The sequence below is a fragment of the Lithobates pipiens genome, unplaced genomic scaffold (genome assembly GCF_037356315.1).
Source record: "Lithobates pipiens isolate NorthernLeopardFrog02 unplaced genomic scaffold, aLitPip1_a1.2 Scaffold_3, whole genome shotgun sequence".
Classification (NCBI taxonomy): domain Eukaryota; kingdom Metazoa; phylum Chordata; class Amphibia; order Anura; family Ranidae; genus Lithobates; species Lithobates pipiens.
Genome location: NW_027507790.1, coordinates 190,181,970 through 190,254,058, shown reverse-complemented (window position 1 = coordinate 190,254,058; position 72,089 = coordinate 190,181,970). Strand labels below are relative to the sequence as shown.

Genomic DNA, 72,089 nt, shown 5'->3' with positions numbered 1-72,089 from the left:
CGATCAGTAGAGTGAGAGCAATAATTCTAGCCCCAGACCTCCTCTGTAACTTAAAACGTGCAACCTGTAGAATTTTTTAAATTTGCCTATGGAGATTTTAAAGGGTAAAAGTGTCGCCATTCCAGGAGCGGGCGCAATTTTGAAGCATGACATGTTGGGTATCGATTTACTCGGCGTAATATTCTTTCACAATATAAAAAAAAAAATGGGCTAATTTTACTGTTGTCTTTTTTTTTATTAAATAAATTATTTTTCCCCACAAAAGTGCACTTGTAAGTCCGCTGTGCAAATACGGTGTGACAGACAGTATTGCAACGACCACCATTTTATTCTCTAGGGTGTTAGAATAAAATTATATATATATATATATATAATGTTTAGGGGTTCTAAGTAAAGGGAAGGAGATGGCTGGCAGGCAGGGAAGCTCCATTAGCATTGCTGGTTGTCATTCCAATGCCCACCACAAGATGGCGCCAGATTCCAGAAGGAACCATAGGATCGCAGAAGGCCTCAAAGCCGCAGGCTCAATTACCGGCTGCCAGCGGCGCGGCCTGACGCGATCACGCCGGGGGAGACCACGGAGACAGGATACCCCCAGCTGTGCTGCCTCAGGCACCAGGTCGCTAATTCTAGTCGCAAATGCGACCTGGCGCCCCGGGTTTTGTCGAGCCCTGCTTTATAGGGTTGCACCGATGTTGGTGCTGATACTGAGTATTTTACTCATATTGGTGTCAGGAGTATAACAAAACCGATACCTTTGTTGTGCGATCTGAGCACATACAAAATGAATGGGCTCAAATCACACTGCAGAGAATCACATGCGATTTAAACAGGAATGAGAAACGGGAAGGCTGAGACTCCATCTCTAAATTGCAAGGCTAGCTTAAAAGAAGAGGGTTGGGACTTTGTGTAAAGCATATGGTTAAAAAGGTTACAAATATGTCTGGCGAATGAATTGTAATGGAATTAAAACCGCTATATCTAATACAATGTAAACAAAGAATTATTTTATATTGAATAAAATGTATTCCATATTGTAAAAAATATAAGCATGATAGCATAGTAACAATAGCATGTTACAATATGGAACACATTTTATTCAATATAAAAAAAAAATTGTTTACATTGTATTATTATATAGTGGTTTTGATATCATTGCAAGTCACTCGCCAGACATATTTGTAACCGTTTTATCAGCATGCTTCACACAAAGTCCCAAAGCTCTTTTCTTTTAAGCTAGTCTTAAACAGGAATACGGAGCAATTCCTACCTGAATCGCATGCAGTTTCTCACACTGCTCCGGTGTAAATCTAGGCTTGTCGTAGTGACTTCAGCCTGGGTTCACACAGTAACGATGTGAGTACTTGACCGACAGTATCAGTAATCATACTCTCCAATGGAAATCTGGTATCGGTGCAAGCCTAATTTTTTGCAAAGTGAATTTTTACTAAGCTCTGAAGCAATTGCACTTGCAAAGTGCACATTCTATTTGCCTTAATTACATCATCCCCTATTTGTCTCTTATGTCATAAACCCTGATCCCTGTCTGCCAGCGTTTCTGTACACGGAGCCTTGCATGCGCAACTCAGAGTACGTTTAGGACACGGCTCTGTGCTGTGACAGTGTGTTTTCTATAGGCATGCACAAGAGTGACATCACTGCAGCCTGGCCAACAAAGGGGCTAAAGAGTTGGAATCTGCAAAAAAGACAGAAGAAAAGGTCAGTTTTTCGTGACTGATCACTAGCCAGGCAAGTCTGCCATAATGCGTCAATATGCTGTATATACTAGCACATTAATGGCTAAAAGCTTCTGGGGCCCAAGTTAAATTGTTTGCGGAGGTTTAATTACCCAATTACAGACAAACCAAATTTAGATGATTTTGCAACTATTTGATACCCATCTGTATGTGTAGTTTAAAGGGAAAAAAAAAAAAAAAAAAAAAAAAAAAGAGCCTGCCTTTGCTGACCACACCCTCCCTCCCCCCACCTCAGTAAAATGTTAGCTGTCTGCCAATAGTTTAACTGCTTCCTGCCTGCCATATAGTGAAATGACAGACTCTCATTCTGGAAGGATATCATATGATGTCCTCCTATTCTCGCCTGCTGGAATGCGCAGCTTTCGGTGGTGTACTGTGCCATGCCGCATCACCAATCACAGTAAAGACATAGGCTCTTTTAGAGGTCGACCGATATATTGGCCGATATTTGGCATTTTAATTAATCGGCATAGACAGATTGTGCCGACTTACAAAAGACTTCTGTAATAGAAGTCAATGTAAGTTGCCTGAAGTTATCAGTGAAGGACTTTCCTCCTCTCTGGGCAGTCTGCCAAGAAAAGATCAAAGAGATACAATGTTTCTTCTTCAATGGACTGAACTCCCTTTGTAGGAGTTCTCAGCTTAACCATTTAACTACTTCCCACCCAGCCAATGTACATATATGGCTGGGTGGGAGCTCTCTACTTCTGAGAGGACGTTCCTGAACGTCCATCAGAAGTAGGGGGATCGCGTGTGCGTGTGCCCGTGACGCGATCCCGATGCTCCCATGTCACCCAGACACGGTGCATCTCGGATCGGCAGAAGGGCATTGTGATTGGCCCTCCTGATCACATGACGGCCATGTCCAATCATGGCCGTCATGTGATGTAAACAGCCGGTTGCTAGGCAATCGGCTCCTCCTCTCCTCACACGGAAGTCATCATTGAGGAGAGGAGAGCAGATCGCTGCAGCCGGCTGATGATCAGCGAGTATGAGCTGTTTTTTACAGCTTTTTACTCACTGATCACCAGTCTAGTGTAAAACACACAACACACCACACAGTATAAACACAATGTCCCCACATATGTCCCCAAAACACACATGTCCTCAAAACATACATGTCGCCAAATAATAAAAACATGACCCCCACATATGTCCCACTAAAACCACATGTCCCAATGATTATCTTTACACATGTCTGTGATCACCTGCACACATATGTACATGATCATTTGCGTACATATGTCCGTGATCACACCAATTATTATACACTTAACCACATTTTTTTTTACCAAAAACATGTAGCAGAATACATTTTGGCTTAAAATTTATGACAAAATTCGATTTTATTGGATTTCTTTTAAAATAGAAAGAAAAAAAAAAAAATATATATATATATATATATATATATATATATATATATATAGTTTTTTTTCCCCCAAATTTCCGCTCTTTTTTCGCATATATCACAAAAAATTAAAAACGGGGTTGTTAATAAATAACACCAAAATAAAGCTCTATTTGTGCAAACAAAATGATAACAAATCTAGGTACAGTGTAGCATGACCGCGCAATTGTCATTGAAATTGTGGGAACGCTGAAATCTGAAAATTGGGCTGGGAAGGAAGGGGGCCAAAGTGCCCTGTATTGTAGTGGTTAAAGACTAAATCTTTTCTGACACTTGTTGCTTACAAGTAAAAATCCTGTATTTTCTGCTAGAAAATCACTCAGAACCTCCAAAAATTATATATATATATATTTTTTTTAGCAGAGACCCTAGGGAATAAAATATGCAATATTTTATGTAACGCGGTATTTGCGCAGAGGTCTTTCAAACGCAATTTTTTTGGGAAAAAATTGACTGAAAAAAATAAAAACCTAACAGTAAAGTTAGCCCTTTTTTTTTGCGTCCAAAAGTTGTGTGTATTTAATATATAGTTTTTTGGTTTTTTTTTTCCATCTAAATTATACATAAAAGTGAACTGATTGGAGGTTTGTTTTGTTTAATAAATGTTTAAATGTAAGAAATTTTCTGCATCACTTATTACTGAAGGCTGCTTTCACACTGGAGCGGGCAGTCGTTGACGGTAAAACTCTGCTAGTTTTAGCGGCGCTATTCGGCTGCTAGTGAGGCACTTATAACCTAGCTAGTGGCTGAGGAAGGGGTTAAAGGCGATTGTGAAGCGCTGCTGCCTAATCGCATTGCATGCGCTTCGGCAGCAGTGCCCATTCATTTCAAAGGGCAGGAGCAGTTTACACCGCTCCAAAGATGCTGCTTGCAGGATTTTATTTTTTTAACATTCTGTCTCCTCCTCCAGCTAGTCCCACCCCCCCCACAGTTAAAGAGGAAGTAAACCCTTCCAAACAACTTGGACCTATAGGTAAGCCTAGATTAAGGCTTACCTGTAGGTCCAAGCAATATCTCCTAAACCTATATGGTTTAGGAGATATTTGCCCGAAAATGGGCACCGCTGTCTACGGCGCATGCGCCGTAGACAGCGGCGCGCAGGCGCACTAAATGCGGCAAATCCAAGAATGGATTTGCCTAATTTGTCGACTCCCGTGCGCATGCGCGGGAGTGACGTCATCGCGGCTTCGCCGTATGGCAGCGGCGGAGCTGCGAGACGTGACTCCCGTGCGCATGCGCGGGAGTGACGTCATCGCGGCTGCGCTGCTGTGATTCGTCGGAGCTGCAAGACGCCACCAGCAACATGGATGCGGCGGACTACAAGGGACAGCGGCGACTTCGCTGGCTCCTGTGTCAGGTAAGTGACACATAATGAGCTACTATGCGATGCATAGTAGTCCATTATGCTTTACCTTTGCAGGGAAAAAAAGAGGAAGTAAACCCATCAGGGTTTACTTCCTCTTTAAAAACACCTATCAGGGAAAACATTTAACCCCTTGATCGCCCCCTAGTGCTAACCCCTTCCCTGCCAGGGACATTTACACAGTAATCAGTGCATTTATAGCACTGATTGCTGTATAACCAGTTCCCGACCGATGCACGACGATGTACGTTGGCAGAATGGCACGGACAGGTGAATGGGCGTACAGGTACCCTTTAAATTTGCCTCTGTGCTATCACGAGCGCGTCGGCCGAGACCTCCATGAGTCGGGTTGCATGGACTCGATCACTGCGGGGATACCCGCGATCGTCTGATGGGGAGGAAGAACGGGGAGATGCTAATGTAAACAAGCATCTCCCCGTTCTGCCTAGTGACAGTGTCACTGATCTCTGCTTCCTGTGATTGGGAGCAGAGATCAGTGATGTGTCACATGTAGCCACACTCCCCACAGTTAGAAACACGTACCAGGGCACACTTAACCCTTACCCTGCCCCCTAGTGGTTAACCCCTTCACTGCTGGTGTAACTTACACAGGAATCAGTGCATTTGTATAGCACTGATTGCTGTATAAATGACAATGATACACAAAAAGCGTGTCAAAAATGTCTGACGTTTCCGCCATAATGTCGCAGTCACAATAAAAAACAAAAAAAACTAAATCACAGACCTCCACCATTACTAGAAAAAAAACAATATTTATAAAAATGCCATGAAACTATCCCCTATTTTGTAAAAGCTATAAATTTTGCGCAAACCAATAAACGCTTTTTGCGATTTTTACCAATAATATGTAGAATACATATCGGCCTAAACTGAGGTAAAAAAAAAAAAAAAAAAAAAATCTTCCAGGGCTGAAGTGGATTAACCACTTCGCACCGGTAGGATGTCCAGGAACGGCCTCGGCTTTCGGTGGTTATATCTGAATGATGCCTGAGGCCACAGTCATCATTCAGATAATCGGCATTTTCGCTTTATCGTTCTTATGGGCGGCGACGTCCCCCCTCCCGCTGCCCTCCGGTGCTTCTACCGACTCCCTGCTTCCATCGGTGAGTCGGTCACAGGATCCGCCAGCCCCCGGATGATACCACAGAGATATCCGGTGGACCAGATGGTCCCCAGAGTCTCTATGATCGTTCGGAGGCTGGGCGCGATGTTATGATGTCACACCCTGCCTCTGCATTCAAAATAACAGCGCCGATTTGGCTGGGAAGCCGTGATTTTTTTTTTTTTTTTTAGGCTTCCCAGTCTAGAGGTGAGATGTGGGGTCTTATTGACCCCATATCTCACTGTAAATAGGTCCGATCGTGCCATATTTCTATTACAAGGGATGTTTACATTCCTTGTAATAGGAATAAAAGTAATCAATTTTTTTGATTTTAAAGCGCCCCTGTCCCCATGAGCTCGTACGCAGAAGCGAACGCATACTAAGTCCCGCCCACATATGAAAACGATGTGCAAACCACACGTGAGGTATCGCCGCGAACGTTAGAGCGAGAGCAATAATTCTAGCACTAGACCTCTAATGCAAAACATGTAACAAGTAAAAAAGTAAAAAAATAATTAAAGCGTCGCCTATGGGGATTTTTAAATCCCAACGTTTGGCGCCAATCCATGAGCGCGTGCAATTTTGAAGCGCGACATGTCGGGTATCTATTTACTCGGCGTATCTTCATCTATCACATTATGCAAAAAATTGGGCTAACTTTACTGTTTTTTTTGTTTTTTTTTAAGCATGAAACTTTTTTTTCTGAAAAAAAGCGTTCGAAAAATTGCTTCGCAAATACCGTGCGAGATAAAAAGTTGCAACAACCGCCATTGTATTCTCTAGGGTCTTTGCTAAAAAAATATATATAATGTTTGGGGGTTCTATGTAATTTTCTAGCAAAAAAAAAAAAGATGAATTTTACATGTAGGAGAGAAATGTCAGAATTGGCCTGGATGGGAAGTGATTAATGTCAATGGTCCCAAAAAAAGTGTCTGATCTGTCCGCCGCAATGTTGCAGTCCCGAAAAAATAAATAAAAAAATAAATAAAAAAAAGGGCCATAAATCTATCCCCTATTTTGCAGACACTAACTTCTGCGCAAATCAATATAGACACTTATTCCGATTCGGGTTACCAAAAATATGTAGAATATACATTGGCCTAATCTGATGAATTCATTTTTTATTTGTTTTTTTTTTTTAATTTTCAGGATATTATAGGAAAAGTAAAAAAAAAAAAAAAAAAAAAAAAAAAAGTAAATGTATAGTATAAAGCTAAGTGTTCTAATTTACAGATTACGTGCAGTAATGCAAGTTTACAATATAAAATGTACAAAGTCAAACAAACATTGAGAGTCATCCTTTTTATTAAAAAATAAATCAATGTTATAAATCATTAAAAAAAAAAAAAAAAAAAAAAAAAAAAAAAAAAGGTGTATAATATTTGGGCTTTTACTTACTAAAAATGCAACATGGCAAAAAATTAATCCATTCTAATGGCAACAAATAGGGGAAGTGCAGAAGTTCAATATTTACATTAATTTTGTAAACTTGAGTATAAAAAGTAAAATTATATAAAATTCATATATAGTTTTACAACAAAAAAGGTATTAAAACTACTCACACACTTAATAAACATACCGAATAAAAAAAAAAAAAAAAAAAAAGAAGAGAAACAAGTCAGTGTGAAACTATGTATTGTGTCAAAATTCCTCCCAAGCTCTGTCTATTTCAGTGAATATCAAGAAAAATAATTAATTACAGGACTTACAGAAAAATAAAAATCTGAATGTGGTTTACCACATTTTGCCTATTTAGCCAATATGTTAGGTTTAAAATTAAATAATAAAAAAAATAAAAAATAAAGCCCAAAAACCATGTGAAAATGAGGTATCAAATATTTCTATGTTAGAAATGTATCAATTTATATCATGGAGTTAATTTACAAAAAAAAAAACAGGAGCGTGCAAAATCTGGTGCAGCTCTGCATAGAAACCAATAAGCTTCCAGGTTTGTCAAAGCTTCATTGAACAAAGTGGCGTTAGAAGCGGCGTGGCTACCAAGCAGGGCTGCACCAGGTTTTGCACTCTCCAGCTTTAGTAAATCAACCCCTAAGGTTTTAAGACTACACAAATTATATTTTACATTGCAAATAATAATCCTTATCTGCTTCCTGACCGCCTCATGCCGATATACTTCGGCAGAAGGGCACTTACAGGCAAAATCACGTACCTGTACATTGCCCTTTAAGAGGTGGCGGAGGCGTGCTAGGGAAGCTCCACGAGTTCGGACGCAGGTCCCGTGGACTCAATCGCCATGGGGATACCTGCAATCGCCTCAAGAATGGGGAGATTCCGATGTAAACAGCATCTCCCCATTCTGCCTAGCAACAAGAGACACTGATCTCTGCTCCCTGTGATTGGAGCAGAGATCAGTGATGTGCACAACACAGCCACACCCCCCACAGTTAGCAACACGCCCCTAGGACACACTTAACCCCTACGCTGCCACCTCTTGGCTAACCCCTTCATTGCCAGTATCATTTACACAGGAAGCAGTGCATTTGTATAGCACTGATTGCTGTATAAATGACAATGGTCCCAAAAATGTCCGATGTGTCTGCCATAATGTCACAGTCACGATAAAAAAAAAAAAAAAATGCCATAAAACTATCCCCTATGTAGTAGACGCTATAACTTTTGCGCAAATTTTACCAATCGCCTATTGCAATTTTTTTTTTTTTTACCAAAAATATGAAGAGTATGTATCGACCTAAACTGAGGAAAAAAAATGTTTTATATATTTTTGGGGGATATTATAGCAAAAAGTAAAAAATGCGTTTTCTTCAAAATTGAGGCTTTTTTTGTTTATAGTGCAAAAAATAAAAACCGCAGAGGTGATCAAATACCACCAAAATAAAGCTCTATTTGTGGGGGGGGAAAAAAGGGACGTCAATTTTGTTTGGGTACAGCGTCGCACGACCGCGCAATTGTCAGTTAAAACGACGCAGTGCCGAATCGCAAAAAGTGGTCTGGTCAGGAAGGGGGTAAATTTTTCCAGGGCTTTAGTGGTTAAACTGGCCACACACCTAATTACACAATTAATCCCTAGGATTTGCTTAAATTTATTTTATAACCAAGCAGGTGGACACTCACTAGCTGTCAACAAATCTAAAGTAATCCAAATTCTAAAAAAAGAAAAAAAAAAAGAAAAGGAATTGACCTGTAAAGCATTGCATCCATGACAACGTCACGGTCCTGAAGACTGTCTGTATCTGTCTGGCTATACCTAAAATATTTTTTGGGGAAATAGTATAATTGGTGGGTTTAAAGCCCCCCCACGCCCTTATTGATGAAAATACTTCTGTTTGTCCTCGATCCAGCAATCTAACCTGTGCAGCCCCTCATGAGCCGCACAGCCATGCTTCAGAAGTGCCCCCTGCCTTATTCATTACCATTTCTCCCAGCAAGCTCCTGCAGAGTACAGCCTTCCCCTTAGGAATCAATCTGGTAATGGCACGCATGAATTAAATGAATGAAAACGATATGGCTGGAATGGGGTTTGAAGCAAGGATCTGCAGCATTGTGCGAAGATCATTGGATTGAGAACAAAGCGTTTCTTTAACTGGGATTTTATCAAGGAGGTAGAGACATGCTATAAAGAGCACCTACAACCAAAACATTGTTTTAGTTTTGGACAGAGTGGGGAAGAAGGTTAGATCTCTGGTCATCGAAAAAAAAACCTCCATTGGTTAGATTCCTTCACTTTCTGTCTGGTAAAGGCTGTCCACAGGACAGGAAGGATATCCAACCACAGTAGTAAAAAGGCTTTAAAAGTAGTATGGATGGCCAAAGCTTTTTTGGCCATACTTCTTCTGGGTCACAGGGGTGCACTTCCTTGCGCTCTTTTGTGGCCCAGAATCAGCCAACTCCTCACTGTTAGCTGATGTTAGAGGCACTCCAGGCTCTGGAAGTATCCTGACAATGTCAGGGTCCACTTGGACCCCAATTGGCAGCTGGTTCAGCCTTTCAGTGTGTGGCTGAGATCCTGACCACTCCCACACCAGTGGAGGGGCAGCTGCAGCATCGGTCCCACACTATATTCCCACACTTTTCCTTTAAAATAGGGAAATGCTAGAACATCTGTCAGCTTTTTATTGTCCGTTTCCCTCTACTTCTGTCTGGTAAAATGGTAGTCATTAGAACAGAAAGTGAACGGAATTCTCTCTAATCAAGCCCTTGAGATCAGCAAAACCTCACAGGGGGTTTGAATTTATGTCCATTAAAAAACAAAAAAAAAAAAACGTCCTGAGCAAAGATACAATTTAATGAACGACTTGTACCAAAGGTACAGATGTCCTTTAATGTGTGATAGTGACTTAATCCCAATGTTGTCAATTCTCTCAAGAGGATAAAGTAGACTTAGGAGGTGATGTTAACAGGGTTTCTGCGAAGGATAAACAAATAAAAACGTAACAGGACTGAAGTGTATCTTTTCTACAGGCTCCATGCATGGTAGGTTGTGTGTGAAACCCTAGGCCCTTGGTCAAATCTCGTTGCTGCAGAGAAAGATCAGAGCTCAGACCAGTTGATGCATTTTTTCCAGCAGTAATCACCCAGCCTAGTAGCTTAGACAAATGGTTATTAACTTTGCAAAAAAAGTTAAGTTTCTACTTGTATTTTATTTTATTTTTTTAAATCAACCCCATCATTTGGGGCATTACAAACTAAAAATTGTTCCATGTTTCCGTACAGAAAAATCTATTTTACCAGAGAGCTTCAGTTCTGACCTAACCAAGGTGCCAATATGTTCACAATAACGCAAGTCACAGAAAATCCATATCTGGTTTATATCTCTTTGAATTGTGGCATTACAGCTCGGAAGAACTCTATCTCTTAGCAATCGGCTCAGTTTTCTCCAAACGTCTTCCAGGGTTCGAGTTCCACAGACCGATAGTAAAATAGTCCATCTTCCTCTGTGGAAAATATTCAAATTAAGTTTATCCAAGATGGCTTTTAGTTGTTCAGATGGTTGGATAATGGTGTCTCCACTCCTGGCTCTCTGAGTACATATACTCCAAGTCCTGAACTGTGCATTCCCACCAGAAACACGGTCATCCACAGCCTGAGGACAGCAGGCGATGTCTTCAGATGAAACAATTTGCTGGTTATTTTCTGCATAAACATTGGTTTTGAACTCCAACAGACCGGGCGTTGGATCACAGTATAAAAAGGTCTCCACACGGAAGGGGTCAAAAGGACTATGATCTGTCTTTGAACAGAAATCACTTGGCACAGGAGGACATCTTTGAGGCTTTAGAATAAAGCTGGTTATGTACTGTGGAAACCACGGTGCAAACTTTGGCAGGTGTCGGGCAGGAAATTCTTCCAGTGAGCCAGCACATAATTTATGTAATTTCTCTGGTGTAGTTTGTGATGGACGATAGTGCAATACAACTTCCATTTCCTAGACAGCAAAAACTTCAGCATCCCAAAACTCTTCCACCGGCCAGTAAATGCTAATTATGCAGGTTGTCAGGTTATGCAGGCACTGCTGTACTCAGGTCATGCGCTGGCTTAATCTGATCCACGTTATACTTCATTTTATAGCAGATTCTTTGGAAACAAAATACAGCTTCAATATTACTCTCCCCAGCCATTAAATTAGTTGAAGCAACATATCTGATCTTTATGCCGCAGGTTGCATTATTCACTTCACATCATTTTCCCAGTGACCATCTCATAGAAACGTAGAAGGATCGATTTGAATCTCCAACATTCTGAATTCCACATCATCCCACGTTATGTTGACCTAAAGTAGAAGTATTGTACATAACTGTTGGGATGATGAATATCTTAGTTGCATATTACTACGGTCAAGAACTTACTGCCAGAACTAAACACACAATTAGTCTAGGTTCACATCTGTGCGGGCGGTGCACAGGCACAGCAGCCCGTTCACTTAAATGGGCTGCTGTACCTGCGTTTCCTACAAGGAAAAAATGCCCTGACCTTTCTGTGAAAACTTGAGAGCTTTGGAACCACGCGAGTTGCATTTTATGCCATTTAGAATTATCGGCACCCTGCGCATCTGCTAAATAGCATGTTTTGGGTGCGGGAACACATGCAATTTACACGCATTTCCGCACCCACAATAGTGTGAACCTTAAGCCATCTTTCTTTTATGAAGTTTCGTGTCAATACAAATCATGTGCATATAATATTCTTATTAACAAAAAAAAAATCTTAAGCTCAAAATTTCAGAGAGAGAAAAAAAAAAAAGGTAGGAAGATGGAGCGATCACTTGTAAACAAACCGGCGTCATGACATGACGCCGGTTTCTCTCCCCCTCCCTGTACTGATCTGTGCAGTGGAGAGGAGAGGGCGGATGGAAGCAGCCAGCCAATGCAATACTCTGCCAGCCCAATACTCTGCCAGCCCAATACTCTCAAGGTTATCCAAAGGATTAATTAGCTAATCAAAAAAAAAAAAAAAATCGACTAAATCGAAAAAAATAAAATCGATAGATTAGTCGACAGACAAAATAATCGTTAGTTGCAGCTCTAGATTACAAACATTTAAAAAAAAAAAAAATATATATATATAAAAAATGTAATGAAATTAAAAAAGGATTACTCCACAGCTGAGAAAGGAGAGGACAGGTTAAAGGACAGACACAGGCCTCACCAGATATATTCTTGGGGAGACGTCTGTCTGCTTGGAAAAACCCCCACATGGAGATTAACTAGAAATTGTATATAACACAGAAGAAATATTGGCAATAGCATTTCCAAAAGAAGAAACTCAGCACAGCATGCAACGTAAGGGATCCCAATTTAGGGCTGCAACTAACGATTATTTTCATAATCGATTAATCGCCCGATTATTTTTTCGATTAATCGTATAAATTTTTTTTTTTTTAAACGGAAAAAGGGGACAAATACACACACACACACACACACACGTGTCCCCCCCAGTATAGATGACACATTCCTCCCCTCTCACATGGTGTCACTGCCCCACCTCCTCTCAATGCTCCCCTCCCCCCCTCCGGTGTCTCGGATTTTCTGACCCCTTCATGGTGACAGCGGCTCCTCCTCGGTGTGCCGGGGTGGTGACTCGGCCGACTCCTCCAAATGGAGCGAAGGGCACCCCGAAGCCGGGAGATGGATGCACGCATGTGCAGAGCACAACCTCCAATCACGGCAGCGCTGGAAAGCGGCCCGGCGAGGGCTTGCCGTGCCTGCGCTCTGTGGCGGGTCTATCGGAAGGCTGCTGGGTAGAGGGGGGAGGAGGAGCCGAAAGCAGCGTAGGCGCGTTGCTGGCGGGACATCAGCTGGGTGGAGAATGCGAGCAGGCGTAGCTGCGTGGTCATGAACGTGGTGCATGCGTAGGACACGGGAGGATACACAGGATTCTAACGGACTGGCAGGGGGGAAGGTGCAACGGATCAAAAAACTCACAGATTGGATCGTCCCTCGCATCAGAGTCACAGATCGGATACATTTTTGGATCATCAAAAATAATAACACTATCCCCGCCCCCCACAGCCACATTATTTAAATAAAAAGGTATAACACTATCTCCCCCCAATAAAATGCAGCTTATTACAAGCATAAAAACAGTCAGCATATCACTGATGATTTGCGCCAAGCTCACCACCGATCAAAGTTCCTCCAAACAGACCGCCGTGATGAGTTCCGGGATGCATATTGGCGCAAATCGTCAGTGATATGCTATGTTTTTATGCTTGTCATAAGCCTCATTTTATTGGGGGGGAGAGAGATAGTGTTGTACCTTTTATTTAAATCAACAATGTGGCTGTGCCGAGCAAGTGGAAAGGCTTAGATAGGATTAGATAATAACTAACTACTATCTAATAGATAGTAGTTAGTTATTAGGTTAGATTAGGTAATAAATGTAGTGGTACCTACATAAAAGAAGTTTTGAATGAGGGCAGGCAAGGCATCCAGCGTGACTCCTCCACAATTCCTTCACTTGGGCTGACACAGGCTGAACGCCGCGCTGGGGGTGACGTCAGCGCGCAGCTCGCCACCACCGGGTGTACCAAGATGGCCGCCAGCTCCGGAGCTAGGCCAAAGCCGCGGATCGCATGGTGCGGACCAACTAATCGATAATGAAAATCGTTGACAACGATTTTCATTATCGATAATATCGATTAATCGTTTCAGCCCTATCCCAATTATCTACAGCTGGAGACACACATTCTGATACAAAAATCACACCAGATGCAGTTCCGTGCTTTTTGTCCAAATTAAAAATGCATACACAGCGTTTTCCATGTATTTCAATGGCTCTAGTTCACACCATGCAGTCAGTTATTGGTCAGTTTCTGCACCGAAAACTGACTGCATGGTGTGAACTAGAGCCACTGGAATACATGGAAAACACTGTGCATGCATTTTATGCAGAAAAAAAAAAGCACATGGAACTGCATTAGGTATGAACTGGCCCCTAAAAGAACAAAATCACACAACACAGGAAGGGTTTAATTTCCCTTAAAGGCCAAGTTCACCTTTCTGAACATGTTACATCTGTACGGGTGTAACATTTAATACGTGCAGTATCCTCCCCCTCTCTGCGACAGTGGGCAGGGGATCCTATTTCTCCACCCGCTGTCACAATTTGAAAACAAAGTGCCCATGCACGGCTCCAGAATTCCGTGACTGAATGACCTACAACTACCATCTGAAATTTGCGGCTAACAGCTTGTAGTTCTCAATGAATTGCTAGGGCACGGATGAACACTCTCAAATGAGGATGAGCTCACGCGTGTTCGCAACCCACATGTGCAGAGCCCGTCAGGAAGTCGGCACTGCACGTTACAACAAGCTGGCATGTGGTGCAGTGCGTTGTGTGGCATTTGTATGCAGAGCACTGCAACTCAATGCAGTGCTATGGTGTGAACAATTGTTTTCTAGTTACCCTGCGGTTTATCTATGTCGATCCTCAATGCCCAACCTGTTATCCATTAGCACTTTTTTTTCCCTCAGGGGCTCCTGCAGACAAGGTCTCCCTATTGCTGTTATGCAGTCTCATGAAACGTGTCCCCAGTCTACAACTCCCTAATCATGATCACAGTCTGGCAGTCTCTCACCATCTCTTGCAACGCGCCCAGTGTCTCTAGCCATCTCAGGGATCCTGCAGTTTCTGATCATTTCTGGCCTTTTGATGATGTTAGGGGAGGTCACATTTAAGGCCCCCATATCATAAAAGTTAAAAATACTGATGTAGATCAACACAGCTCAGTGAATATGAGGTAAATAAGTCTTGCGTCATGATGGTACACTGGCAGCCCATGAAAAATGCAAATAATGTATATATACACACCTCACCGCACATGCACTACAACACACTGATAATGCTTGTGTATTGGTGTGCAATTGCATGTATTTTTATGCTCGTTGTATTTAGATGCATTGGCATGCATTTTATTGTTCATCTGTTAATGAGGATTTTCTTTACTACCTTTTATACCATTCCCAGCACCCTGAAATGCTCAAAGCAAAAAGAAATAAAAATTTTACTTAGAAGTATGGGAAGTTTTTTTTTTTTTTTTTTAAAAAGAATCATACTTACCGAGGTGGATGTGGCATAGGTTCGATGCTGCATTTTCCCCCCGCCGGCTCCAAGACCGAGAACCAAGCTATCAAACACCACTGATCCCTCGTCCATGAGCAGAGAGCTGGGCAGTCTGCTCTGCTCCCCACCCGCTCTCCATGCTCACTGTGAGGCTGAGCCGGGTGCCGATCCAGGGTGGTGGGCAGATCCTTAACGTACTGTGATGATCTTACCCCAGCCTGGACTTGCTCTGTGATGTCAGCTAAAAACAGGTTACAGGAATGTAGAACTGCACTCCTGTAATCCACAGGAGAAGTACAGCCAAACAAGCTTTGGCTGTACTACTCCTTTAACTTGTTGTCGCCTGCCCACTGTCAAATGACAGCAGGGTGGTGCAGCTCTTGTTCTGGGATGCCGTCATATGACAGCAGCCCAGAACAGCCACTCTCGAGTGACCGCGCCGTGTTACTAGAGTGTGAGGAGAGGAGAGCCGATCAGCAGCATCTCCTCACAGGGGGACAGCTAGGGATGTAATCAGGGCACTGATTACAATAAACAAATAAAGTGTGACAGTACAGTGCCAACCAGTGGCAGCAATCATGTCAAGACTTAAAATTGCCCATATAACTACAATGAAAAACACCCCACTGTCCTTTACTGTCCTAGTCTCCCCTACCTTTAAGGCTTCATGTATACGAGACATTTTAAAACCTCTCCTGAGAGATTTAACTTGACAGATAGTTACCGACGTTTAAAAACATCCATTGTGATGTGTTTACAAGTGTTTTTTATATTGAAGACAGTCAAAAAAGTTTCTCCATTAACCACTTGCCTACTGGGGACTTAAACACCCTTCCTGCCCAGACCAATTTTCAGCTTTCGGTGCTCTCACTTTGAATGACAATTACTCAGACATGCAACACTGTACCCAAATGAATTTTTTGTCCTTTTTTTACCACAAATAGAGCTTTCTTTTGGTGGTATTTGATCACCTCTGGGGTTTTTATTTTTTGCTCTATAAATGGAAAAAAAGACCGAAAATTTTGAAAAAAAAAAAACACGCATATTTCTTTGTTTCTGTGACAAAATTATGCAAATTATTAATTTTTCTTCATAAATTTTGGCCACAATTTATACTGCTACATGTCTTTGGTAAAAATAACCCAAATGAGTGGATATTATTTGGTCTTTGTGAAAGTTAGAGAGTCTACAAGCTGTGGTGCGAATCGCACAAAATTGATCACATCTGATGTACTGGTGGCCTATCTCGCTTCTTGTGACCCGAACAAGTCAGGAAAGTACAAATACCCCCCAAATGACCCCTTTTTGGAAAGTAGACATTCCAAGGTATTTAGTAAGAGGCAGGGTGAGCTTTTTGATGCTGTCATTTTTTTCCCACAATTCTTTGCAAAATTAAGATTTTTCATTTTTTTTCCACAAAATTGTCATTGTAATAGGTTATTTCTCTCACATGGCATGTGTATACTACAAATGACACCCCCAAAAAATTCTGCTACTCCTCCTGAGTATTACAATACCACGTGTGGGACTTTTTCACAGCCTGGCCACATAGAGAGACCCAACATGCTGGGAGCGCCATCAGGTGTTCTAGGAGCATAAATTACACATCTAACTTGTTGACTACCTATTACACTTTTGAAGGCCCTGGAGCACCAGGACAATGACACGTGCCACCGGTGACAGATGGCACTAATACGTGCCACCGGTGACAGATGGCACTAATACGTGCCACCGGTGACAGATGGCACTAATACGTGCCACCGGTGACAGATGGCACTAATACGTGCCACCGGTGACAGATGGCACTAATACGTGCCACCGGTGACAGATGGCACTTATACCTGGCACTGATGACGCGTGACACTGACATATGGCACTGACAGGTGGCATTGATGACACGTGACACTGACAACAGATGGCACGTGACACTGACAGGTGGCACTGATGACAAATGGCACAGACAGGTGGCACTGGGGACGAAAGCGCCCGCTCTATGGCCGTCATTCGGCTATAGGGCGGGTGGGAAGAGGTTAAAGATGCCTGTAAACAAAATGAGGCTAAACACAAGTTACCATGTTTACAAGCTGTTATGTACACAAGATAACAGAGAAGAGTTCAGGGGCAGCTGAAAAAAAACAAACAAACACCCAACTTCTCCTAAACGTCCATTTACCAGCAGCAGTGTATATGAAGCCTAAAAAAAAAAAATATATATATTTTTTTTTTTTTTTTGGACCTGGTAAAGCATTGCACCCCTGATCAGTAGATCACCTGGTGCCATCTCAGACTCCTGCAGACTGTCTGTGTAAGCTGTCCGCTCATACCTCTGATGCAGGCAGGCAGTTACTGAATGACAGAAGAACCAATATATACGACTAACTAGAGTGCTTAAAGAGGAGGTTCACACAAAAAAGGAACCTCCGCTTTTCAGAACCCTGCCCCCCTCTGGTGTCACATTTGGCATCTTTCGGGGGGGAGGGCTGTGCAGATACCTGTATAATACAGGTATTTGCACCCACTTCCGGTCATAGATATTTGCAGAATTTGCGAGTAGCTACGCCATTTCCTGTCATCGCCGCCCTCGCTGTATGCTGGGAAACACACGGATCCCAGAAACAGCAGGGACTATCCATATTGCGCAGTGCGGCTTGCGTATGTGCAGTAGGGAACCGGGAAGTGAAGCCACAAGGCTTCACTTCCTGATTCCCTTAACGAAGATGGCAGCAGCAGCACCCAAGAGCCGAGCGACAGATAGGCTTTAAAAGTCAGCAGCTGCAGTATTTGTAACTGCTGACTTAAAGAGTTTTTTTTTATTTATTTTTTTAACAGCGCCCTGGTAGCTCAGTAAGAACTACAAGCCGTCAGCCGCAAAGGCTGTTGCCACTTGTAACTCATTCATAGAGCTCTGTGTACCCACCAGTGTTCGTTTTAGTCTTACTAAAATGGCATTTTAGTTTTAGTCCCATTTTTTGTCTTCTGCAATTGTTTTAGTCGTATTTAGTCAACTAAATCTCCAGTACATTTTAGTCGACTGAAATCTCCAATACATTTTAGTAATTGCAATTTTGTTACAATAATAGTCTTGACTAAAATGGCTTTTAGTTTTAGTCATCTCAATTGTTTTAGTCGCCTTTTAGTCGACTAAATTAACACTAGTACCCACCCTGCTATGTTCTTTTTAAATTATGACAGCGTTTGCAGGGAGAAGAGCCACAGCAACTGTCAGAATTAGAAAGGGGATTAGGGAGAGGTTGCAGGAGTGGGAACAGGTTACATGTTCTCAAAGGTGGACTTATCCTTTAAACACTTACCGGACTCCTCTCACTGCTCCAGCGCTGTCCTGGCCGCAGCACGGCTCCCCTCACTTCCTGGTCTCACAGGAGACACAGAGCAGAGGAAGCCATAGGCGTCTACCACTGTAAAACTCCTGTAAAAAGGGAGCGAGGGGTGTGGCTTACCAGTGCTGTGTGGGTCCATAGATGCACACAGTCCACATTTAGAGTGAAATCACATGGATGCCCCCATAGAACCTGGCTTGCTAAGGAGGAACGAGGAGCAGACAGTGCTGGCAGGGGACTGCCAGAAAGGAAGGGATCGCTCTGTCTATTATCATTGCACAAAGCAGGAAAATACGTTTTTATTTTATAGCAAAAAATAAATAAAAAATGGTTTAGCGTCATTTTATGTAGTGTACCATGCAGTAACGTGCATGGTGCTGCATTTTATAGCGCTATGCCCTGCACATATACACAATGTGGCGCTGTGAACGTCTATTAACCCTTGCAGTGACTTATGTTTATCTGCTACAGAAGAAAGCAGGGCACTGAGCATGGTGTGGACTGGCATACATTACCACAACACACATTAATAGGCCCCAATCCTCTCACCAGGAGATGAGCAGGCCTGGCACCGTGCTGACCTCTGGAGAAGTACTCCAGACACCCAAATCCTGCACAGGGCTCTGCTGTGCCCCAGGAGGGAGGGGAGTGTGTCCCATTGGTGAGTAGTCAGATACAGGCTGAGGTGTCAGGAGCCAGGCTGTGAGGCATGCCAGTGCTGGGTACAGGGGACAAAGGCATGGCACTACTAGAACAACAGAGGAAGTGACAAAACCCCATAACCCTTCGGTACCTTTGAGTGCCAGCAGGTGTTCCTGCTTGGGCTGGTTCACGTCCATGGCGCCCTGATTTTCACAGTCCACACAGCAACCTCGACTCCTACAGGAAGCGAAAGGGACCAAATCGTGAGTCCGCGCATGCGCACAATAGGCCCGCCGCCGGGAGATCATGTGACAGGCCCCCTACAGGTCACAGGGTGGGGTATGACGGGTGCTTATCCTGAGGAACAGTGCGCACTGTCTAATAAAGCGTTACTATATGTCTGTAGAACTACGAGTCCCAGTGTGCACTGCCTACAAAAATGAGTATGTTTGTGGAACTACAACGCTCTCTATGTACTGTGTAATAAAGTATTATAAATGTCTGTGGAACTACAAGTCTCAGTGTGCACTGCCTAATAAAGTATTATAAATGGAGCATACTGAAAGGATTGCCCATAGACTTTAACAGGGAGTTGGATTTCCCATAGAGAATAACAGAAAAAAATGTAATGCCCATAAAGAATAATGGAAACAAAATATTAAAATTAATGACAGAATCTTTAGACATATCAAATAAATCTTTAGCAAACCTACGTTTAAATATTAGTGGCATGGTCTCTGGAACTACAAAGCTCACTATGCATCGTCTAATAAAGTATTACGAATGTCTCTGAAACTACAACGCTCACTATGCACCATTTAATAAAGTATTATAATCGTTTCTGGAACTACGAATGTCTCTGTAACTACAACACTCACTATGCACCGTCTAATAAAGTATTATGAATGTCTCTTTAACTACAACGCTCACTACGCACCGTCTAATAAAGTATTACGAATGTCACTGTAACTACAACACTCACTATGCACCGTCTAATAAAGTATTATGAATGTCTCTTTAACTACAACGCTCACAATGCACCATCTAATAAAGTATTACGAATGTCTCTGGAACTACAACACTCACTATGCACCGTCTAATAAAGTATTATGAATGTCTCTGGAACTACAACGCTCACTATGCACCGTCTAATAAAGTATTACGAATGTCTCTAGAACTACAACGCTCACTATGCACCGTCTAATAAAGTATTACGAATAGGGATGAGCCGAACACCCCCCGGTTCAGTTCGCACCAGAAATTTCTAACGGACCCCAAATTCGTACGAACTTTAGAACCCCATTGAAGTCTATGGGACTCGAACGTTCGAAATTAAAAGTGCTAATTTTAACGGCTAATATGCAAGATACTGTCCTAAAAAGGGTTTGGGGACCTGGCTCCTGCCCCAGGGGACATGGGTCAATGCCTAAAATGTTTTAAAAAATTGCGGGAGCACTGATTTTAATGACGAATAAAGTGAAAAAAAAAAAGTGAAATATTCCTTTAAATATGGTGCCTGGGGGTGTCTGTAGTATGCCTGTGAAGTGCCACGTGTTTCCCGTGTTTAGAACAGTCCCTGCACAAAATGACATTAAACGGAAATAACATTATTTAAAACTGCTTGCGGTTATAATGTTATATCTGGTTCCTGCAATATGGTTGAAAATCATTGAGAAAAAATGGCATGGGTAGCCCTCCCTGCCCATTACCAGCCCCTTTGGGTCTTGTACGCATATTAAGGGGAACCCCATACTCATATTAAAAAAAGGAAATGCGTGTGGCCCCCAGGCCCTATATACTCAGAACAGCAGTATACAGGCGGTGCAAACAAGACAGGGACTGTGTAGGTTTGTTGTGTTAAGTTGAATCTGTTTGTAATTTTCAACTGGTACATTTTTAAAGTGTAGCTCCAGTCAAAAAAACAATTTTTAAGCTTTTTGGAAAACATAGGGAAGGGTTATCACCCCTGTATAATTTGTTTTGTCGTCCATCTTTTTTCATCTCACTTGCAGTTGTCTCCTTCCGTTTGCAAGTAGGAGATGTTTGTAAGTTGAATGTTTGAAAGTAGGGGCCTGCCCTATATGCTCTGCAGAAATGGCGGAACAAGGTGTTGGTTTTGCCACAACATTGTAAGCCCTCAAAGTGACTCTTGGTGGGCGCTGGAGCGCCCTGCTGTGAACGATTATATCAAGAATTGTAATTACATGCCATTGTTGAACAGTGGTAGAAAAATTGACCTTTGGTGGTTGTGGTGCTGGTGCCACAACACTATAAGTCCTCACAGTTACTCTGGGTGGGCACAGGAACGGGCCCTCCTGTGAAATATTATATCAAGAATTGTAATTACATGTCCCTGTTAAACAGGGGCAGAAAAGTTGGGCCTTAGGCACTGGTGCTGGTGCCACGACACTGCAACCTCTCCCATATACTCTAGTTTTATTGCAGGAATTAGCCCTGCTGCAAAGCATTGCATCAAAAATTGTAATTAAACGCCCCTGTTAAACAGGGGCAGAAAAATTGGGCCTTAGGCACTGGTGCTGGTGCCACCACACTGCAACCTCTCCCATATACTCTTGTTTTATTGCAGGAATTAGCCCTGCTGCAAAGCATTGCATCAAAAATTGTAATCAAACGCCCCCTGTTAAACAGGGGCAGAACAATTGGGCCTTAGGCACTGGTGCTGGTGCCACCACACTGCAACCTCTCCCATATATTCTTGTTTTATTGCAGGAATTAGCCCTGCTGCAAAGCATTGCATCAAAAATTGTAATTAAACGCCCCTGTTAAATAGGGGCAGAAAAATTGGGCCTTAGGCACTGGTGCTGGTGCCATGACACTGCAACCTCTCCCATATACTCTATTTGTATTGCAGGAATTAGCCCTGCTGCAAAGCATTGCATCAAAAATTGTAATTGAACGCCCCTGTTAAACAGGGGCAGAAAAATTGGGCTGATGGCATCACCCAGAACCAGAAATGTTCTTCCAACATATCAGCGGAGGAGGAAGAGGATAGACAATCAACATAACAGGACAGTCACTCAGCATCAGCATAGGCAGTCTTGAAGGGATGTGATATTTCAAAAAAAATTATTCGGTTACATCAGCTTCAGGTGCTTGGTAGCTGTGGGTGATCCAAGACTGATTCATCTTGATGAAGGTCAGTCGATAAACTGATTCGGTGGACAGGCGCACCCTGTGATCGGTAACAAAGCCACCAGCAGCACTGAAGGTGCGTTCCGAAAGAACGCTGGATGCAGGACAGGCCAGTAGCTCAATGCATACTGTGCAAGCTCTGGCCAGTGATCCATCCTCAAGACCCAGTAAGCCAGAGGATTTTTGGTGGGAAAGGTGTCCAAGTCTGACCTTGCCCCTAAGTATTCCTGCACCATGTAAATCAGACGCTAGTGATGGTTGCTGGAACCGATCATACCTTGGGGCTGCGGACTAAAAAATTGTCTGAAAGCATCAGTCAGACGGCCACCTTCTCCACCGCTCCTTCTGACCGATGCCTCAGCAACACGTTGTCCAGGACCAGGAGTTTGTAACCTCCCAGTCTCTGGGAACGCGTTGCACAGACCTTTCTGCAAGGCCTCCCGGAGATGTCTCATCCTCTGCTCCCTCTGCGATGGCAAGATAAGGTCGGCAACCTTACCCTTGTACCGTGGATCAAGGAGAGTGGCCAGCCAGTAATGGTCCCTCTCCTTGATCCGAAGAATACGAGGATCCTTCCGCAGGCTTTGCAGGATCAGGGAGGCCATGCAGCGTAGGTTAGCTGAGGCATTCGGTCCGGAGTCCTCTGGGTCACTACGGACAACATGATCCGCAGCTACCTCCTCCCAGCCACGTACAAGTCCACGTGTTTCTTGGGACTGTAAATCATCCCTACAAGACTGCTGCTGCTGATGCTGGGTGCCAGCCTCCATGCTGACACAATCATCCTCCTCCTCCTCATCCTCTTCCTGTGTGATGGGTGGCACAGCAGGAACACTGTCTGGATAAAGGGGGCCTTGAGAGGCAAGGAAGTCCTCCTCTTCCTGCCTCTGTTCTGCCTCAAGTGCCCTGTCCATTATTCCACGCAGCGTATGCTCCAAGAGGTGGACAAGAGGTACAGTGTCACTGATGCATGCACTGTCACTGCTCACCATCCTTGTGGCCTCCTCAAACGGTGACAGGACAGTGCATGCATCCCTGATCATGCCCCACTGGCGTGGTGAGAAAAAACCGAGCTCCCCTGACCCTGTCCTGGTGCCGTAGTCGCACAGGTACTCATTGATGGCCCTCTGCTGCGTGTGCAGCCGCTGCAGCATGGCCAACGTTGAGTTCCACCTGGTGGGCATGTCACATATAAGGCGGTTCTTGGGCAGGTTCAACTCCTTTTGGAGCTCAGCCAGCCGAGCACAGGCATTAAATGATCGGCGGAAATGCACACAGACTTTCCTGGCCTGCTTCAGGACATCCTGTAAGCCCGGGTACCTGCCCAAGAACCGCTGCACCACCAGGTTAAGGACGTGAGCTACACAGGGCACATGGGTCAGTTGTCCCTGTCGGAGGGCGGAGAGGAGGTTGGTGCCATTGTCGCAAACCACCATTCCTGGCTTAAGCTGGCGTGGCGTCAACCACCTCTCGGCCTGCCCCTGCAGAGCTGACAAAACATCCGCCCCAGTGTGGCTCCTGTCCCCCAAACAAACCAGCGCAAGCACGGCATGGCATCGTTTTGCCTGCGTACTTGCGTAGCCCCTGGAACGCCTACGGAGCACCGCTGGTTCTGAGGACAGAGCACTGGAAAAGGCCATGGAGGAAGAAGAAGAGGAGGGGGTGGAGGAGAGAGGTGTGTCACAACCAATAGTAGCATTTTGGAGGCGTGGTGGCGGAACAACCTCCAACACTACTGCACCTTGTCCTGCATCCTTCCCAGCTGCCAGAAGAGTGACCCAATGGGCCGTGAAAGACAGGTAACGTCCCTGTCCATGCCTGCTGGACCATGAGTCAGCGGTAATATGCACCTTACCGCTGACCGCCCTGTCCAGCGAGGCAAGGACATTGCCTTCCACATGCCGGTAGAGAGCCGGAATCGCCTTCTGTGAGAAAAAGTGGCGTTTGGGGACCTGCCACTGAGGAACCGCACATTGTACAAACTCACGGAAGGGGGCTGAGTCTACCAACTGAAAAGGCAGCAGTTGAAGTGCTAGCAATTTAGCCAAGCTAGCATTCAACCGCTGGGCATGTGGATGGCTGGGAGTGAACTTCTTTCGCCGGTCCAGCAGCTGGGGCAGGGACATTTGCCTGCTATAATCGGACGTGGGTGTACTGCTAGCAGAGTGCCCGGAAGCACTTGGATGTGACACACCTAATTCTACACCTTCATTCCTCTCAGAGCAGGTTTCAGAGAGGACTGAAGGTCTAGTTGGGTTGGAGATGCCAGCTGATGAGGAGCAAGGAGAGGTCTGCTTTGTTCTTTGGTGTGGGTCTTTGAGGTACGCTTGCCAACGAGCTGCATGGCAGGTCAACATATGTCTGGTCAAGCATGTGGTGCCCAAGCGGCTGATGTTTTGGCCACGCGAGATACGCTTGAGAGATATGTTGCAAATAGCAGCGGTGCGATCTGATGCACTCGTCTCAAAAAAGGCCCACACCAAAGAACTTTTAGAATAACGCGCAGAGGCAGCGCCCTGCACAGGCGGAGCTCTGCGGTGTGATTTAGTCGGTGTGCTGCCCCTAAGCTGGCCCCTGGAGGGCATCCTGCCTCGTTGGACATGTGCCTCCTCCTCCTCCTCTCTCCTACCAGGCACCCACGTGGAGTCAGTGCCCTCATCATCCCCTCCCTCTTCATCGCTGTAGAAAACCTGGCAATATGCTGCAGCTTGTGGAACATGACTGCCAGATTGCTGTCCTTCTTGAGCATCCCCTCTCTCTGCATTCACGCTACTGCCTTCCTCTAGCTGAGTGTCATCATCAGAGCCTACAAAACACTGGGCATCCTCCTGGAGCATGTACCCAACACTGTGCTCAAAGAGTTCAGGAGACTCCTCAGGAGGACGTGGTGGATCTAGGGAAGGAGTCACTGATGATGACATTGAGACGAGGGAAGACGATGTGTTGGCAGCTGCTTTGCTAGTACCCTGAGACTGGGTGACAGAGGATGAGGAGGATGAAGAGGGCTTGGTCATCCACTCTACCAAGTCGTTGGCATGTTGCGGTTCAACATGTCCAGCTGCCAAAAAGAAGGACAAGCGTGTCCCATGGCCACGTGCTGATGACAATGCACCGCGTCCACGACCAGCACTGTTGTCTCTAGACACAGAGCCTGCTTGCCCTCTTTTATCGAGTTGGGTAAAACAGCAGTTGGGTAGTGTATATTGTGCTGGAGGCACACAACACCCACTAACTCCTGCAGATGCCTTTATTATAGAACACCAGAGATAAAGGGGTATACTGTACTGGAGGCACACAACACCCACTAAGCCCTGCGGATGGCTCTATTAGAGAACAGCAATAAAGGGTAGATACAGGTGTATATTGTGCTGGAGGCACACAACACCCACTAACTCCTGCAGATGCCTTTATTATAGAACACCAGAGATAAAGGGGTATACTGTAATGGAGGCACACAACACCCACTAAGCCCTGCAGATGGCTCTATTAGAGAACAGCAATAAAGGGTAGATACAGGTGTATATTGTGCTGGAGGCACAAAACACCCACTAACTCCTGCAGATGCCTTTATTATAGAACACCAGAGATAAAGGGGTATATACAGATGTATACTGTGCTGGAGGCACACACAACTTCCAATAACTCCTGCAGATGGCAGATGGCTCAAATAGAGAAGAGCTATGTAGGTGGCTATAGCGGTGTGTACTGGGTACAGAGCACGCAGACAGCATGCACAAGCTCCTAACACTACTGACTGCAAGCTCTATTATAAAAGATAGATCACTAGCTATATAGGTGAGGTGAATATAGCGGTGTATACTGCGGTCAGGGCACGCAGACAACAACCACTACAGAAGAGCAAGATCGAAAATCGGCTGATAACGATCGGTGTATACTGTGTTGAAGGTACACAGAACACCCACTAACTGCTTCAGACGCCAACACACTACACAAGGCCGCCGCGCTGGCGGCCTTATATAGTGTGGGGCGTGTACTACACAGCCTGAGCTATGATTGGCCACAGGCATCCTGCCTGTGGCCAATCATGGCTCTCCTCGTTGCTGGCGCTGTGATTGGCCAAGCATGCGGGGTCACAGTGCATGCTTGGCCAATCATGAGCCAGCAATGCACTGCGATGATGCAGTGCATTGTGGGCCGCGAGTGCCACACGAATTTGGCGCGAATGGCCCATAATGTTCGGAATTCGCCGAACGGTCGAACAGCCGATGTTCGAGTCGAACGTATGTTCGACTCGAACACGACGCTCATCCCTAATTACGAATGTCTCTGGAACTACAACGCTCACTATGCACCATCTAATAAAGTATTACGAATGTCTCTGTAACTACAACGCTCACTATGCACCGTCTAATAAAGTATTACGAATGTCTCTAGAACTACAACGCTCACTATGCACCGTCTAATAAAGTATTACGAATGTCTCTGGAACTACAACACTCACTATGCACCGTCTAATAAAGTATTACGAATGTCTCTGGAACTACCATGCTCACTATGCACCGTCTAATAAAGTATTATAAATGTCTCTAGAACTACAATGCTCACTATGCACTGTCTAATAAAGAATTAAAAATGTCTGTGGAACTACAACGCTCGCTATGCACCGTCTAATAAAGTATTATAAATGTCTCTGGAACTACAACACTCACTATGCACTGTCTAATGGAGTATTATAAATGTCTCTGGAACTACAACGCTCACTATGCACCGTCTAATAAAGTATTACGAATGTCTGTGGAACTACAACACTCACTATGCACCATCTAATAAAGTATTATGAATGTCTCTGGAACTACAACGCTCACTATGCACCATCTAATAAAGTATTACGAATGTCTCTGTAACTACAACGCTCACTTTGTACCGCCTAATAAAGTATTACGAATGTCTCTAGAACTACAACGCTCACTATGCACCGTCTAATAAAGTATTACGAATGTCTCTGGAACTACAACACTCACTATGCACTGTCTAATAAAGTATTACGAATGTCTCTGGAACTACCATGCTCACTATGCACCATCTAATAAAGTATTATAAATGTCTCTAGAACTACAATGCTCACTATGCACTGTCTAATAAAGAATTAAAAATGTCTGTGGAACTACAACGCTCACTATGCACCGTCTAATAAAGTATTATAAATGTCTGTGGAACTACAACGCTCACTATGCACCGTCTAATGGAGTATTATAAATGTCTCTGGAACTACAACGTTCACTATGCACCATCTAATAAAGTATTCCAAATGTCTCTGAAACTACAACACTCACTATGCACCGTCTAATAAAGTATTATAAATGTCTCTGGAACTACAACGCTCACTATGCACCGTCTAATAAAGTATTACGAATGTCTGTGGAACTACAACACTCACTATGCACCATCTAATAAAGTATTATGAATGTCTCTGGAACTACAACGCTCACTATGCACCATCTAATAAAGTATTATGAATGTCTCTGTAACTACAACGCTCACTTTGTACCGTCTAATAAAGTATTACGAATGTCTCTAGAACTACAACGCTCACTATGCACCGTCTAATAAAGTATTACGAATGTCTCTGGAACTACAACACTCACTATGCACTGTCTAATAAAGTATTACGAATGTCTCTGGAACTACCATGCTCACTATGCACCGTCTAATAAAGTATTATAAATGTCTCTAGAACTACAATGCTCACTATGCACTGTCTAATAAAGAATTAAAAATGTCTCTGGAACTACAACGCTCACTATGCACCGTCTAATAAAGTATTATAAATGTCTGTGGAACTACAACGCTCACTATGCACCGTCTAATAAAGTATTATAAATGTCTCTGGAACTACAACACTCAGTATGCACTGTCTAATGGAGTATTATAAATGTCTCTGGAACTACAACGTTCACTATGCACCATCTAATAAAGTATTCCAAATGTCTCTGAAACTACAACACTCACTATGCACCGTCTAATAAAGTATTATAAATGTCTCTGGAACTACAACGCTCACTATGCACCGTCTAATAAAGTATTACGAATGTCTGTGGAACTACAACACTCACTATGCACCATCTAATAAAGTATTATGAATGTCTCTGGAACTACAACGCTCACTATGCACCATCTAATAAAGTATTATGAATGTCTGTGGAACGATAGGCTTACCTGTAGGTACAAGTGGTATACAGAGTTTACTACCACTTTAATTGCTGGGTTCAGGACTCCAAGCAGGCAGTCTCTGGCACTTTAGCCAAACCTCCCAACTGTCCCTGATTTCGAGGAACTGTCCCTGATTTGGAACAAAGTCTCTCTGTCCCTCTTTCCTCCTCATTTGTCCCTCATTTTGGTCTGATCCATATAGTTGTATATAAAATGCACTTTTTATCTTTCAAAAAGTGTTTCCCAGTGCTAAACCTTTCATTCAATTTCTAAACTGCTTCATTTGTAAATTGTAAGAGCCAATATAAAGGAATAGTAATGGTAAACAAAAACACTTGTGGGTTTAACTAATCATTTTTTTGTATAATTCTCCTTTAAGGGGGCGTGTCCTACGCCCACATACTTTTGAAAATAAGTGTCCCTCGTTCCCATCTCAGAAAGTTGGGAGGTATGCTTTAGCTCCAAAAATAACCTCTGCTAAGCACCTAAAAACCGCCTCCCATTCATTCAAGTATGACTTTTCACACTGGGGCAGTGAGCTTGTGGGACATTCTGAAAAGTCCTGCAAGCAGCATCTTTGGGGTGGGTTGGGACCAATGTATTTAGCGCTCCCAAAACGCCCTGCCCATTGGTCAGATTATGAGCTGGCTATTGCGCTTTCAACCCGGAAACAATAACCACTCCACGGCTGCTATCACTCCAAGAAGTAATTAGACCGTAGATGCTCCCATAAATATCCATAATCACATAGAGGAGGAAAATTACAAAGAAGAGATCCCCATTGTGAAAAAATCACCTAAAATCTATTTTTATTAATCTCTTAATGCCAGCGCCTCCCGGCCCTTTAAGAGGTTTATGACGCTGGGAGGCGGGGCTTAAGCGCATGTGACTGCCTTGATTGGCTGTCACAGCAGACACATGATCCAAAAACTCCCAATCACAAGGAGTGATTGGGAGCTTTCGGTTAGTCGCCGGTAACTGTGCCAGGAGCATGCACGCTTGACACAGCTGTATGCACAGCAATTTGTGCAAATATGCGGCCCCTCAGTGGCAATAACCAGGTCAGATGAGAGTTTTAGTCACAGAACACAGGTTCTCTGTAACCCACAAGAGAAGTATGGTCAAAAGAACTTTGGCCATAGTTCTCTGTGAACCACTGAGGAGCATCTCACCAAATTTGAAATTCCTATTGAAGTGGATGCCTAAAATGGGATTTGTATCTTAGTGCAGACTTCTGGGAAAATCACACAAGCAGAAAATGATATTTCTGGGAAAGTTCTGTACACCATCTGTGTGCAGAACGCCTTCAGGTTGCCATATCGCAATCAATTTTACAAAAAATTAACTGCAGCTAGAAAAGGAAAGGGCATTCTTTATACCATTCAATCACAATATGACTTGTGTAACAATTACACATACACTAATATTTTCCTCTAAGGTGGAGCTATCCTTTAGCAGTGGTTGCAAACTGGCGGCCCTCCAGCTGTTGCGGAATTACAAGTCCCATCATGCCTCTGCCTGTGGGAGTCACGATTGTAACCGTCAGCCTTGCAAAGCCTCATGGGACTTGTAGTTCCGCAACAGCTGGAGGGCCACCAGTTTGAGACCCCTGTTTCGTCACATATGGCGACCCATCACATTTGGCTACCCACCGGACTGCCGCCATATGCGTTCTACCCCTGAGTCCAGGTTCAAACAACACCATCCAAGTAGATATAAAGTTAGATTATAATTATGCAGAGGGAAGCAAGGCATGCGCACTCCAGCAAGTAGCAGAATGTGACGTGACACCCCTGCTTTAAACTGTTTTAAAGTTTTAGAAAACATTCAAACTCTGGTCCAAGTAAATGTAAATTTTGAGTATAAACAATCCCAGAAAACAAAAATCGAATTTGAGCCTCCCCTTATGAAGACGAGTATACGCGCAGTGAATGTCAGTGACGTTTTTTTGTTTTCCAACACTAAAGATGGCCGCCGGGGCACTGTGACAGCGACTGTGTGCGAAAGACAGGTACGGGAGCTACTATTGGCAAAGCAGGGACGAAACCACTCAACCACTGAGGGGGGTGATAATGGTGAAGAATCGGGCTTGTATTTGATATGAGAACACTATTAAAGTAAGATATTTTGGAGGATATACTAATAATTATTAATATTTATATTTGTAAATCATTTTCCAAGATGGTGGTTACAATGCAGTTTGATGTCTCGGCATAGGGTGTAGCCTCCCCCTGCTGACGGAAGTGGAGCCCGGCCTGTCAATATGGCTGTCGCTGCAGCTACCGCTGTGAATAGGCACGGCTCTGCGGGAAGGATGGAGGGGATGAGCAGGCACAGCCGGACGGGTCCGGGGGGAGCGGTGAAGGTGAGAGGGGTGACCCCCTCGGGGGGGGTTGTGTGATCCGGGCGGTGCGATGTGTTGTTAGCAATCCTCCTGTGTATATCGGGGCCTGAGCTCCGCCCACATCCTATCCACTCAACTTTTATTACTGTAAAACCATACAAGTGCCTGCTGTGCATCTACACCGAGCACAGAGCTGGGGAGCGGGCAGGACTGGCTGAGACTTTTAGTCCCCAGATGGTGCATGTCATGGCTGGCAGCTCTGCCATCTTCACTGTGTGATGAACGATCTGATTGTACTATCTCCATTAGATCTACCAATAAGTCTGTAGTGTAACAGTCTGATTGGTTTACAGTGCCCTGAAAAAGTATTCATACCCCTTGCATTTTTCCACATTTTGTCATGTTACCAAAAACTTAAATGTATTTTATTGGGATTTTATGTGATAGATCAACAATAATTGTGAAGTGGAAGGAAAATTTTATAAATGATTTTTTTTACAAATAAATATGGGAAAAGTGCATTTGTATTCAGCCCCCTTTACTCCAATACCCCTAACTAAAATCTAAGGGAACCAGTTACCTTCAGAAGTCACCTAATTAGTAAATACAGTCCACCTGTGTGTAATGTAATCCCAGTATAAATATAGCTGTTCTGTGCAGCCCTCAGAGGTTTGTTAGAACACCTTAGTGAGCAAACAGCATCATGAAGACCAAAGAACACACCAGACAGGTTAGGGATAAAGTTGTGACGTTTAAAGCAGGGTTAGGGTATAAATAAACATCCCAAATTTTGAACATCTCACAGAGCACTGTTCAATCCATCATCTGAAAATGGAAAGAGTATGGCACAACTGCAAACCTACCAAGACATGGCCGTCCACCTAAACTGACAGGCCGGGCAAGGAGAGTATTAATCAGGGCAGCAGCCAAAAGGCCCATGGTCACTTTGGAGGAGCTGCAGAGACCCACAGGTGCGAGAATCTGTCCACAGGACAATTATTAGGACTCATTCACACGAGGCGGATCCGCTTGCATGGAGTCCACCAGCTCAGCGGAAGATCTCTCCGTTGATCTCCGCTGAGGCGGCGGATGACAGGTCCCTCTCTGCTCACTGAGTGGGGAGGGGCTTGTTGAGCGCCGCTGGATTCTATGGAGATACCCATGTCTGTTTTCATCAGATCTCACCCGATCCGTCAGCGACGGATCCGGACGTAGGGCCATCCGTCTGCTTTTGGCGGGTCCAGCATGAAGCACCCATCCAGGTCCGCCGTCAAAACTGACAGGCGGACCTGAATGGTCCGACAGTGTAAAAGGGGCCTTAGTCATCCACTCATCTGCTCTTTATGGAAGAGTGGAAACAAGAAAGCCGCTGTTGAAAGAAAGCCAAAGGAACTCTTGTTTGCGAGAAGCCATGTGGGGGACACAGCAAACATGTGGAAGAAGATGCTCTGGTCAGATGAGACCCAAATTGAACTTTTTGGCCTAAAAGCAAAAAGCAATGTGTGGTGGAAAACTAACACTGCACATCACCCTGAACACACCATCCACACCGTGAAACATGGTGGTGGCCGCATCATGTTGTGGGGATGATTTTCTCAGCAGGGGTAGGGAAGCTGGTCAGATGGATGGAGCCAAATACAGGACAATTTTAGAAGGAAACCTGTTTAGAGTCTTTAAAAGACTTGAGACTGGGGCTAAGTTCCAGCAGGACAACCACCCTAAACTTACAGCCAGAGCTACAATGGAATGGTTTAGATCAAAGCATATTCATGTGTTAGAATGGCCCAGTCAAATCCCAGACCTAAATCCAATTGAAAATCTGTGGCAAGATGTGAAAATTACTGTGTACAGACCCTCTCCATCCAATCTGACGGAGCTTGAGATATTTTGCAAAAAAGAATGGGCAAAAATGTCACTCTCTAGATGTGCAAAGCTGGTAGAGACATAACCAAAAAGACTCGCAGCTGTAATTGCAGTGAAAATCGTTCTACAAAGTATTGACTCGGGTGGCTGAATACAAATGCAAGCCACACTTTTCACATATTTATTTGCAAAACCATTTATCATTTTCCTTCCACTTAAAATAAAATAAAAATAAAATCCCAATAAAATACATTTATATTTTTGGTTGTAACATGACAAAATGTGGAAAAATTCAAGGAGTAGGAATACTTTTTTTTCAAGGTACTGTAGATCCTCATTGCATTGATTTGCTACATCTAACATGGATTGTATGGGGAGCCCTAAAGCCGTATTCAACCCAAAATCAAAGATGTAATAAATTGCAGCTTACCAATTGTTAGATGTGGTGGCTGCATTAGTTCTTTTATTTTTTTTTCGCCTTTTCCCCTCTGTTTTCACCTGGTGATCTGGGCAGTAACATCTCCTGTATTAAGAGTGCCTCCACTCTGGATGAAGGAGCACAGGGGGCAACCCAGGTGCCGCCTATCATGGGGGCTTCCTATAGCGTAAAAGAGAGAGAGAGAGAGGAGAACCGCCGCCTGATTGATTAAAGTGCCGGGAACATCACTGCTTTCATTTCAGTAGCTGTGTGTTCCCTGCCGTGCGTTGTCGCATACAAGAAGCGATCTAGCCCCTGTCCATTGTAATGTGAACCCCGGCCTAACACACATACTGTGCATTGTTCTAGAAGGAGCATGTACATTTTTCATCTGTTACGATGCGTTGGCAGCCCATTCATGATAATGCGTGCAATAAAGCCTAGTAGAATTTTTAGTTAAAAATGTATCGTTTTAAGAATGATTTGATTTTCTTTCTATTGATTAAAGGGGTCAAATTGTTTATTTTCAACCGCGGTGATGAGACAATTCAGAGGAGCAGGATGGGGGAAAAAATTTTCTTGAAGAACTTTTAACACTGTTTGTGTTTTTTGATTTGGTAAAATCAACTCATTCCAAATTCTCATATTACAAGTCCTTTCAAATGGCATTCCTCAAGTCATAGAATGTACTGAGAATTTTCTGAGTATTTGTTCATGCGAATATTCAGTCAAAAATCTAATAGTGTGTAGCCAGCTTTAAGTGACTCTATGGGTTGGAGAGTGTGTGTGTGTGTGTGTGTGTGTGTGTGTGTGTGTGTATGTGTATGTATGTGTGTGTGTATATGTATATATATATATATATATATCTATATCTCTTTCTCTCTCTACCTGATTTTGCCACCCCTGGTCGCAAAAATGTGAATGAGCACTAACACTGCTATTCCTATTGTCTAGAATGCCTGTGGTATTCAGCCCCCCCCGGGTATCTTTCATCTCTTCAAGATAAAAGATGGGAGGAACTACAATACCGCCTTGCCTCTGATTAATGCTTTTTTTTTTTTTTTTTCCGGTGTATATTTAGGTTCTGGAATGTGGTGTCTGTGAAGATGTGTTCACACTACAAGGGGACAAAGTTCCACGCTTGTTACTGTGCGGCCATACGGTCTGCCATGACTGCCTGACACGCCTGCCACTGCATGGAAGAGCCATACGTTGCCCCTTTGACCGGCAGGTCACCGAGCTAGGTAAGGTTTATCTCTGTATATAATGGTAACGTAATTTATCATAGAATTCTAGCCCAAACCAGTTTACTTTTTGGATAAGCTGTGAAGGGTTAGAACCTCTGTTAGGCTTTTAACACTACATTGGTCTTCAGTCACTGGGACAGGAGGTGTATTGAATCCCCACAAAAGGGGTGCAAGCATCAGACAGAGGGTCTTATCCTACCAGTCTACTAAAGTCAGTTTTTTGCTGTGCATGTTCCTGTTGGAGAGGTTGCCCCCTCACTTGCTGTATTGGTGACCCCTGTTATCAGGATAGGAAGAATAAAAATCCTTTTGCAGTCAAATTTGAGAAAACCACACTGCGGTGTGTTTGTGTAGTGTGTTTGTTTTTTGGCCATACTGTGTGAATGAGCATACATAAACCCCCAAAAAAACAGATGTAGCCCTCCTCCCTCCTCCCTCCTCCCTCCTCCTCTCCTTCCTCCTCCCTCCTCCCTCTTCCCTCTTCCCTCTTCCCTCTTCCCTCTTCCCTCTTCCCTCTTCCCTCTTCCCTCTTCCCTCTTCCCTCTTCCCTCTTCCCTCCTCCCTCCTCCCTCCTCCCTCCTCCCTCCTCCCTCCTCCCTCCTCCCTCCTCCCTCCTCCCTCTTCCCTCTTCTTCCTTCTTCTTCATCATGGGACTGTGATAGTACAGCGGCTATTCTTTACACTCTGTGGGAACTGACTAACTGCCCCTGAGATCACCAGTGACACTAATACAGTGATTAGGGATGCACTGAAATTTCGGCCGCCGAAACATATCGGCTGAAAATGCCCTTTTCGGCAATTTGCCAAAAGAGAAAAACTGCCGATAATGGAGCTGAAAATGGTGCCGCCCATCATGGGGGTGTCCTATAGCGCAGGAGAGCCGCCTCCGCCGCCTGTTTGATCACATGGCCGTGAACATCACAGCTTTTATTTCAATAGCTGTGTGTTCCCGGCCGCGCGCCCTCACATACAGCCCCTCCCCCTTGTCTGGGGAGCTTTGATGGACAGATCACCCGTCCCAGGATTGGACGGGTGATCTGTCTATCAAAGTACCTGGACAAGGGGGAGGGGCTGTATGCAACGGTGCGCGGCCATGTCCCCAGTCTCTGACCATCTCCTGTATAAAAATATTTTTTTGACAATATGTTTCGGTATCGTTTTCGGCCTAGTGTATTTTTCATTTTCGGTATCTGTTTCAGCTCCAAAAAAACCCATTTGGTGCACCCCTAATTAGTGATAGTATACACTGTAACTGTATTAATAACACTGGCTGGAAAGGGGGTTAAAGAGGTTGTAAACCTCTGAAAAACACAAACAAACCCTGCAAGACAAAGGCATAATGAGCTAGTACACTGAAGAAATTACACTTTACATTGTAGCAAAGTAGTGAGTGTACAGCTTGTATAACAGTGTAAATTTGCTGTCCCCTCAAAACAACTCAACACACAACAATTGATGTCTAAACTGCTTGCAAAAAAAGTGAGCACATCCCTGAAGTGAAAATGTCCAATATGGGCCCAATTAGCCATTTTCCCTCCCCAGTGTCATGTGACTAGTTAGTGTTACAAGGTGTGAATGGGGAGCAGTTGTGTTAAATTTGGTGTTATCACTCACTTTTTCATACTGGTCACTGGAAATTCAACATGGCACCTCACGGTAAATTCTCCTCTGAGGATCTGAAAAAAAGAATTGTTGCTCAACATAAAGATGGCCTAGGCCATAAGAAGATTGCCAAGACCCTGAAACTGAGCTGCAGCATGGTGCCAAGACCATACAGCAGTTTAACAAGACAGGTTCCACTCAGAACAGGTCTCGCCATGGTCGACCAAAGAAAGGGTATTGGGGGGGGGGGGGGGGGCCTGTCAGTGCTCAGACCATACGCCGCACACTGCATCAAACTGGTCTGCATGGCTGTCCTTCCGGAAGGAAGCCTCTTCTACAGATGATGCACAAAGCCCACAAACAGTTTGCTGAAGACAAGCAGATTAAGGATATGGATTACTGGAGCCATGTCCTGTGGTCTGATGATGCCAAGATAAACTTATCTGGTTCAGATGGTGTCAAGCATGTGTGGTGGCAACCAGGTGAGGAGTTCAAAGACAAGTGTGTCTTGCCTAAAGTCAAACATGGTGGTGGGAGTGTTCTGGTCTGGGGCTGCATGAGTGCTGCCAGCACTGGGGAGCTACAGTTCATTGAGGGAACCATGAATGCCAGCGTGAACTGTGACATACCGAAGCAGAGCATGATTCCCCCCCCCCCCCCCCTTCGGAGACTGGGCTGCAGGGCAGTATTCCAACATAATGACCCCAAACACACCTCCAAGATGACCACTGCCTTACTAAAGAAGCTGAGGGTAAAGGTGATGGCATGGCCAAGCATGACTCCAGACCTAAATCGTATTGAGCATCTGTGGGGCATCCTCAAACGCAAAGTGGAGGAGTGCAAGGTCTCCAACATCCACCAGCTCTGTGATGTCATCATGGAGGAGTGGAAGAGGGCTCCAGTGGCAACCTGTGAAGCTCTGGTGAACTCCATGCCCAAGAGGGTTAAGGCAGTGCTGGAAAATAATGGTGGCCACACAAAATATTGACACTTTGGGCCCAATTTAAACATTTTCACTTAGGGGTGTACTCACTTTTGTTGCCAGCGGTTTAGACATTAATGGATGTGTGTTGAGTTATTTTGAGGGGACAGCAAATTTACACTGTTATACAAGCTGTACACTCACTACTTTACATTGTAGCAAAGTGTCATTTCTTTAGTGTTGTCACATGAAAAGATATCATAAAATGTTTACAAAAACGTGAGGGGTGTACTCACTTTTGTGAAGGAAAAAATAAATAAAATAAAATATATACTCTATCCTAAACTGACTGGTTTGTGTTACTATTCTGAGGTTTTTAAACTGGCTTTATTTAAGGGGAATACATTTTGTTGTCTTTAATGTAATTTAAACCTCATTTTATCATAAACAGGAGACTCTGGAGTATGGGGTCTAAAGAAAAATTTTGCTTTATTGGAGCTTCTTGAGCGGCTACAGAATGGGGCCAGTGGGCAGTGCAGTTCTTCAGAGGAGTCTATAGGAGGATCTGGAGAGGTACATTCCTGTCAAATGTGTTTTTTATTTTTTATTTTTTTTTATGCCTTTTTTTTCTTCTTGCAAAAAGATTTGATTATTATTGTTATTATTAACACGTTTTATACTATGGAAATACAATATACAAGCAAAAGGGGAAATGACAGTACTGGGACTGCATAATCCAAATCACTATACATGGTCTGGATACACCAGGGCCTGCTAAAGGGAATGTAAAGATGGATCTAGTGTCCAGGAACTCCGTATTTTGTCAGTTTTTATGGTTTACCTTCAAAGTTCATTTATAAAAGGGGAAATTCACATTTGTCAGGCTTTACTATTTTTATAGACCATATTCGTTTTTTGGTAAATGTGGTAGCAAGATAGTTCATTGCACCTAACCTTTACTGACCATCTAGATCAGGGGTATCCAAATTTTCTACACAAAGGGCCAGTTTACTGTCCAATAGAATGTATTGGCCAGTGGGAGTAACTATGCTTCAGGCTTGGAAGTCGGGGGGGGGGGGGGGGGGGCAGTCAAAAAAAATGACCTAATGTCTGAGGTTAGGTGGTGTCAGTGGGAGGAATAGTGCTCCATCATTGGCACCAGTGGGAGGAAAGGTACCCCATCATTGGCATCAGCGGGAGAAATTACGTCTTTCTGTTGGTGTCAATTAGACTAATAGTGCCTAGGATCAGTGGGAGTAATAGAGCCCCAAGGGCCTGATAAAGGCATACAGAGGGCCACAGTTTTGAGATCCTTGTTCTAGATGGCCTGAGTAGAGGCTAATTTGAATAGAAAAGTATTAACAGATGATTTTCCATAGTCATACAAGAGGCAGACAAACTAAAGTGGCGTAATGATTTTGCTACAGATAGTTGTGTGGAATAAATCCTGTTCAGTAAGAGATGTAGTATTGAGCTGGTTTGGTATGTTTGTGTATCCTGCACGGACAAGCCATGTGGTAAGGAGAGAGGCCATTACAGTTGTTGGTTTGTCATTTTGTTGTTCGTTTTCAAATATTACCAAACTAAAATTTGTGACATTTTTGTTACAGTGAGCAAATCCAGGTGATTGACTCTTCTTAAAGTGGAATTTTTGACAATGATTTGTTTCCGAAAATGGTTACCCTCATGGCATGCCCTGAATAATGGTCACAGTTGCTTGTGCTCTCAACTGAATGGTCAAGCTATTAGATGGCTGGTGTCATAACTGATCACCTGTGCAGCACTATGGCAACTGCAGAAGAAACCAAGGCTAAGTTGGCAGCTTCTATGGCTCTAAAGGACAAAAGAGTTTGGTTCCACTTTAACAAATCTGTCAATAAAGGACCTTGCCAGGGTTAAAGCATTACATAGTTACATGGTTAGTAAAGTTGAATAAAGACAGCAGTTCAACCTGAGTGAGTGTGGGTGCGTGTCTACAATTATCCCTATTTATTTAACCCCCCCTGGCGGTATTCCCGAGTCTGGCTCGGGGTGGAATTTTTATACCAAAAGCGGTAACCCCGAGCCAGACTCGGGATCGCATCGCTGGACCCACGAGGAAGCTTACTTACCTCCCCCCCCCCGGATCCAGCGATGTCCACCAATTTTGGACAGAAGCCAATTAACCTACCTGCATGTCTTTGGAGTGTGGGAGGAAACCAGAGTACCTGTAGGAAACTAACGCAGGCACAGGGAGAACATGCAAACTCCAGGCAGGTAGTGTCGTGGTTGGGATTCGAACCAGTCACCCTTTTTACTTTTAGATGAGAGTGCTACCCACTACATTGATCTAACCAAAAGTGATATTCCAGTTATAGATAGAACCCCGTAGGCTATGTCAGCCCCAGATAAGTCTTCCAATCTCCTTGTTCTAATTCCCGCACTGGGAGCTTTGGATACTCCGTTCCACCTTTTTTGTGTGCTCCAGTTCATTAGTTGTGTTCTCCATAACCATAATGGGCACAGCATGTGTGCATACCATACATAGAAACTCAGGGGCGGAGATCCCCCTGATTAGTATCTGAGAGATTTAAAGTGGTTGTAAACAGTCACATATACCGAGTGAAGTGACTGGCTTCAGGTGATACACTGAAATGAAACAAATCCTTAAACCGGTACAACTTGTGTAGATCTGCAGTCTTCTATTCTCTACATCCGTTCAAAGTCCATAATTCATACAGCTTAACTGAGGTGCCAGAAAAAAAGGGGGTGAAGAGCTGAAGTTGCACTCTGCAGGGCTCAGTGGCTCAAACGGCTCACAGGAACAGAGCTGAGACTGTCAATCAGTTAGAGGTCCCTCCCCTCTCCTTTTTTTTTTTTTTTTCCCCTCTTGGTGTCAGGAAAACCTGCAAGAAATGATTTGTGCGGATAGCTGAGGAAGGAAGCAGCAAACAGAAATGACACTTGGTGCTCCTAATTGGGACAAGTACACACTAGTGAGCAGGCGTCACTAAATAGTGTCCCGCAGTCCGAGAGACAGCTCTGCCCAGACCAAGAGGTGGGCTGTGATGTAAATGGGGGAGGGGCTGCGATGCAAAGTGGTATGTGATGTAAAAAGAGGGACTGCAATATACAGGTGGAGACTGATGTAAAGGGGGACTGTAATGTAAAGAGGAGCAATGTGATGTAAAAGGGGAATGTGATATAAAGAGACGCTACTATGATGTAAATGGGGGATGTTGATGTGAAGGGGAAGACTGATGACGTTGATGTTAAGAGGGGACTGCAATGTAAAAGGGGGTTTGTGATGTGAAGGAACCGATTCACAGAACAAATATGAGCTTCGGACGTCAGTTGGAAGAAAATTTTACTGAATGCATCTTTTTGTGAATTTGAATTAATTTCCCCTGCTATAGAGGGATATGCTTTGTTCATGTTTGACATTGGAGGTTTGCAACCACTTTAGAAATAACTGGGCGGTTTAACTGTCTAGCATCTTTTAAAAACTAAAATCTGTTTTTTTGTTTTTTACATTTTTTTTTTTTTTTTTTTTAATTTATTTATTTATTTTCAAATTTTGTACCCATCATGCATGTTTATTAAACGCATAGTTCAGAGAGCAGACATTATTAGGCCCAGATTTATCAAACATTCTATCATCTTGTTTATTTTGCAGAGTATAGTCCGCTGTGATGAAGATGAAGCCCATGTGGCGTCGGTATACTGCACTGTATGCGCCACTCACCTGTGTGCAGACTGTGCCCTGCACACCCATTCTACAAAGACCCTGGCCAAACACCGGCGTGTCCCTTTAGCTGACAAACCGTATGAGAAAACGCTCTGCTCCCAACACCAAGTCCATGCCATTGAGTTTGTGTGCTTAGATAATGGCTGCCAGACCAGCCCCCTCATGTGCTGTGTGTGCAAAGAGTATGGAAAACACCAAGGACATAAGGTAATATTATTACTTCTTCCACGGAGAATACACACTGGGGGGAGAGTTACTAAAACTAGAGAGTGCAAAGTCTGGTGCAGCTCTGCATAGAAACCAATTTGCTTTCAGGTTTTGCTGCCAAAGTTTAATTGAACAACTGTAGTTAGAAGCTGATTGGCTACCATACAGAACTGCACAAGATTTTGCACTCTCCAGTTTTAATAAATCAACACCAGTGTGTAAGCTGAAAGGCAAACTTCCAGCCAATGTAAAAAGTGTACATTTTTATGTAAAATTGCCAAGCCAAGTCTCAGTATCGGCTACCTGCAAGAGGAGGGGTAAAGATGATCATAGACCTTTATAATTGGGATGTATATCTTGATAATGTTGTATTTATAAATGGGGGAGGGGTGGGGGGAGTCAGGCTAATCGTGAACAAGGTTAGTTGAGATCAGTACGCCTTAACCACTTGCCTACTGGGCACATTTTACCCCCCCCCCCCTGCCTTCCTGCCCAGGCCAATTTTCAGCCTTCAGCTCTGTCACGCTTTAAATAACAATAGTCATGCAACAATGTAATGAAATTAAATTCTTATTTTTTTATTGTCACACAAATAGAGCTTTCTTTTGGTTGTATTTAATCACTATTTGGTTTATTTGATAAACAAAGACCGAAAACTTTTGGGAAAAAAAAAAACAGTGGGCACTGATGAGGAGGCATTGATGGGCACTGATGAGGAAGAATTGGTAAGAGGCACTGATTGGCAGCACTCAACAAGTACAAGCCAGCAACCCGACAGCTTTTCCATAAAAAACTTTATTGTAGCATCATCCAAAATGCAGACACGCGTTTTGGCCTAAGCCTTCATCATGGCATTAAAAACAGATTAAAAATTATATTATATCTGTTTTTAATGCTATGATGAAGGCTTAGGCCAAAACGCGTCTGCATTTTGGATGATGCTACTGTTATGATGCTACAATAAAGTTTTTTTCTATGGAAAAGCTGTCGAGTTGCTGGCTTGTGCTTGTTTAGGATTCACTGTGAACTCAACTAGCCAGAGCACCGATTGCTCTGCACACTAATTGCATTATACAGCTGTAGAGCTTGGTTGCGTTTTCTCTTGATTTGTCAGCACTATTGGGATTGCACTGATTATCAGTGTACATGTTCCTTTTAGAAAAGCCGGTTATTGGCTCTCTCTTCTCTCATGCTGTTAGCTTGCATGATTTCCCCCACTGGTAATCCATGTATAGTATGGGGTGACTCGCAGCTTTTCTAGTAGAAGGGCCCCTCACCTTGGGATCTATTTTATCTCCCAGCCTTTTTTCATTCACATCAGCCTTTACGCACATGGCTAAGTACCATGAGATCTTACCACGAGGGGGGGGGGGGGGGGGGGCGTGCCATGGCCACGATCACGGGACCCCATCATGACGTCGTCCCAGAGCTAGCTGGCCGCACTGTAACCATCATTCAGCTATAGCGTGGTCAGCAAGTGGTTAGTCGCAGCATGTTGAAAAAAGTGCCCCTGCTCTGCTTTGGTGTCACTTGGGTCCAGAGAGTGTAAAGTGGCACTCAGTCACGCTCCAAAGTTGCACTAACAATTGTGTGACTTTGCGTTTGCGCAAGAGTGAATGGAGCCTTAAAGGAGTGTTGTTTGTTTGTTTTTTTCCCCCTCTGAAGCTGGAACGCACTGGAACTGCAAGCACTGGTGTGAACTATGCCATTGAAAACCATATAACCTACTTTCCATGTGTGTTTTGATGCAGAAAAAAACCCTACGCTGGGCTGCATGTGGTGTGAACTGGCCCTAAGTGTTAGAGCTCCTATTAGGGGAAAGGGTAAAGCAGGCCATACATAATGCGATTTTTCTTTCCTTCAATCACAGGTTGAAAGAAAATCACTTAATTTCCTCCATCAGCACAGTCAGTGTAGATGGGAGAATCCCTTCCTCTGCGCTATTCTGACAGCAGGAGGTTTCCCAGCCATCAGAATAGAGTGATCACTATCAGTGATAGCCAGTGGCGGTAAGTGTACAAAAAAAAAAAAAAAAAAAACGGACAGGCTGGTTGCACTGAAGTCAACCGATACATGGACTTCAGTACAATCGGCCTGCCCATAGATGGACCGAAATTCATGTGGTTCCTGCTGAACCAGCCCAGTTTCAATCAGTTTATGGCCAGCTTTAGTGTTTTCCTGACTTACGTTTGAGCGATTGTGTGTTTTTCTACTGTCGGGTTTCTGCCTGAGCACTGTTTATCTGTTTTAGAACCTCGCTGAACATAACTTCTCTTTAATTCCCTATAGCACGCTGTTCTGGAGTCAGAAGCCAGCCAGATTCGTGCCTCCATCCTGGATATGGCACATTGCATAAGGAGCTTCACTGAAGAGATCTCGGAGTATTCCCGCAAGCTGACGGGCATTGTTCAGCAGATTGAAGGGGGAGAGCACATTGTGGAAGATGCCATTGGCATGGCACACACTGAACATGTAAATCTGAACCGTGTTTTTAAAAATGAATGCTACAGTCTATTTTTAAAACATTCATTGACTAAATGTCCAAAGCATTTGTACAAAGCTGGTCGTCATTTTTCTTTTATTTTTCCTAATTGAGTTATTCCCATATCCGCTTCATCTAGTGCCCTAAATGCGATCTGTTTTATAATTGCGTTATTTCAGAAAACGATACCACATTATGTCCACTGGATGGAGCTGATGATACAGGAATTGATCTATTAGAAAAAAAAAGGCTGCATTTTCTTCAATATTTCTGACATTCAATGCAAAGGGATGTGGCGGGTTCGTTTTTAAAGCTGATCTCCACCTTTTATTGTTCATTTAGTTTGTTTAGGCCAAGCTGGCACAAACTAATGATTTTTATACCCTAACAGGTGCGCCTACTCGGCACTTTATATAAACTGTATGTAGCCTGAACCACATGCAGTATACAGCTCTGTGTTCTAAGAATGGGATGGGAACTTCCCTTCCCACTCCCAGAACAAAGTTGAGCCAGGCAGCTTGGGATATTTTACCTCACTTCATGTCCCTTGACACCAGGGTTAGAAATGGAGGGGTGGATGTTGGTGGAGATGGCAGTAAAAAAAATTTGTGCATTCTAGCACTTGTCCGCCATACAAAGAAATGTTTTTTTGTATCTATGTACATAATGGAGTGGTTTCCCCAGTGAGAGGAGATCATTCCAGTAAGGTTAACTACTTTGTACAGTGATCAGTGCTATAAAAATGCACTGATTACTGTGTAGGGAAGGGGTTAAACACTAGGGCAGTGATGGCGAACCTTGGCACCCCAGATGTTTTGGAACTACATTTCCCATGATTCTTAACTACACTGCAGAGTGCAGGAGCATCATGGGAAATGTAGTTCCAAAACATCTGGGGTGCAAGGTTCGCCATCACTGTACTAGGGGCCGATCAAGGGGTTAACTGTTCCCTCAGCATGTTATAACTGTAGGAGTGTGGGCTCACTAGGGGGATGGTCACTGCTCCTGATCACTGGGACCAGTGGATTCCTGTCATGTTGCTAGGCAGAGCGGGGAAATGCCTTGTTTACATAGGAATCTCCCCATTCTGCTTCCCCCGTGCCGCAATCACGGGCCAGCAGCAGACGTAGAGTCCGCAAGACCCAGGGGGGCACGCTCCTGCGGCGCAGGAGTTTGAGTCGGCTCCCTCCTCTCCTCACAGCCTGTTTACAAGTGATCGCTGCGTCGTTGAACAGAGTGATCACGTGGTAAAGGGCCGCTGTCATTGGTCCTTTACCCTGATTTGTGATACGCCTGGTCTGGGAGACCCGTTTGGTCATGGACATTGCCAGGTGCCTGCCCGATTCTGGGAGAACGTTATAGTACGCCCTTCCAGAGTTATCTACCCACGCTGTAGCGCTGGTTGGCAAGCCTGAAAATGAATCTCACCCTGCCCACCAGAGCTTAGTCATAGGGTTACCCTATGACTAAGCTCTGGTGGGTGGGGTGAGATTCATCAGGGCATGTGGTGTGGTGGAGACATGTAGACTGGGGCTTCTCCTTATTTGTTGATGTGGGCTGGTCAGGAGTAGCAGCAATCCTTTCCTTTTTACATTCATTTACTTATGTAAGCTCTCAACCAGTCTTTAGTGGATTGTAAACCCCCCCCTACACACACACACACACACACACACACACACACACACACACACACACACACACACACACACACACACACACACACACACACACACACACACACTTTTTTTTATTTATTTTTTTTATCATAAGTGACTGGATCCATTTGCTCAGCCCCATCTTCTGATATATACTTTTTTATTTTTGGCTACATATTAATGGGGGACGTGGCCTGGTCAGTCAAGGTTGAGGTTGGCATTCATACACCCAGTATAGGCACAAGACGGATGTGCGGCTTCGGGGAGTCCTTTCTTTACTCGCTACATATTGGTAACTTGTTGGTAATAAAAGCAGCCTGTGCGATGAATTCCTGGTCCTAGTACTCTCATTCTCTGATCATTGGACTGTACATGTTTGAGTCAATTATTTATTTTTTCCTTCTGTCATGGCCTAGGTTCCAGGGACAGCAGAAAATGCCCGCTCTTGTGTTCGAGCCTATTTTTCTGATTTACATGAAACGCTGTGCCGTCAGGAGGAAATGGCGCTAAGTGTTGTGGATGCGCATGTGAGAGAGCAGCTCATCTGGCTGAGGCAGCAACAAGAAAACATGACCATCCTATTGTCTGAGGTGTCCACTGCTTGTCTGCATTGTGAGAAGGCTCTACAGCAGGTAAACGGTGTCTGTCTGATACTTGTCAATGAAACTACTTAATGCCAGGATGGATTCTTTCACCGCTTGCTGACCGGCGTACATATAAAAATGTCCTGTCAGCAAGTGGTTATTAAAAGACCATGGCTGCAGCTCGTTAACCCCCTTGTGATGGCAATAAGCAATAAAGTAAAAAAATAAATAATTAAAAGCATTCCCGTCCGCTCACGCAGACACGCAAATGTATTGGCTCGTGTAGGTCCACATGTGAGGTATCGTTGCAAATGTTGTAGCGAGGGCAATAATTCTAGAGCCATAATTTGTGATTCGCTCTAAACCCAACTAAATCTTAAATCGGGTACTGAAGGGGGATCTCAGAGGAAGCACTGGGCATCAGAGTTGGTGAAGAGGGATCTGAGAGGATGCAGTGGGGATTGGGGTTGGTGAAGGGGGATCTGAGAGGATGCAGTGGGGATCTGAGAGGAAGCAGTGGGGATTGGGGTTGGTGAAGGGGGATCTGAGAGGATGCTGTGGGGATCTGAGAGGAAGCAGTGGGGATCGGGGTTGGTGAAGGGGGATCTGAGAGGATGCAGTGGTATCAGTGATGGTAACAGAATTGTGCATCTGGATACTTTAAGAAATATTTGATCTAGTTCCCTGGGATAAAACATTGTACGTTGGTAATGCATATTGCTATAACCATGCAAAGTGCTAAAATCGTTTTCTGGAATATCATACATGTGTCATCAAACAATATAATTTTTTATTTTTTTTTATACTCAAATAATTCTGTTTGGCATGCCTAGGTTACTAGAAAACCTATAGAGGGAAATAAAGGTGATGCTTTTTCGTTTTATTATAAATTTGAATACATACCTGGAAAAATTCCCCCAATTTAGCACCACGCTGAACACCAGGAACCCTTTTTATTTCTTTCTGCGTGTAAATGGACTGTGTTCTCTCACATAGGATGACTGCAGAGTGGTTCTGGCCAAGCAAGAGATCACCCGACTATTAGAGACTCTTCAGAAACAACAGCAGCAGTTTACTGAGCTGGCAGATCACATCCAGCTGGATGCTAGTATTCCTGTTACATTCACAAAGGTAACTATGACAGTTGTACTTCTGTCAGACAGCCCAGACAAGCGATTCTCCTAAATAATGTACATTATGCAGCATTTCAGCTTCCAGCTCTATATTGGATGCTCCAGGTTCTAAGACTCATTTGGAAGTATAAAGGTATGTACCAACACCTTAGGACCTGTTCTTGAAAGCTGACCTTAACTGTATATGAGCACCGCAAACGGAAAAATGCTATTTCATTTTTTTTATATTCAAAAGCAAATCGCCCATCCCGTCATGTCTTCATCTCTTTGAAAAAAGCCCCTTCGCATTTCTGGCCATGGCCATCTTGAGTAAGGGCAGATGATTCCTGTAGCATTTACTTCCTGGAATCCATCTACCCTTAGTTAAAGCATGCAGGCAGGAGGGTATGCCTAGTTGAGAAAGCCCCCTCCTTCCTTCTGGATGTGGGGGGTGGATGTCAGGTCGGGGAGACCTCTTAACACTCATGGAATGTTTGATATACTTTTGGCCTAGGCCAGAAACCAGGAAGCAACTGATGAAATGTTAAAGATTAAAACAAGTAAATATAATACACTTCACCTTCCTATTTAGTGGGAGTAAACTCCCTTAGTTCATTTTTACCTATAGGTAAGCCTCATTTATAGGGTTACCTATAGGTACCATAAATATCTCCTAAACGTGCACTGTTTAGGAAATATTCACTTGCGAAGCCGCCAGTGATGTCACCGGAGCATGCGCTCTGAAGGAAGGGCATACCCATTTTGTTCCTTCAGGGTCCTGTGCCATGAAAAGCAGCTTCCAGGCGCATGCGCAGGAGTGAAGTCATCATGGCTTGTCCAATCAAAGGACTGGAACCTGCTAAACCCAGAAGGAAGAGCGGGTGAAGATGGAAGCCCTTCCAGGTGTGAGGGCTTCGCTTTAAGGTAAGTTTCACATAATGCTGTGCCCCCCACTCCAGTTAATTAGCTAGCCTTAGTATCAGGCAATCAAAATGTGGCATGATGGCCATGAAGACAATCTGCCTACTTTTAGTTGGTATGCCAGAAGCCAACAACTATAACATTACTTGTCTGTGTTCTGGGTGTACAGATTCAATGTAGGTGAACTGTATTTGCATTCTAGCAATAAAAATGCCGAAACTGTGCAGACGCAGCAACAAAGAGGACCCTGCCAGATTGCACTGGCATACAGGGTGGGAAACTGGACTTTGTTATACCTGGGAAAGTGTTACTGAAAGTCCCCAATATGGCTGTTGGTGGCCATGTGCCACCCCTGGGAACCTTGGCACTCTAGGTCACAGCCTATGCTGGTAATACTTAAGCTCACCTGTAACTGCCCCCCAGAGCAAGCCCTTCACACTTGCCACACGTTGGGCTTTGTGATGTCTTTGTTTTTAATGTCAGATGTATTTATTTTTATGCACGGAGACTCTAATATGTATTGCATTTGCTTTTTTGTTTTGTTTTAGGATAATAGAGTTCACATTGGTCCAAAAATGGAAATTCGAGTTGTGACTCTAGGCCTGGATGGAGCAGGAAAAACAACCATTTTATTTAAGTTAAAGCAAGATGAATTTATGCAACCAATTCCAACCATTGGTGAGTGTTGTTGAAACAGCTCGTCCAAAAAACAATATTTTATTGTCAGGGAGGTGTATTGAGCCACTTGCAGGTTTATCTGACAGATTCTGGTAGTTATTTCTGAGATCTCAGGCACATTTGCATCCTGCAGACGTCACAAGGGGGTCTCAGTTTCCCTGCTGTAAATCTAAGAATGTGTTTAAAGTGGAGTTCCACCCAAAAAATGGAACTTCCACTTTTTGACATCCTCCTCCCCTCTGGTGTCACATTTGGCACCTTTCAGGGGGGAGCAGATACCTGTCTAATACAGGTATGTGCTCCCACTTGCTGGCATAGCTTACCACGGTGACCTAAGCCACTTCCGGCCCCTACTCTGTCCCCCCCGTATTCTGGGAGACACACAGGTCCCAGAACACAGCAGGGACCAGAGGACGTGCGCAGTAGGGAACCAGGAAGTAGGGAACCAGGAAGTGGTGATTCCCTTACCAAGGATGGTGGCAGCCGCTGCCGAGAGCCGACAGACAGATCGGTTTTGGCTGCCAACATCCTGGGCTCCCTGGACAGGCAAGTGTCCATATATTAAAAGTCAGCAGCTGCAGTATTTGTAGCTGCTGATTTTTTTTTTTTTTTTTTTCCGGAGAACCTCCACTTTAACAATGCAGAGAACTTCACTACATAATTGCTGCTTGGTGACCCTTAAACAGCTTATAGGTAATTTAGTGGTAGCCTATGCATGTGGGACTTATTGATAAGCTCTTGTAGCTGGTCAGCATTAAACTATTACATGTGGTCAGATTAATGAAAGCTGCAATATGTTACTGTACATCTTTGCTCTGCACCCTGGTCATATTGGATCCCATAAATCTGCATATCTAAAGGAAGACCTGTGTATATTGCCACGTGGAAGCCAGTTTGATCTTTCGATTATTATTATTATTATTATTATTATTATTATTATTTTTTTTTTTTTTTTTTTCTGTCCAACTGGTGACTTTTCAGTGGTGGTTCAATTCAAATTGATTTATGTGAGGCATATCAAGAGATCCTATGTCAGAGCTTCTAATAAATAAGGCCAAATGAGTTTTACAGTTGCTCTGATAGAAATGTTTGTCTCTTCAGAACCGCTATGTCTTAAGTTTAACTTTTTTTTTTTTTTTTTTTTTTTTTTTATTATTCTGAAGGTTTTAATGTTGAAACAGTTGAATATAAAAACTTGAAATTTACAATTTGGGATGTTGGTGGCAAACACAAGCTGAGACCTCTATGGAAACATTATTATCTTAATACTCAAGGTAAGTGTAGAAGCATTAGTAGAAAATGATCTGCAACTCCATACATGCTCTTAAAAATCTTTAGATTTTATTAGTTCTCCATAAAAGACACACTGATTTTTTTTTTTTTTTTTATTTGGTTTGATCTTTTGTTGTGAACAATGCTGAAAAGCATAAACATCTGCTGTACGATCTTTGTGACTTTTATGGAGAACTAAAAATCTCAAGATTTTTAAGAGCATATATGGAGTTGTCCTCTTCTATAACGGTGTATGCAGCTTTACGACTGCTTATCCTGCACCCGACAGCTCTAGAGGATTTCTTCACCTTATTGGGTTGTAACCCCTCATCTTATATATGTCAAAAATGCTGCTTTCTTTATCATACATCACGGGACACAGAGCAGTTATTCATGACTATCTGGGTTATACGCTACCTCTAGGTGATTGGACACTGGCAACTAGCAAGAAGGTTCCTCCCATATAACCCCTCCCCCTCCCATACGGGAGTAACCTCAGTTTTGTAGCAAGCAATGAAGAGTCCCAGGAAAGAGGGGAGGGATCTCTGTGTCCCGTGATTTATTCAAAGAAAAGGATTTTACAGGTAAGCTGTATTTAAGAATCAGTTTTTTTTATACATAACGGGACACAGAGCAGTTATTCACGACTATCTGGGATGTCCTAAAGCAATGCACCTGAGGGGGGAGATACACAGCTTAGACAAGCCCCAACTGTCCTTTGGCCCTATAAGGCTGCCTGCAACACGCTATGTCCAAAGATTGTCTCTTCTCGAGACCTGACATCCACCTGATGATAAAATCTGGTGAATGTGTGAACTGAAGACCAAGCGGCTGCCCTGCAGACCTGAGCCAAAGACACCTGTCGATGCACTGACCCCTCTAGTGGAATGTGCTTTCAGGTCTCTCAGTGGAATCCTATGCCTCAACTCGTATGCCTGAACGATAGTTTGTCAAATCCACCTTGAGATAGTTGAAGTCGTAGCTGCTTGTCCTTTCTTGGGACTCTCAGGCAGAAAAAAGAGAGAGTCAGTTTTCCTGAAAGGGGCTGATGCCCTTAAGTAGATTTTAATAGCCCTTACTACATCCAGCGAGATATCCTGCTTCAAATGAAAATTGGAAACTACTTTTGGCAAAAACTCCTGACGAGGGCGCAAGACTGTCCTGTCCTGGTGCAGAATCAAGTTAGGCTCTCTGCATGAAAGGGCGGTTAGCTCTGACACTCTTCTGGCCGAAGTTATGGCCACCAAGAAGACTAATTTCCTGGTAAATAGGACTAAAGGAATCTGCTTAATAGGCTCAAAGGGAAGATACTGAAGGGCTGACAGTACCAAATTCAAGTCCTAGGGGCATAAGGGGGCCTAATCGGTGGTCTTAGCTGCGTCACTCCCTTAACAAAGGTACGCACCCACGAATGGGCTGCAATCGGTCTTTGGAAGAAAACTGATAAGGCCGAAATCTGACCTTTAATTGTGCCCAAGGCCAATCTTAAGCGTACACCTGCCCGAAGGAAAGCAAGGATCTTTCCAATAGTATACTTACGAGGGTTCTAACCTTTCCCTTCGCACCAGGAAATGTGTGATTTCCAAACCCTGTAGTAAATGGCCCTGGAAACCCCGTTTCCTAGCATTTATCAAAGTGGACAAGGCGGCACCTCTAACCCCATGGTCCTCTAACACCCTGGCTTCAATAGCCAGGCCGTCAAATTCAGCGACCGTAAAGCAGGAGGGAATATTGGTCCTTGGGACAATAGATCCGGGTGTAACGGAAGGAGCAACGGGTCCCCTACTGCCAATTTCACAATTTCCGTGTACCAGGACCTCCTGGGCCAGGCTGGGGCAACCAGGATCACTGGTCTTAGTTCCTCTTGTATCCTGTACAGTAGATGCAGCAGGATTTGGATTGGAGGAAAGGCATACAGCAGGGAATACTGGTGCCAAGGATTCACCAATGCGTCTGACCCGACTGCAAGAGGATCGTTGGTTCTGGACACAAATCTGTCCAGTCTGGCATTGAACCTGGATGCTAGAAGATCCGCATCCGGGGTCCCCCAATACTGACAAATCTGGAGAAACACCTTGGGATGAAGGGACCATTCCCCTGGCAACAACTTTTGGCGACATAAATAGTCTGCCTTCCAGTTGTCTATCCCTGGTATGAATACCGCCGACAGAAACGGCACATGCCTTTCTGGCCATCTTAATGTGTGATTCACCTCTTTCTGAGCCGCTACGCTCCTGGTGCCCCCTCGGTGGTCTGTGTCCCATGATGTATTCAAAGAAAAGGATTTTACAGGTAAGCTGTATTTAAAAAATCTATTTTTTTTTTTTTTTTAAAGGGGCTCGAGTTCCTTTTTTTTTTTTTTTTTCTGCCTCTAAATGCCTCTCCACATTGGCATATGTGTACATGCACATTATAGGTGTTTAGAGGCAGAAAAAAAAACAGTACTTGCACATTCAGGAGAGGAGCGTTTCAGCAGGAAAACATCCAAAGTGCCTAAATGCTAGGCACATATACACATCTCAATTGCCAGAACTTGTAAAATTCATGTGAAAAATTTATGTAAAAGAAAATGCCAGTTTTCAGGAACAAATCTAAAGAATAAATTTGGCTAGTCAATTAAATTTGCTTCATGCTTGTTCCAGGTCAATGAATCAGAAGTATAGAGGCCATACATTGGCAGGTAATGGGAATTATTAAGAGGTTAGCAATATTAGCCATGACAGCAGTGCTTTAAAGGAATAATGCTGAGTAAAATATGACTTGCCATTGCTGACCTCTCCCCTTGAAAATACTAGTCTGCTGATGCACTCACTACGATGCGCTGACATGTCTCTGACAATGAGCATGTATGCAGAGCAGGAGTTGAAACATCTCTAGCGACATGCGTCTTCCACTGAAGTTTGTTCCAGCCGAACGACTGGCATTCTTAGAAGAAAGCTTACATATGTCCCTAGGCACAGTTTTCTTTAGTTGTCTTCTGTTAAGTGTTTCTGGCAATTTTTCTTTTTTTATTGCTGAAACTTATTAAAACCGTTTTGCACAAATAATACTCTGTATAGCATCACTAATATTCCAGCTATATCACTCGGTCATACCAGGGATGGGTTGTTGGGTTCTTGGCTTTCATTGGTGGAGGCAGCAGCATTCTAATCTGGTTTTCATTTCCTCTAGCTGTAGTATTTGTAATAGACAGCAGCCACCGTGACCGTATCACCGAGGCCCATAGTGAACTTGCAAAGCTTCTTACAGAGAAGGAACTGCGTGACGCACTGCTATTAATATTTGCCAATAAACAGGTAATGTATTTCCATTTATAAAGTATGTTTGTTTATTTATATTTTCTAATTCTGTTCCATTTCTTATACTTTATGTACTATTATTTCAACACTTTTACTGTTGAGTGTCAGCATTAAAGTGAACCTTTTTTTGCCAGACATTATCTATTGTGGTACTCCCGATTTTGTTTAATTTTGGTACTGGGGGATGAATTCATGGCAAAAGATTGACATCAACCATGTCCCTATACACTTTGTGTATAGGGACATGGCTGATACCAGAATGCGCAAAAACAAGGCATTCATTTTTACAGTAGAGGACGTGCCTGTTTTTTAGGGACCTAACTGATCAGTAGTTTGGAAACCCCATTCATGCTGGCGGGATGCCCCATCCTGGCTTTGACTTTTCTGCCAAATCACGGCTGATTGGTCAAAATCCCTTTTTTATAAGTGAATTCGGCACTGCTGCATTGGATCCATTGGGGTATACAAAAGAACGTGAAGAAAATGGCTGTAGTTAAATTTTAGTTGAGATGGTCTGCTGGAAATCTAACAGCTTATCTCTCATATTGGTTTTATGTCAGTACGCATAGGGCACTTTAGTTAAAGTGCTGGACCGCAGAATCCTTGTGTAAAAATCTTTTTGATGTGCATGGCCTTCAAGAGACACTGTCTCTTTAGGGTAGACTTTTGATACTATTATCAAAGATGTTACTGGTGTCTAGAGCACCTATTTTCCTCAGTGGAAGAAACCTACTGCAACATCTTTCCCCTCACTGACTCTTATGCCACGTACACATGACCGGACTTTCCGACAGCAAAGGTCCGACGGAACAAATCCATTGGACAATTCGATCATGTGTGGGCTCCATCGGACCTTTGCTGTCCAAAAATCTGACGGACTTTAGAAATAGAACATGGTTCAAATTTTTACGCCGGACCCAGTTCCTATGGAGAAATCCGCTCGTCTGTATGGTAGTCTGATGGAGAAAACCGATGCTAGGGCTACTGGCTATGAACTTCCTTATTCTAGTCTGGTCGTATGTCATCCCATTCGAATACGCCAGACTTTGGTGATTGTGTGTGGCCAAGTCCGTTCATTTGGAAAGTCCGTCGGGAAGACCATCGGACCTGGTCTGCCGGAAAGTCCGGTCATGTGTACGCGGCATTAAAGAAACCTCCTTCATTTTGTCTCTGCATTTCATTGTTGAGGTTCTCCAAGCCTGGTTCCCAATCCACCCGCAAGGCCTGGAACTTGGCCTGCCAGATCCTCAGAAAAACCTTTGTCTACACTTTCCAGAGTGGAGGGACGTTTGTTAACCTTTGAGGAGGTTTGGACAACTGGAATCCCTGACGCTTGGGTGCAGGAAGTGGTATCCCGGGGGTTTACAAATGCCATACTGGTAAATCCCACAATTGGGATAAAATGTCGCGGAAGGGAGTTTAACAAGACTCGTGGCCACTCATTAAAATTAGAAGAAAAGAAGTTTAACCTTAAACTACGTAGAGGGTTCTGTACTGTATGAGCGGCAAGGATGTGGAATTCCCTTCCACAGGTGGTGGTCTCAGCGGAGAGCATTGAATAGTTTCAAGAAACTATATTAGATAAGTACCTGAAAGACCACAACATACAGGGATATAGCTAAGGTAATACTGACATATATCACACACACATAGGTTGGATTTGATGTACTTGTGTCTTTTTTAGACCTCAGCTACTATGTGTAAGCTGAAGTTTCACTCCCTTGCCCATCCTTATCACACAGATTAGCAGATCTCCCATCAAGCCCTTGGGTATTATGGACCAAAACATGATTTCCCTAGTTACTGTGGTAGTTTCAAGGATCTTACCTCAACCTGTTAGCCATTCCCATACCCAAAGGAGCATCTCGTCCCATCTTGGATCTCAAAGCTCTGATTATCGCAATTCAAAACCAGAAATTCCGCATGAAAGATCTGTTATCGTTTCTCTTCAGTTGGCTTTTGTGGACATCGAGGAATGTGTACCTACATGGCCCCATCTTTTCAGCATATCTATATTTTGTATGTTTTGCTGCGGTGCTGCCCTTCAGCCTTTAGCTGCACCTGGGATATTCAAGGTGCTGGCTCAAGTATTAGCCCTGTTGCATTCTAATGGCATCCCCACTGTGGGGGGATGCTTAAGAGTACCTCCTGTTGAGGAAGTAAATTCTCTGGGGCCTTGGGGGTCAAATCATCCTGATTATAGCTGGTACAGGCATACCCCACTTTTAAGTACACAATAGGGTTTATTTACTAAAGCTGGAAAGTGCAAAATCAGGCTCACTTTACTTAACTTTTTGAGTCTTCTCAAGTGTAGCTCATTTTGTCAATGAATTTAGCAATTTGTTTGCTAAGTGCAGCACAGACCGTTTTACCTTTCAAACACATTTTCTATGTGGCCTTCCCTACCACATGTACAGATAATTAATGAATAGGGTGTATTTTATTACCTGCTAATGTAAATGACTTTGCTTTTTTCTTTTTACAGGATGTTGCAGGTGCCCTATCCGTGGAAGAAATGACAGAGCTACTGAGCCTTCACAAACTGTGTTGTGGTCGCAGCTGGTATATCCAGGGCTGCGATGCCCGCAGTGGTATGGGGCTATATGATGGCCTTGACTGGCTCTCTAGGCAGCTGGTAGCAGCTGGTGTGCTGGATGTTGCCTAAAAACAAGCGTTTGTGGTCAAATTGTCTGACTTTCTAAATGTATCTGTTACATAGAGATTGTTGGGTCATTTCAGTGGCTAATGTCACATGGCAAATTTGTGTGGCCTGATATTTTAGCCTATGGAGCCTGGTGAATATACACTGTGGGCATAGGAGGCAAGCTAAGGGAGAAGGCCTTTGTCACCGTAGTACATGTTATAAATGCTGCAGGCAGCTTTTGTTGGGTGTGTCAGTGCTCATGTGACCTGAACCAGTAAAACCACTTCTTTTTATGTGTGGGCAAATAGAATATACAAGCTTTCAGCTCCTGTAGTTTAAAATATTCAGGTGAGCAAATGCACTGTATGACATTGGCCTAAGTCATCATTGTATCTACTGTTAATAAGTTAAGGGAACCAGTCACAACTGTGCTTATGCAAGAATCTGCATGTGCAGCTTTAAATTAGTGTTGTGTAGTCTTTGTATATATTATGCTCCCCTGCGTAGGTTTACCTTCTCTGGGGGGTATCCGGGGGGGGGGGGGGGGTTGTCATAGGTCACCGTAAGCCTGCAGTTGCTGCCTGACCTAACATACAACTGTCAGGCTACTGAGGAGCCAATCTAAATTTATAAGTTTTGTACTAATTCGAATGACCATTCAGATTCTTGCACAAGCCCTGGTTTTCTTTCTTTTATTTTTAAATAGCTAGTAGAAAAGATTGCTGAGATTTACAGTAATATCTGACTGTGAAGATTAATGTGTTAACACTAGCAGCATACCCTTGTATAACAGTCTAATGTTTACACTACAGTCACAGTATTTTTTATTTCATTAACAGTCTGAGCCCAAAACAGCGTTTAAAGTGGTTGTAAACCTCAGACACGAAATATGAACAAAGCATATCCCTTTTATAGTGTATACTTGTCTTAAATAAAATCACAAAGGGGGAGATTTATTGAAACTGGTGCACACCGAATCTACAGCAGCTGTGCATAGTTACCAATCGGCGTCTGTTTGTTGTCAAAGCTTATTTGATCAAGCTGAAATTAGAAGCTGATTGGCTACCATGCACAACTGCATCACATTCTCTGTGCACCAGTTTTAGTAAATCTCACCCCAAGTGACACTTTTGTATGCTGCTCAGTCCCTCTGCGATCTGTATGAGTTGCTTCTGAAAATCTTTCCTGATACCAAGAGAAAAAAGGTGAAGGGCTCCAGCTGATTGACAGCCTCCGCTCTGTTCCTGTGTGAAGGGTGGGGGGGGGGGGGGGCAGGGTGTGTCTCTTCTCTCCAATCGGCTCTCAGACACCTCCTTACAGAGCTCTGGAGAGTGTAACTTCAGCTCTCCATCCTCTTATATATATATATATATATATATATATATATATATATATATATATATATATATATATATATTTTTTCTGAACTCTCAGATAAGCTGATAAATTCAGCTCTTTGAACAGATGTAGAGGAGAGAAGACTGCAGATAGACAGATACAACTTGTGTAGGAGGATTTGTTTTATCTCTGTTTCGCTTGAGGCCAGTCACTTCACTTGGTGTGTATATATAAGGGGTTTACAACCACTTTAAAGTGTTGCCTATGCAAACAGGAGGTAGCTGTTTATGGGCTGAATGATGTATATTCTATGTGATCCGCTCATAAAGAACACTGGGGGCAGAAGTGGAGATGTGGCCCAGAAAGCGCATCTTACAATTTAATTTATATAGTATGAGACTAGCATCTGGTTGATTGCTGGGGAAGAGCACCTCCATTTCTCCTTACCCCCCCCCAGTGTGGCGTTTACATATAGTTACTAGGCATCAATCTAATTTCAGTACAAAATTGTTGCTGTTGTATTGAGCAGACAACTAGCGCACTTTAAACACTGGCTAGAATTTATCAGCCATTTCTAGGGGAATGTGTTGGATCAAGCATTGCTGGACACTTTCTGAACCGTGCATATGAACATTTAATCTGAGCGTCCTTTCAGTACAAGGGGTCTCTGCAAACTGCTGTCAATAGTAAAACTTGTACAAAATCAAGATTTCCTATTTGTTAGTGGTGTAGTAAAAATGTAATGTTACAGTATGTTGCTTTATCACATAATGCAGATAGAGCATATCTGACGTCTTAAAAAGTCAAGGCATCACGATTGGCTTCTGTGTATTTTCAGCTGCAGAGCATTGGTAAAATAGCTAGTCTGTGTTAATGGTTACTTTTCTGATTTCTTACGATGTATTAATCGAGCATTGAAATGTTTTACTATCCTAAGAGAAAGCAAGCAGCCTAATCATTGTAAAACTCCAATCGTGTATTAGGTGTGATCAGCTTAATGGAGATTTCTTCCTTTCACGGTGAAAATCTATTGTTATCCTCCTTGGCATGACACATCACTACCTCCCTTGGTACCACAAAGGCAGTGAATAGTTTTACACTACAGTGCACATACCTTTTTAGGTAACTTCTCCAGAGCCCAGAGAAGCCCACATTTTCTGTATCTCGCTTATTCCAAGATTTTGAGGGTGCCAAAAACTAGCCTGCACCGTCCACGCCTGTTTCTATTGGTCCATCAATCAATCAATCAATCAATCAATTTTCGCCAGTGAGAACAGATGGGAAGAGCCTTAAGAAGTCTGTTACATTGGCCCTGATGTTGGGGTTTTGTTTGGCACTGGAGAGATCACCTATAGGTGTCCACTACTTGATGCCTTCATTCTACCACCACAGCATGTTCAGATTTGAGGCTGGGTTCACAATGAGTAATGGAGAGGCTCACAGCAGCGGGTCCGGTGCATCTCCATTCACTGCTTCAGATTCGATTTCAGCCCAAATTTTTGGCTGAATTCGGACCTGAAACAGATCAGATGATGCACAGGCCGCCTGTGCAATTCACACCAGAGCCACTCTGGAGATGTGTAAACTGGCTCTATTGAGAGCCAGTCACAATCTCCTGACGTGAATTGGATGCAGGGAAACCCTCATCCAATTCGCACTGATGTGAACCCAGGCTAAATGTTTTGCCCATCCATTGCTGATGGGCTGATGCTGGAGGTGAAACATCTACCAACATCAAGAATGTCTGAGCATCAGTAGATGAGTCAATCCACAGCCCATCCATAGATGAAAAATTTTCTTTGGGTAGAGAATAAAAATGCCTTACATGCCAAATGGGGGAGGAATTTCCAGTCACCTCCAGTAAAGGGTAAAGTGGAGACTGAATTGTACAGCCAATGAAAACGTTTTTAGTGATTTTACAACAGCAAGTTGAATTAGGACAATTCGTGGTAAAACTGAATGCAAGCAGACTTGGTTTGTTCTGTCCCGGTGCATTATTATTTCTAATTACAGTAGTTGTACGGGGTCTTGGAGTAGTTGAAGACCATGGTTTTATTTTTTTATTTTTTATTTAATGCCAAAGACAGAGCCCATCTAAATGGTGCCCCTTTCAATGCTTGTTGCACAGCCAGCCTCATTCAGGTGAGTCCTGCTTTAATAGTTGTGGCCTCTGGACTTTCCAGTAATAGGAAGTTCACCTTTGTGCTGGCCATACAGATGTCAGATTTTAGGCACGTTTTAGCAAATTTCGGTTCACTTTTGATAGCAAAAATGATCATTTCAGCATAGTGCTAACGATTTCTGTTGAACTTTTTGTGGCAGGTTGTTGGTCATTTTTAGGCAGTTGTTGAAATTGCCTGGAGCTATCCATCCATAAGACCACCATTAGGGCTTTGGTTTAACTTGACTATGCACTGTTTAATAGTGTAAAAGACTTGGTACGTTCTATTCAATGGAAAAGTTCTAATTTTAAGATATATGCTTTGCTGTACACTAGAGCTGCACGATTCCTGATAAAATGAGAATCACAATCATTTTGCTTAGAATAAATATCACGATTCTTGGCATAACTTTACTGTTTAGTGGCTTTTATTTTTATTTTTTTTTATTATTCCTTGAAGTGTATGTTTGGGGGTTCAAAGCAATATTCCAGCAAAAAAAAAATTATAACTTGTAATCAACAAGTGTTAAGAAAAAAAAGCTTTAGTCTTTAACCGCCTCCTGACCAGCACACGACGATGTATGTTGGCAGAATAGCACGGGCAGGCAAATTTGCATACAGGTACGTCCATTTAAAATTGCCCCCATGCCATCACATGTGCCCCGGCGCGTGCGCACCGGTCAGGACCCCCATGAGTCTGACCGTGGGTCCCGTGGACTCGATCGCCACAGGGATACCTGCAATCGTCTCACGGGGAGGGAGAGCGGGGAGATGCCGATGTAAACGGCATCTCCCCGTTCTGCCTAGCAACAAGTGACACTGATCTCTGCTTTCTGTGATTGGAGCAGAGATCAGTGTTCTGTAAATCACAGCCACGCCCCCACAGTTATAAACACGCCACTAGGACACACTTAACCCCTACACTGCCACCTCCTGGATAACCCCTTCACTGCCAGTGTTATTTACACAGGAATCAGAGCATTTGTATAGATTGCTGTATAAATGACAATGATCCCAAAAATGTGTGAAAAATGTCCGATGTGTCCGCCATAATGTCGCGGTCACAAAAAAAAAATCGCTGATCGCCACCATTACTATTAAAAAATTATAAAATTATTAATAAAAATGCCATAAAACTATCCCCTATTTTATAAACGCTATAACTTTTGCGCCAACCAATCAATAATCGCTCATTGCGATTTACCCCACCACCCCCCCAAAAAAATATGTAGAAGAATACGTATCGGCCTAAACTGAGAAAACATTTTTTTTAAATGTTTTTTGGGGATATTTATTATAAAAAAAAAAAAGGTAAAAAATAATGCTTTTTTTTTTTTCAAAATAATTGCTATTTTTGTTTTATAGCGCAAATAAAAACCGCAGAGGTGATCAAATACCTCCAAAAGAAAGCTCTATTTGTGGGGGGAAAAAAAAGGACGTCAATTTTGTTTGGGAGCCACGTCGCACAACCGCACAATTGTCAGTTAAAGCGTCTCAGTGCCGAATCGCACAAAGTGCTCTGGTCTTAAGCCAGCAAAATGGTCCAGGGCTTAAGTGGTTAAACTGACCTAATGTACAGACCGAAGTTCACCCTTTTTGATCTAAAAAAATAAATAAAAATTAAAGTTCTTTGAAAACAATTTAATCGTGCAGCTCTAATGCACACTGATACATGCAGCAGTTTAGAAATGTTTTCCAGTCAGTGCTATTATGATCTCTTTAGATTAGCTTCACTGCGCTCAAACTTAACTTGAGGGGAAAAAAATTGCCTTTTTTTTGTTTTTATCTGTGAAGCTACCCTTAAAGGATAGGAATAGTTTTAATAATCAGTTGGCTAACTGTCCCACCTTGGTATCACATCTGATAAAGCATTGTAGATCTTGAATCGCAGGCCATGCTTTTCCATTGTCTTCACTGAGACCGCATACTACTCATATGCAACCTTTTCCTCTTTGGAGCCTAATAGTCAAGCCATCTACTGGGCCCGCTATGGAATTGAAACCTACAACAAATATAAAGTAGGTTTTATCCCAACTTTGCTGCAATAGTGGAACATAATCTGTAAGCTGAATACTGTGACTCCCCGACTCATCCCTTGTAGAGATTTGGACTACCTCATTGACTGGAGTAGGGGACCAGGGGTGTTACTGCTCCAATAGGCGAAGCACAGGAGGTGCTTACAAACTAACCATACGTTGATTTTTCAGTTGAGGGTAGACTTTGGTTTGAAAACACTGAACATGGAAATTTTCAATGCGGACATATATTTGTGTGTAAAAAAAGTCACATTCCTGTAAATCAAGGCTGGCACCATTCATCTACTCTATGGGTAGAAAAAAGCGCAGCAAGCCCGTGAATAGTTAAAGGCTATGTGGAAATATGTTCCATGGTCCATTCAACAAGAGATAAAGCCAACAACTCCAAAGTCCATATTGAAATCTTTATTGCTACATATTGGTTAAAAGAAGCTAGCGCGTTTCCTCAAGGCTATAGTGTCTTTTTAAAGTGGTTGTAAACCCTTACAACCAACTTTAACCTACAGGTAAGCCTAGATTAAGGCTTACCTTTAGGTCCAAGAAATATCTCCTAAACCTACACGGTTTAGGAGATATTTGCCGAATGACAGGCACCGCTGGCTACGGCGCGCGCGCCGTGGTCAACGGCGATATGCCGCGAGTGGCGACTCGCATGCGTGGGAGTGACGTCATTGCGGAGCAGTGAGACCCACCGAGAAGATTGATGCGCCGGACTACAGGGGACAGCGGTGACTTCGCTGGCTCCTGTGTCAGGTAAGTGACACATAATGGACTACTATGTGATGCATAATAGTCCATTATGGTTTACCTTTGCAGGGAATGAAAGGAAGTAAACCCATTAGGGTTTACTTCCTCTTTAACTTATTAACATGTAGCAATTAAGATTTCAATATGGACTTTGGAATTGTTTACGTTATCTCTTGTTGAATGCTATGTGTCATTGAAGCTTTTTGAGCCAGAGCACCCTATGTAGGATTTCCCGTTGTGAGCCCTGCACCTGTATCTGTTACATGGTCCACCCTAAAAATGAATGGAACATGTTCCCAAAGGTGAACTTATGCTTTAAGCATTTACAGAAGTTTCTTGGTTTAGCAGTATTGAGTGTACTCCACACAACACAGCTCAGTTTGCCATGCTTACTACTGAGTTGAGTTACATTTTGGCCCCTTTCACACTACAGCTACTTCAAAGCTGTGTGATTTAGACTATTTTTGCCACAATTTCAGGTAATGCCTGCGTAACTCGCATCAAAGTTGGACCAAAGTAGGGCAGGAACTATTTTGACGTCGTACTAATATGAATGGTTGTCATTGGAAATCATGGTGAATGACTTGTCATGTGACTTTTCAGTCCCAAGTCGTACAAGTGTGAAAGGGGCCTTAAGGTTCTTGTGTGTGGTTTTTTTTTTTTTTTTTTTTTTTTATTGGGCACACCTGGGCTTGTTTCCCCCCTGACTTCCTAATACTGTCCAACTACCCCAGCCATGACTAAGACCAATGTTGGTGTGCCCCTTTCCTGACAGTCTTTTAAAATGGATAATAAACAGAAGTTGAGGCATGAACCTGCAGAAGTGACAATCTCCTGCGTATTGCAGAAGGGAGACACTATTGTAGGTTCCATGGGGAAAAAGAAGCCAGCCTGCGATTTTCATTTCATAGGTGCCCATTCAGAGCAGAAATACTTGATTTGGAGTGGAGATGACATTTCAGGAACATATTTTAGCAGATCCTGCAGCACATTTAAACTTTTCAACAGTGTGCTACGTTTTCTTTCATATATTTTTTGCTGGATGGACATAGCTAAACTCAAACAAGATGGCACAGAAGCATATGGATTCCCTGAGTTTTGGCCTTGCACAACATATTTTAAGGAAACCCAGATGTAGTAAAGCTAAAGGCTGCAGTTGGTTATTTCTCCTTCTCAGAATGCCAATTACACCTATCCAACATGCTGATCCAGTACTTTCTGGATCACTGAGCTGGACCCAGTATACTGATCAATAGTTTTCCCTGCACTTTATCAAATACACTTTCTTGTTCCTCAGCTATTGAGAAAGTATTGTCTTATGATTTACGCATATTTGCTTCCGTATATTAAACATCACTCTACTACTATTTCCTGATTACACTTAACAGCTTCCAGGGTCACCTGCCTGCTTATTGTAATAAATCAGCAGGTTGTTCGTTCTGATTTATGGGACCACAAATTAGCATTGTGATGCTGCTGATTAAAAATAAAATGCATTGGTAGTGCAATACAGATTAATGGTACCATGAACTGGGGTGATCAGGCTGATTTACCAGACATTGAATTGGTGTTAATGTGATGCCACTGAGTGATGGGACCATGAATTTGTAGTGTGATTCTACTGATTCAGGGGATCATGAATCGGTGGTGTGATGAGGCTGATTCACAGGACTAATGCTGGGACAAGGACATTCAGTGACCAGGGAAAACGGCTGTACCCTGGATGGAAGAGGGTGTGTGGCTAACAACAACACGCATAGTAAAATGTGTGTAATATTTATGGCATGTGCTGAAATAGTACCAATAGTTATGTTACAGTGCAGCAAATGTTTAAAACTGGTGCAAAAATGTGGGAGTAACAATGGAGTCGCTGAAAGGAAAAAATTTTCCTGTGTCAGTGGTGTTGCTAAGAGGAAAAATGGTGCTGCATCAGTGTCTATAGGAAAACAAAATAGCTCAGCATCACTGGTGTCTGTTTGAGGACTGTTAGTGTGGATGAGGAATAGAGGGGAGACTGGTTCTAAGGGTTGCATAGAAATAAAGGGATGTGGGGGGTGCAGAGGGAGGAAGGGGGCCTATTAGGGCTCAATATGTGTCACTATCATTACTTCCTCTCTGGAAACTGATCTGTGACAGATCACTATTCAATAGGGCTTTGGACAGGTGGTGAGGAGGCCATATGTTGCCTCCTCACTGCCTGTTTTAACCTACTGGCCCACAGCGTTGCAACTGTGCTTTGCAGTTGCAGCGTGGCCCCCTTTCACATTTAATTTTTGCCGTGGCCCCAAAGCATTGGGCAATGACATGTACAGTTCTAAGCTACTTTATTGTGGTCAGGTGGCAGTAAAAACACAGCTCAACTGTTTGCTTTAACTGCCTTTCTTCCACCTATACAAATTAATCCTAAAGTCTTGTTTACACGTGAGTGGAAAAATATGGTTAAGCAGCATTTTTGCTGCTTCCCACATGTGTGGCAAAAATCATCCCCTGGCGTGCTTGATGGCCAGTACTGCCTGCTGAATGTGACCAATGCAAGCAACTGAGCTGCAACCACATGCAGTGCACACTGTTTCGGAGTGGTAGTGCAGGCTTTTAGGTTGTAAGACAGGTGGTGAGGAAGTGATATATTGCCTCCTCTTCTGTCAAACACTTTCTGAAAAGTGGCAATGCAAATTGCTCATCAGAAGGCTACTGCAAGTGTAAACTAGCCCTAAGGCTTGGTTTACATCTTTGCAGGTGTGACATAACGTGTGTTTTTGCGTGGCACATTTAAGGCAACTCATTGATTTTCAATGGATTATCCGATGCGTGAAAAATGCACAAAAGTAGTGTATACCCCTTTTTAAAAATTGCACTGCACAAAAATGCATTTTGGCACAGGCAAATGAGCACTAAAGCATGGATTTTTAGCAAGGTGTATGCTATTAAGAAATAATGGCATCGTCATGCGACTGCAACCGGGCTGTTTTTTGTTTTTTTTTTGTTTGTTTTTTTTGTGATCTGGGAACGCACACAATTTTTTGCATATTCAAATGTGAACCTAGGATGAGAGGGAGGAGGCTAAGGAGAGTGGAGGTCTAGGGCTGTGGTCTCCCCCTTACGTTGTACACCCAGATTACACTCTGGGAAGAAGGTAGTGTCTACTGCTCATGTGATAAGTCACATGAAGGAGGAGAGGGGCAGTAGAGCAATCTGCCCTCATTTCTCAGTGGTGTTGCACTGAGTTCTTAGTTTGTGCTGGCTCTCTTACACCTCCTGCAGGCTGGAGGGAGAATAAAGCTGAAGCCTCCCTCAGGCAGCTTTTGGCCAATGCTCCTTCTGACCGGAGCGACACTACAGTCACTCCTGTCAGTGAGAAGCTGAACTAGCCCTGAATCTGCAGCGTGCTCCCCTGAATGCAGCACCTGGGCCTCGTGAGCTTTCTGCCCCCCTTGTCCCGGCCCTGCACGGGACCATTGGACTGTTAATTAGCAGTGTGAGTGTCAATTTTATTGACCATGAAGAAGGCTCTGGAGAGCTGACGCGAGGTTGTGCACTTGAGCCAGGAATTAAAGGTGTCACTTGCCTTGCCTGGCTGGGCAGAATCACAAGACTAGCTGAACACAACTGAAGATCCTTTGGCATGTAAACCAGTTCACATATATGTATTTTAACTGTGTATTTAGATTGTCTGAAGTCGTGCTTTATATAAGCCTAATAATGTTAAGGTTACAGTGTAACTTTTAATAGTGAAATTATTTTTTGGGGGGATGGGGCTCTCTGCCTATTGAAAAATGCCTTAGTCAAGCACTTGACTAGTGGTGGCAAATGAACTTAAGTGTGAATGCCATACTAAGGTTGCATGATCTGTGAAGCAATGCTATCAGGTACTTGTATATGTGTTTTTCAAACCAATTTGAAACAGTGCAGTGTCTGATTAGAGAGTTTTTGTTTCTTTTTAGTGTGTGTATATATACATGTTCCTATAAAAACAAACACTTTGTAAGTATAAATCCATTTCCTGCTTCTCATTACAACTTCAAATAAACTGTCCTAACATTGTGTGTGGCCATTGATTCTTTGGAGGAGGGGGAGATTATTATGGTTTGTGAATAGACTGGTTCAATACCAACATATTTAGTTCATAAGTTGAGCTACTGATGTTATAATTAGTAAAAAAAAAAAAAAATGGGCAACTTCATAAAGAATGCATTAATTTCTCTCTCTCATTTGTTGACAGACACAACACTTCATAATCTTGACTGCTGGGTTATAGCTCCACCTTCAGAAGTAGGACACTAAACACAAAACAAAAAAAAAAACAAGCTTAGCACTGCCTATGGGCAGTCCTAGTTGTAGTAAACCCCCTTCTCTGCTATCGGAAGCTCAGTTCTTTCTGCAGCTCAGTTCTTTCTGCCTAGTGTAAGGAGCAAGACCTATCTTCCTATGGGGATACGTGGTTCCATAGCCTATTTTTTTCCTGTGGAGATCTTCAATTAAAGCCAGGCTGTGCGAGACAGGCTGGATAATCTAGATGCAGTGGTCAGCGAGGGTGTATGCTCCCTGGATATTTACAAGTGTTGGCTCCAGTCCTGGCACTGCTGAGACTGGAAGATTGGCCTTTATAGGCTGCCTGGATGACTTCTTCCTGCGAGCGAGTGTCGCTGATATACAATGTGACGATCACCATGTGCACTCTATAGGAGTTTGGCTGGTTATTGAACCTGAAGAAATCTGCTCTGACTGCAACCAGGTGTCTGGAATAATAGAATTTTTTATAACCGCTTACCTGTAAATTCCTTTTCTTGGAGTACATCAGGGGACATGGAGCCATAGTAATTACTATGTGGGTTATAGGTCACCTTTAGGTGACACACTGGCACACCCTAAGAAAATAAGTCCACTCCCTATATAACCCCTCCCACTACTGAGAGTACCTCAGTTTTTGTAGAAAAGCAATATACGTGTATTAAGAGAGGAGGGACCTCTGTGTCCCGTAATGTACTCCAAGCAAAGGATTTTACAGTTAAGTTGTTATAAAAAATATCACTATGTGAAATGTCCCAGAGCAATGCCAACTGAGGGGAGGGAGACACAACAAAAGTAGGGCACCATGAGACCAGAGGAGTTCTACTGCTGCCTGCAGCACGCTGCGCCCAAAGGCAATATCTTCATGCCATTTTACATCAACCTGATAGAATCTGGTAAATGTATGGACTAAAGACCAAGTTGCGGCCTTGCAGATTTGAGCCATGGAGGCTTGGTGATGCACTGCCCACAAAGCACTAACAGCCCTGGTGGTTTGCGCTTTGATTTGAGAGGGTGTAATCTTCCTCTTCAAACCATAAGCCTGAACAATTACTTGCCAAATCCATTTAGAAATAGTAGATTTTGATGCTGCCTGTCCTTTTTTAGGACCTTCAGGCAACACAAACAAAAAATCAGTTTTTTTTTTGTATCTGAGCAGTCGCCTTCAAGTAGACTTTGACGGCTTTCACCACATCAAGAGAATTTAGTGATTTTTCTTCCGTAGAACAGGGTTCTGGAAAACATGGAGGTAGCACAATATCCTGGTTTAGATGAAAACTCGACACTACCTTCAGTAGAAAGTTAGGATGAGGATGCAATACTACCCTATCCTTGTGAATAATTAAATATCTCTTTACAAGAAAGAGCCGTCAACCCCGATACCCTTCTCCGAGAAGATATGGCTACCAGAAAAACGAGTTTCCTTGTCAAAAGGACTAAGGGAATATGTTGTATCGGCTCAAAATGTTGTTTCTGTAAAGCCAACAGAACTAAATTCAGGTCCCAAGGGTGACCTAACCGGTAGATTAAGCTGCGTTTCCACCCTATATAAAGCAATGGACCAAAGAATGCGAAGCAAGTGGTCGTTGAAACAATACTGATAAGGCTGAGACCTGGCCTTTGATAGTACTCAAGGCCAGCCTCATTTCTAACCCCGTTTTGCAGAAAGTCAAGGATTCTGCCTATGACATACTTTCTGGGATGACAACCCTTGGATTCACACCAGGAAACATGCCTTCCAGACTATAATATATGATTCTAGAGGCCGGCTTCCTTCCATTAATCAAGGCAGATACCACTGAACATGACAGCCCACGTTTCTTCAGAATGCAGGTCTCAATAGCCAAACCACTAAATTTAGCTTTTGTAAGGTAGGATGGAATACCGGACCTTGCGAGAGTAAGTCTGGACTTGGTGGTAGGGTCTATGAGTCCCCTACCTCCTTATGATCTCTGTGTACCAAGATCTTCTGGGCCACAAGAATCACTGACTTCCCTTCCTGCATAGAAGCAGTGGAAGCAGCAGAATAGGAGGGAATGCATAAATCAGTGAGAACGGATTCCACTGGACCACCAAGGCATTTGTTCCACATGCTAGCAGATCCCTTGTTCTTAACACAAAGTTGTCGATCTTGTTGAACCTGGACGCAAACAGATCTATGGCTGGGATCCCCCATCTTCGGTATATTGCTAGGAAAATCTCGGGGTGCAGGGACCATTCTCCTGGGAACAACTGCTGGTGACTTAAATAGTCCGCCTGCCAATTCTCTATCCCTGGAATGAAGACTGCTGATAGGCAAGGTACATTGTTTTCTGCCCAAGTTAGGATATGATTCACCTCTCTTTGGGCTGAACAACTTTTTGTGCACCATTGATGATTGATATAAGGCACGGCTGTGGCATTATCGGATTGGATCCTGACAGGACAATTCCGTAACCTGAATGTCCAGGCCCTCAGGGCCAAGCGCGCTGCCTGAAGCTCTAGAATATTGATGGGCAAGGCCATTTCTGACTAGGACCTTTTTCCCTTGGACGGTTGCCTCCTCCAGGACTGCTCCCCAACCTTAAAAGCTGGCATCTGTTACCACCTTCCAGGTAACTGGACTCCCTTATGCAGATTCTTGGTTATCAACCACCAACTGAGACTCTGGTGCCCCTTTGGAGACAGATACATTGGGAAATCTAGAGCTTGGACTTTCTTGTTCCAAGCTAATAGGATACTGTTTTTCAGCAGCCTTGAATGAAACTGAACATAAGGAACGGCATCAATTGAAACCACCATCTTTCCCAACAACCTCATGCAAAGCCGAATAGAAAGATTCTTTTTGGCTTTGAACACCTGGATTAGTTCCTTTATGGAACTGATCTTTGCCTGGGGCAAGAATGCCCTTTTCTGGACTGTATCTATGATCAGACCCAAGCATTCCAATCTCCTTGATGGTTTTAAGGAAGATTTTCCTAGGTTGAGAATCCAACCTAGGTATTCCAGGTAGTTGACTGTGGTGACCATACTTTGGTCTAAGCGGGCTACTGACTGGTCTATCAAGAGCAGATCATCTAGGTAAGCTGTAATCGCTATACCTTGGGCCCTTAATCTGGCTAGAGGAGGGGCCAGGCCCTTTGTAAACACTCAAGGTGCAGTAGCTAGGCCGAAAGGCAAAGCTACAAACTGAAAATGAAGATTTTCTACCTCGAAACACAGATCTTTCTGGTGAGTGGGGAAAATCGGTACATGGAGGTATGCATCCTTGATGTCGAGTGATGTCAGAAGTTCTCCTTCTTGTAGGATGGAGACTATGGATCGGATTGACTCCATGCAAAAAGAGCAGAAATTCAGGAACCGGTTTAGATTTTTGAGATCTAGAATGGGTCTGACATCTCCATTTGGTTTTGGCACTGTGAAAAGGTTTGAATAAAACCCCAATTCTTGCTCTTGCATGAGAAGCACCGAGATCACTTTTTGAGACAAGACGTTCCAATGCTTGAAAGAGATGACTTTTTCTCTGGATCCTTGGGAACGTTGATCTGAGAAAATGAAACTGAGCCTCTCGGGAACTCTAGCTTGTACCCTAGAGCTATTGAGGAAGTCACCCATTTGTCTCGACACTCTTCTCGCCAGACCATTGAGAACTGCAGAACTCTCCCCCCCCCCCCACTCGAGGGAATGGGGCGTCCCTTTAGTATTTTGTTTTGTAGGTTTCCTCCCCCAGGACTTCTTTTGCGTTCTTCATAGCGTCTATTGCAAAGCATAAGGTGTGGACAACCTAACTTAGTTGCCTAAGTTCTCAAACGCTGCATCAAGGAGAGTGGTCTCTACACCCACACCCTGGCTGTGGATCTGCTGTTCTCCCATCTCAACAGGAAAGTGTCAAGTTTTGTGGCGGGAGCAAGGGATCCCCTGGCAGATGTGACAGATGCTCTGGTAGCGTCACTGAGCCATTGCCAACCCACTTATGCCTCTCTCAAGCATCTAGGCTGAAAGGGATACTGGCCATTCTTATAGCTCCAGATTGGTCTCCGTGACCTTGATATGCCGACCTGGTGCGGTTGATCACACACGGCCCATGGCAGCTTCCTCTGCGTAAAAATCTTCTGTTCCAAGAGTTGATCTTCCACCCTGCTTTTGCTGACTTTGATGGCTTGGCTATTGAAAGCCAGGTTTTGAGGGAAAGGGGGTTGTCAAGATCGATGATTCTCACCATGTTGCAGGCATTTAAATCCACCTCTCAGAAAATGTACCACTGTACTTGGAAGGTTTATATGATGTAGACCAAGGCTGCGGCTGTGCATCGTCTTCATGTCCCAGGACTTACCTTTCTTCAACAGGGTGTTGATCAGAAACTGGTCTGGAATACCCTTAAGGGCCAAGTCTCTGCCCTTGTGATTAACCACTGGAGTGGAACATGGATTTTTCAGGTCTTCAGAAGCCCCCCCTTTGAGAATTGTATATTCCCTTAATTTACTCTTTCACAGACTGTTGCCTTCTTGGTTGCTATTGCTTTTGCATGTCGCAGCTGGCACCCTTGTCCTATAAGTCTCCCTATTTGGCCTTACACAGGGATAAGATGGTTCTCCATCTGTGTCCCTCCTCCTTTCTGGTGGTCTCTGACTTGCACCTAAAATGAGAACCTCTGTTCTTCCTTCCATCTGTGTGACCACATCCTTCACATCCCAAGGAGGTTGTGCTGCACCCCTTGGATGTAGTCTGGGCTGTTCAGGTATCCGTCTTCTGTGGCTTCCTTTCAGAGATAGATTTTTCTTGTAATTGAGGATGGCCTACAAAAACGCCTGGTGCCCTCTATTTCCTGATGGATTAGGCAGTCTATTTGTACAGGCTTATGCCATTAAAGGTCTGGCTCCTCGTGTGACACATTTGACCAGGGCAATCAGTGCCTCCTAGGTGTTCTGAAAGCAGGCATCTGTGTCTCATGTTTGCAAGGCAGTTACCTACATCTTTGGGTGCATGTTTTGGCCAGAAGGATTTACAAGCGGCTGTCTGAGGATTCTTTTTATTAACTCTGGGGGTTGTTCTTGTGTTGTCTGTTCTATTACCCACCTCTCATTAAACCACTGCTTTGGGATGTCCCTATGGTCAAGATTATGAAGTGCTGTGTCTGTCAATAAATTAAAGAGAAAAGATTATTTTTATTACTTCTTATAAAAATCCTTTGAGTTCATTGATGGACGCCACCCACCCCTCTATTTTTATCCTCGTTACTGCTTTTCAACGAACTGAGCTGCCTATATTAGAGAGGGTGTTTACAACCACCTAGGACAGCTATTTGTCTTTGTCTGCCTAATGTCCTACTTCTGAAGGTGTTGATCTATAACTCTACCGTCAAGATTATAAAGTGCTGTGTCTATCAATCTACTCAGTGAAGGGTATATTATGATAACGAAAAATGAATCCTGTTTTTATAACAGTAGAACTTTTATTTCAAATTTAAACATTTCAAAGGAGTAATTTAAAAATGCCAACTGATTATTGGAAGCACTAGCTTGTAGAAATAGATTTAAATGTGAGGGGGAGGGAGCACCAAAGATTGAGGATACGCTGAAGTTGAATCAGATTAAAGCCTAAATGCAGCTTTTTCTTTAAAGTTTGGGATAGAGTGTGCCTGCTTAGGAGACTTTTTGATTCTCTTTTAGAATACCTCTCTCCTGGCCAGGAAGTGGGGAAGAGATCTCCTAAAAGGTGAGATTAGAGTCAACAATGTTAACGCCTTCATAACACCTCCCAGCAGCCATTTTTTAAGTAGACTTCAAAGCTAGGTGGCAGAGCAGCTTCCTGATCACGTAACTACTGTGATTGGCTCTCTTAGTGGCCACATAATCAGGAGCCTGTCCCACTGGCTTCAGATCAGAAGGCTTGTCAGACAGCTCGGTCACTGTGCTGGGAGCACACAAGTACATGGGGGAGGCATTAAGGCCCACTTTTTCTGGCACTTCATATGTTTTAAATGGTAAGGAAGAAGTTAAACCTTACAAGTTTTTTTTTTTTTTTCCATTAAAAATAGGATTTTTGTAGTCACCATAAAATCCTTTTCCC

At 43.5% G+C, this 72,089-nt stretch overlaps 2 protein-coding genes across 6 annotated transcripts in view; one reads left to right on the top strand and one right to left on the bottom strand.

Annotated features, from left to right (window-relative positions):
• LOC143940856 (trafficking protein particle complex subunit 13) overlaps positions 1-19,476 on the bottom strand; it is an 81,071-nt gene extending 61,595 nt beyond the window's left edge. For 2 of the 5 annotated variants that reach the window (XM_077462639.1, XM_077462641.1), the window contains exons 1-2: positions 19,323-19,459; positions 10,359-11,400 (exon numbers count right to left, since the gene is read on the bottom strand). In XM_077462639.1, coding sequence (XP_077318765.1) covers positions 10,359-11,052 — 694 coding nt within the window. In that variant the 5' untranslated portion in view covers positions 11,053-11,400; positions 19,323-19,459. Of the gene's footprint in view, positions 1-10,358; positions 11,401-19,322 lie in introns of all 5 variants that reach the window. The other 3 variants (XM_077462638.1, XM_077462640.1, XM_077462642.1) reach the window with 3 other exon arrangements.
• An 11,242-nt stretch (positions 19,477-30,718) lies between these two features.
• Positions 30,719-56,007, top strand: TRIM23 (tripartite motif containing 23). Its single transcript, XM_077462637.1, has 11 exons — positions 30,719-30,860; positions 34,202-34,364; positions 37,343-37,464; positions 40,547-40,825; positions 43,115-43,297; positions 45,379-45,594; positions 46,543-46,677; positions 48,128-48,257; positions 49,421-49,531; positions 52,701-52,825; positions 55,314-56,007. Exons 1-11 carry the CDS (start codon positions 30,759-30,761, stop codon positions 55,491-55,493), a joined length of 1,746 nt encoding a protein of 581 aa, XP_077318763.1. The 5' UTR covers positions 30,719-30,758; the 3' UTR covers positions 55,494-56,007.
• Positions 56,008-72,089: the final 16,082 nt, after the last annotated feature.

What these genes read in the sequence shown, in the direction of transcription:
- TRIM23 (XM_077462637.1), top strand. Translation starts at nt 30,759, where the DNA reads ATGGCTGTCGCTGCAGCTACCGCTGTGAATAGGCACGGCTCTGCGGGA. An exon ending in GTCCGGGGGGAGCGGTGAAG is followed by an intron (nt 30,861 to 34,201) that starts GTGAGAGGGGTG and finishes GTGTATATTTAG; the next exon opens with GTTCTGGAATGTGGTGTCTG. An exon ending in GTGAGAAGGCTCTACAGCAG is followed by an intron (nt 45,595 to 46,542) that starts GTAAACGGTGTC and finishes TCTCTCACATAG; the next exon opens with GATGACTGCAGAGTGGTTCT.